This window comes from Trachemys scripta, chromosome 3 (genome assembly GCF_013100865.1).
Source record: "Trachemys scripta elegans isolate TJP31775 chromosome 3, CAS_Tse_1.0, whole genome shotgun sequence".
Taxonomy (NCBI): domain Eukaryota; kingdom Metazoa; phylum Chordata; order Testudines; family Emydidae; genus Trachemys; species Trachemys scripta.
The window spans coordinates 176,136,724-176,208,812 of record NC_048300.1 but is presented as its reverse complement, the minus strand read 5'-3'; the positions used below and the strand labels follow the sequence as shown (position 1 = coordinate 176,208,812).

Below are 72,089 nucleotides of genomic sequence, written 5' to 3'. Positions count from 1 at the left end.
GGATGTTTTAACTCCATGCCCCATCTAAAGAAGAGAATGCAAAGATTTTACCCTTGTACTGAGACTGATCCTCCTGAATTAGACTCATGTCAGAATTTAGGAACCTTCCTCTTCATATTTATGCAGTGCCCATCACCATGGCATCTGAGCGCTCTCTGCTGTGACCCAACAGTGTGTGACTCAAGGTAACAGGCTTCACATACAATTAAGGTTGTCTTAAATAAAAGCAAAGTTTATTGGCATAATAGAGAAAATACAGGGAAAGTCATACAATGAAACTGGTTAAACAAATTGATATTAACTAAGCATTCAATCACAAAAGGTGCTGTTAAAGTGGCTTAAGCAAAATTAACAACTTAACAGGCACAATGACCCATCTTCACAGCAGGTAGTCTCTGATCTTTATCCCCAGCAACAAGCATGGTTCAAGTCCCAAAATGTCTGGGTAGATCAATAGGGGATTTTTTAAACTTTTTTAAATTTTTTTGCTGTATAGGAAAAACAGATTATCTTTCACAAAAATATATGGTTTATCCCATAATTTTTGTAAGTAACAGACCATCTCTTCTTTCAGGCACCTCTTTTCAAAACTGCAGTTATTAGCCTAAACGACCCACCATCACCTTTGTTCCCCTCTATGGCCCTTAGGTTTGAACATTTCAGCCCTTGCTTCTATAATGATACCTAGCTCTTATACAGTGCTCTTTATCAGTAGGTCTCAAAACACTTTACAAAAGAGGTAGGTGTTACTAATATTAATTTACAGATGGGGAAACTGAGGCACATAGAGGTGACATGACTTGCCCAAGGTCACCCAGCAGACCAGCAGTAAAGCCCAGAATAGAATCCAGGTCGCCTGAATCCCAACACAGTATTCTGTCCACTAGGCCACACTGCTTCCCATCTGAGTCATTTTGGGATGTCCCAGCAATGTTTTGTACCTAGTGGGATACCTCCCTTACCTTTATTTCTGCAAATGTAGCCATTTTGGATGCCAGAGAGAAGGGCTACAGTGGGTCTCAAACCCCTGTATTTTACTTCCGTACACAAACAGCTATGCAAGATCTGCTACACATGCAGCCTTTACTGTGGAAAAGGGAACTGCAGTAGAACTTCTCTTTACATTTAGCCTTCCCCTGTGTTTCCAGATGCTTTACTCACACATACATTTGTGGATCCCAAAATATCACTAATAGTGAAATTTAAACAGCAGTAGACAAATTTCACACAGAATGAAATTCACTGGTGTGCATGTGACAAGAGCAAGGCCTTTGCACCACCTGAGTTCCAAGTAAGCCTATTTTTTAGGACTTATGTGGTGACGAGTCCTTGTGCTGGCTCTCTGCATGTGGGTGAATTTTCATCCTATGAAGAAGTCATGGTTGTGTTGATGGCCTGGTCAGCTGGAGGGAACAAAATTGTTTATGAATCTCAGAATTCTAGTTTCATCAGCTGCAGATGGTACCAAGCTATCAGTGGACTTCTCTGAATCATGGGGGCAGGTGATAACAACGTTCTTGTGGTCTGCCCTGTTACGTGCTAAGGCACAACCATCATCATCAAACCAGCATGTGAATGTTGCTCAGCAAAGTCCTGGATTCAACAGCAATGGAAATAGTTACTCTGCAAACAATGATTGCTTCCAGAGTCGTCTTACAAGAACTGTAGGCCCAATTCTATCGATTTGTCAACTGAACCTCAAAGGTTTCTCCTGATGTGGAAGTGACTACCTAGCTCACATTACGCAAGACAACAACTAGTTCCTAGTCAATTAAATAGCTATTTCATGGCATTTTTATTCTGCTGTAAAATCCCAGTTGCAATCTATGCTATAGTACTTCAAGGATGTATTCCTTTGATCAAATCACATAATGCGTAAGAAATAACATCTGGCATAGCATGCAAGTGACCTTAGATATGTTGATTTGAGTGGCCTTCAATTACAGAAGCAGTGCAGGTACTTGATGCAACTAGCATTTTGAAGTGTATGGTTACTTTAATAACATGCTGTTTGATACGTTAAACTATACACCAATACAGCCTGACTTCTGCAGCTATACTAGACACCAAGAAGTTGGACCCTTTCTCTACATATACATTCCACCTTTCATAATACCCCATTGTAAAAGGATCTACTAAATGATAGGTCTCAGGCACCTTTCATCAGAACAAGTTGAAAAGCCAACATGATTAATGAACAATGTAACCAAACTCTATGGAAAATCTAGATATAATCTGCAGTTACTGTGATTACACATATGAGTGGGTAGTATACAAGAAACACATTGATACAGGTACCTGGATTAGTCAGCTGGGGTCTAGTAAATATTCTTTCTCCTTTTCCCTCCTTAAGACTAGACAGATCTCACACTGGACTTCTAAAATTAATGTTTACAATATGAAACATCAAATTGTACTGTACAAAAACCACTTAGATCCAAGATACTAATTTCTGTTCAACATTCTGATTTCTGAAATATAGGGCCAGTTTCTACCCTGTTTTACACCTGGTCATGAACTTAGAGTGAAATTTTAACCATCAGATCTTATATAAGAAAAATTCAACATAACTAAACTTTGGGAGAAAACAAAAGATTTGAAATGACATGCATCAGTCACGTAAGAACTAGGTAGGGTATGAATCTTGAAATCCTTTTCACATGCAAAATTCCCATTTACTTCAATGGGAGTCACAAGCATGCATAGGCAGCGAGATCGGGTACTTGAAAGGAAATTCTGAACTACCTTATCCAATTTTGCAAAGCATTTAAGAACGTACTTAAGTCCATTCCTATGCGGCAAAGCACTTAAATCTATGTTTATTGAGTTGGGGCCCAGGAGAACAGCTTTTCACAGATATGCCAAGATATTATTTTGAAGTTTCCACAATTAGAGGGCCTGATCCAAAACCTTTGAGGTCTTTCTTTTGATTTTAATAGGCTTTGTATCAGGCCCATAAGGAACAAAAAAGTAAAATGCTTACTCCCCCGGTACACACATATACAAAAGCAAGTCTAACTTGATGTGATCCTCAGCAAATGACATCTTGAAGAGCCCTGAAAAGTACAACTATATAAATTATGCCACCTTGAAGTCTTTTATAGCATAGCTATGAATAGGTGCAGATGCAAGTGACCTCTTACAGACAAGTTTATCATGGCAGTGTCTTGAAAGAAAAACAGGGAAAGAAATCTAGTCACTTTCCATCCCTGTGTGTGTGTTGCCTTCCAAGCCTCATGTAGATTATTTTGCCCCCCCACACACACACACTACTCGCACTTCAAAATAAATACGCCAAATCAAAAGTGAGTAGCCTTTATACTCTATGTGATGGGTTGGATCACAGAACCCCCCTTGGGAGCTGCCAACTGATGTGCCAAGACTACTTCTGCCCCTGCTTTCCAGCCCCGTTAGCTTAGGACCTCAGTGCCCTGCCTGGTTTGAGCCAGACTTGCTAGCCTGCTGCAAACCCAGACCCAGGTCTGAATCACGTCCCCTAACAGCTGTAGGCTTACCTGAAAGCAGCTAACAGAGATGTTCTTGTCTTTAACACTCAGATGTCCAACTCCCAAAGGGGTCTAAACCCAAATAAATCTGTTTTACCCTGTATAAAGTTTATGCAGAGTAAACTCAAATTGTTTGCCTTCTATAACACTGATAGATATGCACAGCTGTTTGCCCACCCAGGTATTAACACATACTCTGAGTTAATTAATAAGTAAAAAGTGATTTTATTAAATACAGAAAGTATGATTTAAGTGGTTCCAAGTAGTAACAAACAGAACAAAGTAAGTCACCATGCAAAATAAAATAAACCACGCAAATCTACGTCTAATCAAACTGAATACAGATAATTTCACCCTTAGAGATGCTTCAGTAAGTTTTTTCCTCAAACTGGACACCTTCCAGGCCTGGGCACAATTCTTTCCCCTGGCACAGCTCTTGTTCCCGCTCAGGTGGTAACTAGGGGATTCTTCATGATGGCTCTCTTCTTTGTTCTGTTCCACCCCTTTATATATCTTTTGCATAAGGCAGGAATCCTTTGTCCCTCTCTGGGTTCCCATTCAGGTGACATGATCACATGTCTCTGTAAGACTTCAAGCCTTCATGCCTCCCAGCCTGACCCACAGGAAGGCTTGCCTGCAAACAGAGCCATCCAGTCAATTGTCCTGGTTGATGGGAGCCATCAAGATTCCAAACCACCATAAATGGCCCACAATTTGCATAATTACAATAGGCCCTCAGAGTTATATTTCATATTTCTAGTTTCAGATACAAGAGTGATACATTTATAGAAATAGGATGATCACACTCAGTAGATTATAAACTTTGTAATGATACCTTACAAGAGACCTTTTGCATGAAGCATATTCCAGTTACATTATATTCACTTATTAGCATATATTTATAAAATCATATACAGTGCAACGTCACACCCTGTTTTCATAGTGTAACATTCAGGTGATTGCAGGCTCCAGTTTCTGCCTTTTTTTCCTTCCTGGATTCAATAATTTGAAAAAGACAAAACTGAAATTGCATGACAACCTGTGAAGAGAGACCATGAACAATCAAACATTTATATGTCAAAACTAAATGTACATGTTTTATAGTAACATTTGGAGATACTGTAGGTCCAAACTTATTCCTAGTGTAATTCCACTATCTGCAAAACCCTGTATCTCACACTAAGTATCATGGCTTTCCCATAAGTGACTGCTCTGTTGGGATGCCAAAAAGTGAAGCAATGATCAAAATATCATTTCCCTCTTTGTATGCTTGCTCTGCAGTACGTATTTTGCTAACCTAATCAGATGAAGATAAACACCTTGTGATGTATTGTAAGTCTGGCTGAAGTTTTATTTTTGTACTTAGTATGTTGCCAACTCCTACTTGAGAAATGCATTTAATGTTTGCAGTGGTGTAATAGCCATGCTGGTCCCACGATGCAAAGGGGAAAAGGCTGGGAAAGTGTTAACCCTTTGGGGTGCAATCCAGACCAGTGAGAGGTTGTCACTTCTTACCTTGAGTGCTTCACAATGCTTTGCTACTGTAGCTCTCTGCCTGGGACACTTACAGTCAGTAACAAGCATACATGTCATACTCTGTGTCTGTGTGCTATGCAGCGAGCCCTGCTTCACCAACTCTGACCCCAGCTGCCTGTCTACAGCTCCATGCTGGCTTCTACCTGCCTGGGTTACAACCAGCAAGGTGACCCCAACACACTCCCAGTCCTGAATTTCCCCAAACTGTGTGCCCTGAAGTATCCAGTTATTTCCATACAGAGAAATGAAGTTACTCGCCTTGTGCAGTAATGATGGTTCTTCAAGGTGTGTCCCCCTATGGGGGCTCCACTGTTGGTGTGTCTGCATCCCTGCACTACTGATAGAAGAATTTCGGTAGCAGTGTCCGTTAGGCCAGCACATGCACTGTTTCTCCTCGTGCCCTGCCATGAGGGCAGTCAGCGCGCACAGGCTAACCCTCTTTAGTTCCTTCTCTACCGCAGAGTCATTGACAAGTAGAGGGGAGGAGAGTTGGTTGTAGAGCACTGTAACAGGACGGGGCACTCACCGCCACGGTGCCTCCTGCTCGTCAGTCCGGGAATTAGCTCACCCAGCTCAGGAGCGCCCTCCTCTGGCCTATTTCTTCCCTGCCCTTACCTGCTCCTCTGCAGTCACTTTATCTCCACCAGTTCAGGCCCCACGTCCTCCCGGACCATGGTGCCCCTTACCTTAGGGTGCTGCCCTAGGGCAGTGTCCCCACACTCTGGGTCTCCCCTCCCAGGGGAACCTCAACCCCCTATACCCACCTTGCCTCAGTGGCTACTGCCAGTTGTTATATAGTCACTTCTCTCAGTGACAAACTGCAGTATGAAATGGCCCCTAATCACTGGCAAGGGGGTTGGATCTGCTTCCTTTTCTTGCCCTGGCTGCCTCCCGGCAGCCCTAGTGCCTCCTCCAGCCTTCACTCAGGTGGAGCTACAAATAGTTCATCAGCCTAGGCTCTGGTTCAGAGCCAGGCAGTAAACAAAGTCTCTCAGCTCCAACCATACCACAAACCCCCAGCAACTCTCTTTTGGGTCAGGACCCTCAATTTGAGAAATCCTGTTCTCCCCCCATTAAATCTCTATAGTATATGGTAAAAGCATACAAAAGACCAGATTTCATGGGAGGAGACCAGATATCATGGTCCGTGAAGTATTTTTCATGGTTATGAATTTGGTAGGGGCCTACCTATGGGTGCTTCACTTTAAGTGATTCCCGAGCAGTATCCCTCTCGGAGGGCTGGGACTTTGGAGTTGGGTCAGTTACAGTTGACAGCATTGTGGAGTTAAAGGTGGCATCATAGGTGGAGTCCCCAGTGATGGCATAGTGTTCTGTGAAAGTGTGGACTGATGCCCATGTCACCACTCTACAGATCTCTGGGACAGGGACATCCTTGAAGGTGGCGAAAGATGAGGAGATCGACCTTGTGGAGTGTGTATGAATAGTATCTGGAGGGGTCATATTGCTAACTTGGTAACATTGTCTGATGTAGTTGGAGTTCCACTTGGAGAGCCCTTGGGCTGATATTGCTGAGTCTTTGGATCTTTCCACAATGGAGACGAAAAGTCTTGGCGACTTCCTGAAATCCTTCGTCCTATCCAGGTAGAAGACTAGGGGTCTCTTGATAGCTAGAGTGTGCAATATAGCATCCCTGTTGTCTCGGTGAGGCGTGGGATAGAATAGTGGAAGATGAATTGATTGGTTCATGTGAAACGGGGAGGTTACCTTCAGGATGAATTCTGGAAGCATCCTGAGTGTAACCTTGTCCCAAAAGAATACTGTGTCAGGCAGATGTGCCATCAGAGCTGCTATTTCTCCTAGATGAAGTAATCGCTATCAGGAAGGTTGTTTTCATTGAGAGGTATGTAAGCGAACAGGTGGCCATAGGTTCAAAGGGAGGCCTAGTCAAATCTTTCAGTACCAGGTTTAAGTCCTACAAGGGGATAGGCAGTCAGGGTTGTGGGAAAAGATTTACTATATCCCTGAGGCTGGTCTAACGGGGTTAGGTCAAATTTAGCCGCATTAGGTCGATTTAAAAATGACTGCATCCACACAACCAACCCCGTTCCATCAACCTAAGGGGTTCTTAAAATCAACTTCTGTACTCCTCCCCGGCGAGGGGAGTAGCGCTAAAATTGACCTTGCTGGGTCAAATTTGGGGTAGTGCGGATGCAAATCAACGGTATTGGCCTCCGGGAGCTATCCCAGAGTGCTCCATTGTGACCGCTCTGGACAGCACTTTGAACTCTGATGCACTAGCCAGGTACACAGGAAAAGCCCCAGGAACTTTTGAATTGCATTTCCTGTTTGGTCAGTGTGGGGGCAGCATTGGTGACCATGCAGTCCCCCCAGAAAATGAGCTCCAGCATGGAGCGTACGGGAGACACTGGATCTGACTGCTGTGTGGGGAGAAGCATCGGTGCAGGCTGAACTCTGATCAAAAAGAAGAAATGCAAATATATTTGCCAAACTCTCACAGGGCATATTGGACAGAGGCTACAACAGGGACACACAGCAGTGCTGCGTGAAAGTTAAGGAGCTCAGGCAAATGGTTGCTCCGCGTCAGAGCCCCATACATGCTGCTTCTATGAACAGCTGCATGGTATTCTAGGTGGGGACCCTACCACTATCCACCGCTGTCCGTGGACACCTGCAAGCGGGGAGTCTCACACAACAGGGAGAAGGATTTTGCAGATGAGGAAGAGGAGGAGGAGAATGCGCAGCAGGCAAGCGGTGACTCCATTCTCCCAGGCAGCCAGGAATTTTTCTTCACACTGGAGCCAATACCCTCCCAAGGTGGGATCCCCAATCCTAAAGCCAGAGAAGGCACCTCTGGTGAGTGCACATTTGTAACTACAGTGCAGGGTTTAAAAGCAATAGTGTTTAATGTTTGATTTGCTCTGAAGAACTGGGATGCATTCGCGGCCAGTACAGCTACTGGAAAGGTCTGTTCACATGTCTGGGGATGGAGCAGGAATCCTCCAGGGACATCTCCATGAAGCTCTCCTGGAGGTACTCTGAAAGCCTTTGCAGAAGGTTTCTGGGGAGGGCTGCCTTATTTCATCCTCCACGGTAGGACACTTTACCACGTCAAGCCAGTAGCAAGTATTCTGGAATCATTGCAGCACAAAGCACGGCAACGAATGGTCCTGGGTTTTGGTCACATTCAAGCAACATTTGGTCTATATCTTTCTGTGTTAGCCTCAGTAGAGTGATATCATTCATGGTCACCTGATTGAAATAGGGGAATTTTTGTAAGGGAACAATAAAAGGACGCCGTTCATGCTGGGCTGTTTGCACTTGGCTAAAAGGGATCATCCCAGAGAATAGACACGCGGCGGGTGGGAGTGGTGAAGGGATCATCCCGGAGAATAGCCACGCAGCAGGGGGAGGGGAGAAGGGATCATCATAGAGAATAGCCATGCAGTGGGGTAGGGGTAGGTGTGTGCTGCACATCCACCTGAAAACCACAGCCCCTCCTTTTAAATGTCACCATACCGGCAGGTGCTCAATATAAAAGGCAAAATGCGACCTTGTACCTAAAGCACGTGTTGTCTGCTGTGAATTGCTTCATTCCCTGTGAAAGAAAGTCTCGCTTTTGTTCTCAGAAATGTATCATCTTAAATTTTACTCTCCCTTTTTATCTCCCCCCAGGTGCAAATGTTTATACACTCCCCGTATCATCTCTGTCCCTGAGGTTATCGCAGATTAGAAGGTGAAAAAAATTCACTCGCGATGACATGTTTTCCGAGCTAATGCAGTCCTCCCACACTGATAGGGCACAGCTTAATGCATGGAGGTATTCAGTGGCAGAGGCCAGGAAAGAATTAAGTGAGTGCAAAGAATGGAGGCAGGACATGATGCTGAGGCTAATAGAGGAGCAAACGGATATGATGAAGTATCTGTTGGGGGAGCAAATGGACATGATGAAGCGTCTGTTGGAGCTGCAGGAAAGCCAACAAGAGCACAGATCCCCGCTGCATCCACTGTATAGCCGCATGCCCTCCTTCCCAAGTTCCATATCCGCTTCACCCAGACACTCAAGAACACAGGGGGGGAAGGCTCCAGGCACCCAGCCACTACACTCCAGAGGATGGTCCAAGCAACAGAAGGCTGTCATTCAAACAGTTTGATTGTTTATTGTAGCCACACTAAAAATGTGGCCTTGTCCTTCCCTCCTCCCTCACCGCACCCGGGCTACCTTGTCCGTTATCTAATTTTTTTTTTAATTAATAAAGAAAGAATGCATGGTTTCAAAACAATAGTTACTTTATTTCGAAGGAGGGAGGGTGGTTGGCTTACAGGGAATTAAAATCAACAAAGGGGGCAGGTTTGTATCAAGGAGAAACACACACAACTGTCACACCGAAGCTTGGCCAGTCATGAAACTGGCTTTCAAAGCCTCTCTGATGCACAGTGCACTTTGTTGTGCTCTTCTAATCGCCCTGGTGTCTGGGTGTTCAAAATCGGACACCAGGCGATTTGCCTCAAGCTCCCACCCTGCCATAAACATCTCCCCCTTACTCTCACAGATATTATGGAGCACACTGCAAGCAGCAATAACAACGGGAATGTTGTTTGCGCTGAGGTCTGACCTACTTAGCAAACAGCGCCAGCGAGATTTTAAACGTCCAAAGGCATATTCTACCACCATTCTGCACTTGCTCAGCCTATAGTAGCCTTACTACTGTCCAGGCTTCCGGTGTAAGGATTCATGAGCCATGGGAGCAAGGGGTAGGCAGGTCCCCAAGGATAACTATTGGCATTTCAACATCCCCAACGGTAACTTTCTGGTCTGGGAAGTCCCTTCTTGCAGCTGCTTGAACAGCCAAAATATGCGCGCATCATGCACCTTTCCCGGCCATCCCACGTTGATGTCGATGAAACGTCCCTTGTGATCCACCCGTGTGTGCAGCCATTGAAAAGTACCCCTTGCGGTTTATGTACTGGTTGGCAAGGTGGTCCGGTGCCAAGATGGGGATATGCGTTCCATCTATATGCCCCACCATAGTTAGGGAACCCCATTGCAGCAAAGCCATCCAGTATGACCTGCACATTTCCCAGAGTCATTACCCTTGATAACAGAATGTCAATGATTGCATTGGCTACTTGGATCACAGCAACCCCCACAGTAGACTTGCCCACTCCAAATTGATTCCCGACTGACTGGTAGCAGTCAGGTGTTGCAAGCTTCCGCTGGGCTATCGCCACTCGCTTCTCAACTATCAGGGCAGCTCTCATCTTGGTATTTCTGCGCTTCGGGGTGGGGGAAAGCAACTCCCAGAGTTCCGGGAAAGTGGACTTACGCATGTGAAAGTTTTGCAGCCACTGTGAATCATCCCATACCTGCAACACTATGCGGTCCCACCAGTCTGTGCTTGTTTGCCTGGCCCAGAATCAGCGTTCCACTGTATCAACCAGCCCCAGTGCCGCTATGATGTCCCAATTGCCACAGCCCGTGCTTTCAGGAACGTCTGTATCTATGTCCTCATCAAAATCCTCCTCGTGCTGGCATCTCTTAGCCTGGTTCTGCATATACTCCAGGATAATGCTCAAGGTGTTTACAATGCTCACAACAGCAGCGGAGATGGTGAGCTGAGCGGACTCCATGCTTGCTGTGGTATGGCTTCTGCACAGGTAACCCAGAAAAAAAGGCATGAAACGATTGTCTGCTGTTGCTTTCACGGAGGGAGGGGCGACTGACGACATGTACCCAAAACCACCCGTGACAATGTTTTTGCCCCATCAGGCATTGGGAGCTTACCCAGAATTCCAATGGACGGCGGAGACTGTGGCATAGCTATCCACAGTGCACCGCTCTATAAGTCTATGCTAGCCACAGTAGTGAGGACGCACTCTGCCGACTTAATGCGCTTAGCGTGGACATATGCAATCTACTGTATAAAATCGATTTCTAAAAATTGACTTCTATAAAATTGACCTAATTTTGTAGTGTAGACATACCTTTTTAGTGGTCGGGTGTGACAGCACTGAGTATCCCTCTACTAGCTTTTGGGAAGCTGTTGTAACCACCAGGTGGACTCAGAGAGCTAAGAGATAGACTATGTACTGACCCTAAAAAGATCGGGACTAATATCTCAAGGAGAACCACAGGTGTAGGGGAGATCTGTTGGGAGGTACACCAAATATAGAACCTGGACCATTTTTGCAGGTAAGTGCTGCGTGTCAAGGATTTCCTACTGTGTACCTCTTGTATCTCCTTTGAATAGGAGTCTCTAGGTGTCGGAACCATGAAGGAGCCAGGCCTTGAGGTGAAGAACCCCCAGGTTGAGATGTAAGATGTGTCATCTGTTCTGTGAGAGGAAGTATAGAGTGGACTGGAGAGAAATTGGCTGGCACATCGCAAGCTGTGACAGGTAAGAGTACCAGGTCTGTCTTGGCCAAGTAGGAGCAATCAGCATGACGTGTGCTACTTCTCTTTTTATTTTCAACAGGACTTTCGACAGTAGAGGAAAAGGAGGGAAAGCATGGAGAAGGTCCCCCACGGGATAAGGAGAGCGTCACCTAGAGAGTGCTGTCCAATCCCTGCTCTGGAGCCATAGTGTGGAAATTTCTTGTTTAGGTAAGTAGTGAACAAGTTTGTGGTCAGTGTCCCCAACCACCTGAACAAATCATGAAGTACTACTGGGTCTAGCTCCCACTCGTGGTCATGTGGGAATTTGTGACTGAGACTGCTATCGACAGTGTGTGCCCAGGAGGTAGGCTGCTGGCAGTATGACATTGTGGAAGATACATCAGTTCCACAGTTTCATCACTTCTGTGCAGAGGGAGGGTGACCAAGCTCCCCCTTGTCGATTTATGTAAAACATGCAGGCTACGTTGTCTGTCGGGACTCTCGTGTGATCCTTTCCATCACTGGGAGGAAGTAGGCACAGGCATTCCTGACTGCCCTTAGCTTGAGTATGTTGATGTGAAGGGATATCTCCGTAGGTGATCATTTGCTCTGTGTTGTAAGACCGTTTAGATGTGCCCCCCCCACACCCTATAAGTGATGCATTAGTGGTGAGAAGCAACAATGCAAGGGGGTGCAAAAAGGGGGTTCCTTTGTAAACTTTGGCTGGGTCTTTCCACCAGTCTAATGAGTTCTTGATCCTGGTGAGTAGCAACATGGGTTTGTCTAGTCTGTCCCTGTTTGGTCTGTAAACTGTGCTGAACCACATCTGGAGGCACCATACATGAAGCCTGGCATGTGGTGGTATGGCTATACCTGTTGCCATATGCCCCAAGAGTTGTAGGCAGTGTCTGGCTGATATTTGTGGGCTGTTTTGAATAGTCTCCGAGAGTGTAGCCAGAAAGGAGTCTGTAGTGAGGTAGGAGAGCTCTGGCCCATAGTGAGTCGAGGTCTGTGCCTATGAATTCCAGGTGCTGTAACGGAGTAAGGGTTGATTTCTGGGTGTTATCTGGGTGATATCTGTAGGCCCAGTTCTGTAAACAAGTGCATTGCAGCTTTAGTCAGACTCTTGGAGAAACCTCTGATGATGCAACCAACCATCCAGATAAAGCTAAATCATGATCCTTTGGGAGCATGCATGGCCACCACTGAAAGAACCTTTGAAAATACTCTTGAGGATGATGATAGCCTGAAGGGGAGCTGTAGCGGGGTGATCACCCGCTCCTGCCAAGGAGGGTGGGGTGTAGCGGGGTGATCACCTGCTCCTGCCCGGGTTGGAGGGGGGGGGGGTTAAAAGTAGCCCTAGGGAGAGCTGTGGCTGGAAGAAAGCAGCTACTAGGCTGATTGGGGAAGCAGCTGCAGCTGGGCCACGCCCCATCAGGCCACAGCTGGCCCTATAAGAGGCCAGTGAGCCAGGAGCTAGCAGAGTCTCCCTCTAGCTGAGGAGGGAGATGGACCTAGCTGCCTGAGTCCTAAAGGGTACTGGAGTGAAGCAGGGCTGGGGAAAGACCAGAGGAGCAGGGGAGCTCCAGGCTGGCAACTCCCCAGGCTGCAGGGCCTGGTCCAAGGCCCATAGAGGTACTGGGAGGTAGAAGAAGGCAGCAGGTCTGAACCCCCTTGCCTGTGATGAGTGGCTTTTACACTGCAGTCTGCCCCAGGGAGTGGGGGCTTGTTGATGACTGGCAGTAGCCCGGACTGAGGCAAGGTGGGGATTAGAGGGTTGGGGGTTCCCAGAGAGGGGAGACCCATAGAGACTGGTGGAGGTATTGCCAGGAGGCAGCCCCAGAGTAAAGGGACACCGGGGTCCGGGAGGGACATGGAGCTAGCGACAAGTGGGACACCGGCCTGCAGAGGGTGCTCCGGAGGCTGAAAGAGCTAATTCCCTGAGACGACAAGCAGGAGGCACCGCAGGGGTGAGTCCAGCACCTTTACAGGAACACCCTGCATTGGTAGTGGTCTTATCCCAGAGCAAATATGAGAAATCATCTGTGAGTCGGTAGGACTGAGATATGAAAATGGGCGTCCTGAAGGTCGAGGGTGGAAAACCAGTCTCCCTGTTCCAATTCTGGAATGTTCATTTATAAAGTGACCATATTTAATTTTTGAGCCTTGACAAACTTGTCCAGTATGTCTTCTGGAGGATCCAAAGCTTTGGATGCTGTGGCTGAAGGGGTGTGTCTCAAGGGTTCTCAGGCAAGGCTTGAAACCCAAGAGGCATGCTGGCAATATGTCACCAAAGGGTCCCAATATGGCCACTGGGGTGTTGTGGCATAGAGCCTGGTGGTGGTGCCTGGAGGTGGCCATATTAGGATGGCAGTGGGGAGGCATCTGAGGGTATACTTTAGGGCCATGTGGATACTGAGCACTGTATGGAGCCTGAGACTGTGATGCCACCTCCTCTGGTTCACTGTCTGAACCCCCGCTAGAGAGCGGGGGAGCATGTCATGGTGGCGCTGATGATTCCCGTGCTAGCTGGAGGCTCAGTGTGAAGGTCCCGGTACCAAGAAGTAGAGACTCCAGCACGTCCAATATGCAGAGATCCCTCAGTGGCAGAATTCTGACGATACTGACCAGCTCAGTGCTGAAGGCGCTGCCAGGGTGGGTGGGGATCTTGCCCAGGTTGGTTGCTCTGGTGCTGGATGAGGCATCAATGATGGTACTGAGGTAGACTCGCGTACCAGGAAGTATCTGTTTAGTGGAATGCTTACTCCTGTACCCCGGTGCCGATGACATAGTGCCTATGCCCATCTGGTCTGTGGGCACATCAACAATACCGTCTGCCAGGGCCATCCTAGAGAGCGTGGGCCCCGGGGCAGAAGTGGCGGTTTCGTCTTTTCCGGGATTGACCGCACTGGCCAATCACACCGGCCCGTGGGGCCTTCCAAAGCACAGGGCCTGGAGCGGAAGTGACGGATTCGTCTCTCGTGGGACTGACCCCACCGGCCAATAGCATTCACCTGCAGAGCCCCCCCAAAGCACAGGGCCTGGAGTGGTCGCCCCCATTTGCCCTACCCAAGGGACGGCTCTGCTGTTGGTTTCTGTGAGCCATGGGTACTGGACTGGAATGGTCTCTGTGCTGACAGTGCCAAAGATACTGGGCAATACTGTGAGGACTTCCCGTTCTGTGAGAGGGGTCAACAGCTTCTTTCTTTGACCCCACTGCCTTTAGATGTAGAGGGCTGTAGGAAATACTCCCATCTGCTAGGTGACTCCTGGCGCAGGATCTGAGAGCCACCTCCATGAAGATACTCTTCTGAGATCTCTGTCCTTATGTGATGGTGGCCAGAGTTGCTGGCAGAGACCACACTTCTGCTGGATGTGGCCTTCCCCAAAGCAGCGAATGTACTGGGAGTGCTTGTCTGCAATCAGGATTGCCTCCTTGCAAGAGAGGCACTTCTTGAAGCCCAGTGAACCTGGCATACCACACTGAGGGAAGAGTCCCCAACGAGGAAGAAAAAAAGTGGAAAAAGAAAATAAAGGGTTTTTTTTTACTATTATTATTTAAGAGAAAAAAGGGGTAAAGAACAAACTACGACTACACTATACTAAGAAGTTAACTATAGAAATGCAAATAGAGAACAATGATCCTAGTGGACTGTGAATAGCTCTGTCTCTAGCCGGGACAGTTGAGAAATAACTGAAGGGGTTAGCCCACTGTGCTGACTAGAAAGACAGAACATGTGCAGACCTAACAGAAACTGCTACCAAAGTTCTCTGATCAGCAGCGCAGGGACACAAGCATGACTACAGTGGAGCACCTATCAGAGGGACACTACTTGAAGAAGAAAATAAGGTTCATTCGCTCCTTTAAAGAGACAAAACCACAACACAACTTTTTAACTTAACTGGGGTAAATACACCCTTCCCACAAACATAGCTCTGATTATATATATATATATATAAACATTTATTGATCATAGGATATAGGTTAAGTGATGCCATGTAAAAGAAATAAAATCAGAGGCTGTTACAAACAAATAAAGGAAAAACACACAAAACAGTCTAGCAAGGTACAGGCTTTGTTCATGATGGTTTTTCTCACCCAGTCTTCCAGCAAAATGGCTGATCCTCCACCCTGTCAGGATCTCCTCCAGAAGCAAAAAGTGCTGGTTCCTCGGTTTTCTTAGGTGAAAGAGAGAACTTGGGGTTTTCTGCCCCTTTCTTTTATAAACCAGAAAACCTTTGATTCTTCTGAAGGTTGCCCCTCAAAGTAAAGTTAATTCAAGCTGTGAGGAAGGTAACCTGGAGTCTGGTGGTGAAGGGGAGTGTGGAGCTTTTCTTCCCTTGCTGGTGTTTGCTAAACAGCAAATTGTTCTGTTTCCTGCAATACCTGCCCCCACCTCCCATTGCTAGTTTGATGGCCCTATTTACTGTTTATATGTAAATTAAGGTAAACCTACATTCTTTTGTTTAGGATAGACCTGTTTAACAAATCCCTCTGACATGCCTGGTTTAAACACACTTTACTCATAATTACAGCATATATCCATAATTCTTAACACACACAACATGCATACATCATACAAGAATATTAATGATCAGTGAGTTTAGTTTTTCAAATGATACCTCACAAGGCGTATTTTGTTAAAAGATTGTTATAATAGCATGTAGAGTGTGAATATCAGTGTGTTTAGGGTCACACTTCCCTCCTCATTTCAGGCACCCAGGATTATAGGGCAGGCAGTGACAACCCTCAGTAGTCCGAACTGCACCCCAGAATGTTGGCAGGGAGATATCTTTTACTGGACCAACTTGTTTGTGGAAGAGAGAAACAATATCATGAGCAGAAATAGATTGTCAATTGACCTACTACTTTCCATAAGTTACTATATCAAGATCAATTTTTTCCCCATGCGATAAATGTTGTGCTAAGGAAACACTTGTCAGGAAGTTGTGGTCCGTTGCTCTAACAAGGCCACACTAAGCCAAATTCAGAAGCAAGTCTACGAGAATTTAGAGAAGTATAAGCTGGTGTAACCAACACCTTCTTCCTGCCCACTCTGAATGCCAGGTATACCAATTTCGACTCTTAAGAGTCAAATTTCTGTGCTGTTACACTGGCATAAGTCATTTAATTGGAGTTACTAAGGATTTACTCTGGTATAGCTCATAACAGAATTTGTCCCTTAGATACACACCCATTTACCAACATAATCAAACTTACACATCCCCTGAATTTGGTCCACTGAGTTTCCAAATCCTGATCCTATGGAAGTCAATAGAAAAACTCTCATTGACTTCAATAGTCAGGATTTTAACCAATGAGTCTATATTGGTTTAATTCAAAAGTCAAGGAACTGGAAGACAAGGATGTAACAGGAAAAGTACCTAATAGGAAGATGTGAAGAAAGATGCAAGTTAACATGGGGAGTGGTCTATAATTTATGATTACCCCTTGTAAAATGCTTTTTGTGTTACAGGTAGCATTATACCACATTGCAGGTGACTTACACTGTGGTTCACAGACTTGCTTCTGAATTTGCCTCATCATATTAGTAATAATCTCTAACATTTGCTTTTGCTGAAAGGACAGGACAGTTAAGTTAGTCAAGTTGTTGGCTATATTGACAGTTATTAAATTAGCGAGTTTCTTCCATAGAAAGCTTAGGAAAAATTTTAAAGAATAAGGAACCAATCATTAGTTATTCTTTTGGTAGTCATTATGCTATTAGTCACAAAGCTCACTCACGCATTTCCAATTTCTATATAATCATTTCAGGGTGAATGGTATTTTTTTCTCTTCCCAATCATTTTCCCTTGGCATCACACTACATACCCTTCCTTTTGCTGCCTGCCAGGAAACTGTGGGATTTTTTTTTTCTTCTTCTTCTTATTTTTTAAGAGAACTTTTTTTTTTTGGAAGCACAAGTGACAGGTTTTACTGTTTTTTCACAAAGACACTATTTATAATTTAAATATGTTTATTCAAAAAGTTGGTGCACCTCCATATTTCAATGTGATCAACATACATGATGCAACTGTGCTGAATGAATGACTAAGTTGTTTGTGTCCTCTGGGATGAGAAAGTCACAAGAAAAGTTGTGCCTGCATTAAAAACCACCACAGTAAATACTGCAAGACTGGTAGCTTTTTGTCTCTGAAAACCAGCTGTAGGGTTGTGTCCTGATGAATGATTTCATTTGTGAACGAGGCTTTTCATTCTAGTTTGTTAGACACTTGCCCATATAACGAACCGACACTTCACTGAACAAGGTTGGCAGTCTTTGCTCAGGAGTGTACCAAGTCTGGGATAGCAGTTAGCATCCAAGTCAGGCTTGACCTGTATTAGCAAAGCCATTGGGAAGATACCACGATGCCTGATCCCTAACTAGTAGTACTTTCAGGAACACTAAATGCACCTATAAGATTAAATTGAAAAAAGCCAAAGAAACTATTTGAAAACCAGCCCTTCCAAGGTTAAGCTCTGGGTTCCCGAAAGTTCAGAGCTCAGGCTACAAGGATAAGGCATTCCATTGGCATTGCGTAAAGAATTGACTCCCAGTGCCAAAGGCTTCCTTCACAGCAGCATCAAGCATACTTTATTGTTTAATATAAATCACTGCAAATGAGCAGTCATTAGTCAGCCACGGGTTTTTTTTCATATAATTACTGGCACTGAAAAAGAAAGCTTACAGGTTGTTGTAAAATTAAATCCAACTATTTCCACCCGAACAGAAGCTGTTTGCATAAGTTTTCGGGGTAGGTTGGTGGGTGTTTATGGGAGTGCTGAGTGGGAGGAAGGAGAAGGGAAGAGACACCCCCGCACACACACGTACTTCCCCAAATCTCCTTTTCTGTGCGGGATCACAATCTGCTTTTTCCTATAAAGCACATTTATTGTAGGAGTTTGATTTTAAAGAGTTTCAAGTCATTTAAACTTTGGCTGCAGACACTCAAATCATTTAAAAGCTAATTTCTTCAAGAGTTTCCACATATTAATGACATTGTAGGATGGCATTACGAAGATCAATTTGTATTTCTCAAACAACAACCACCCAGCATATAAGATGTGTGCCAGAAAATAAACTAGGATGAACCAGCATGGTACAGAATTAGCCAACATGATATTAATGGCTGTAATATGCACCAAGGAGTGGATTTTCACTGAATGTACCATTATTTTGAAGCATTACTCTAAACGTGAACGCTGGGCTAGCAGTGGCTCTTCACGCTAGCAGACATGCCCAGAACAGAATGCTTTTTTCAGAACCCTGCACTATTTTTTACATAAAAGCTCAGATTTCAACACCCTTACTTGCACACCCTGAATTGCACCTTCCACTGAGATCAACTGAAGCATTTGAGGAGTAAAGTACTAATAAACATGAGTAAGGGTATGAGACTCAAGCGCAAAACAAAGACAGTGCTTTCCTCAGCCCTGGCTTTAGCTCCTCTGGTATGGAATTTAGGGGTACCATGACATGTTGGACTTTGGTAATTATCAGTATTTCCTCTGGACTTGAGGAGCAAGATAGCACATTCATCCTGCAAAGAAATTAAATTGTCTCACTGGAGAAGCATAACTCTCATTAATGGAAGCTATTCAGGTGCACCAAGAGGAAACTGTCTTATCCTGACATCCTAACAGGCCTCAAGAAAACTAATTTCATTTACAGAAGTAACACTGACATTTAGGTCTGAAGACTTAAGGGTTCTCTGATAAGTAAAGACAGGCCTCAAATAGCTTAACAGCAGCAGTTTGGAGATAAGCTAAATTATGAGAAATGGGCAAGATTGCTGCAGAAGTGTGGAACATAAAAAAAATCCTTCACAACATGGTTTAGTTAAATATGCACAATTTTATTTATTGAAGAGATTAGGACAAAAACATTAAACCAAATACATGACAAAGCACCAGAGGCAGTAAAACCCCACCATGCACATCACCAATCTTTCCTCCTACAAGGTACTTATAAAATTAAAATAAAAAAAAAAAAAGTCCTTCTTGACACAGCACCATCTTCAGAGTGTAAAAACATTACTCCCTTTATAGTCTTAGTTACCAAAATAGAACCAAGGCAGGTCAGCTGCAGCTAACTTCATCTTTTGATAAAGGCCCGTGAAACATCTTCGAGAGTGGGACCGTAACTTCCCTGCAGGGCAGGCAAATAGCATCCATACGTCAAATGCCAAGCAGCTGTACGCACATGCCACATACTATAATTGAGCACAAATTCAAGTAACATTTACATACTACAGAGTCCACATGTACCTACCCAAAAAACATGACCACTTCACAAAACGTATACAGGCAGTAATATCAGAACAACTGAGGTACTGGAAACACAAATATTTATGCCAAGAGATTTCAATATCATACAGCAATATAAAAGCAGTAATTAAAAACATTTGCCAGTCTAAATCAAATAAAGCCATCTAGAAAAAAAAAAAAAGCTAAATAAAAAGTTATTCAGGGACAGAAATACCTGAACAGAAAAGAAATGTGTTAACTACAGCATGTAACATGTCATCCCAAGTCAACCCGTAATTGAAGTACTGGCTTAATACATCACTACTGTGACATTTTCTTCAATAAATAGAGTAAGTCTTGACAATACAAAAGGTGCATATTACTGCGTATGTTTCGGGAGAAGTATCCATATAATAATAATGTTCAGCTTATTAATACCCTTTTATTTCTTATTCAGGGCATAACAAAATAACCCCCCAAAAACAAAGAAATAGAACAGTTGCCTTCGCAAGCGGAATTCAAAAGAAAAATGTTAATGTTTTTCTTCAATAAAGAGCCCCCTATTTACATGTGGGCCAGTCAGTTAAACAAAAGCTTGGTTCTGAATCTAGAACTGATGCAAGGGCTTTCTGCCCTCTACAGTCACATACGTGCAGCATGGCAAACATGGCAGCCAGTATTTCAAACCCTTTTAAAAATAACATAGGTTTTCTTTTCTTCTTTTACTATGATAGCAGTAATGCATCTGGAAGTTTGAGTAATAATAGCTTCCTGCAACAAACCATTTGACACAAAACAGAACAGCTTGTTAAATGACAGTTACTTCCCCTTAAGGGAACAAAGCATTAAAATGTCATTTCCTGACAAGAATATTAAGTAGTATATTTAGAAGAAATATGAGTTGAAAATAGCTATCAAGAGACATGAACTGAACTTTTGTTTATTTTTTTAGCACCCACTTTTCATGTCTATGTGCATCTAATTTTTTCTTAAATGAATCCCGTTAATTATTAGACATCAGATTTTAAAAAAAAAATATTAGCCAATTGTACTTTCCCTGAATAATGGCTGAAGTTAAATATTTAACAGTGCGATGCCAAGATGCGTGTTGAGGCAAAAAGTTTCTCTACTTGTTGTGAACTGCAACTATTTTAATGAAACAGAAATAGGAGTGATACAGCTGCACTGGAATTGGCATGTGCAGTCAGTCTCCTTGGCTCCAAAAGGTGAGAAGCTACAATTGCTTCATGCTGCCTTCCCCCCCCTCCAAATCAATCTAACCTGATAGCAAGGCTCCCTCCCCCCCAAATCTGTCCCCATGCTACATTTGTTATATTAGCTCCTTGTGGAGATTCCTTCTCAAACCAAGGAACTCCAAGTGTCTTTTGCTACCAAGCTAGGCTGATGCAGGATGTGATTTAACACGGTCAGGAAGGACTCCTTCATGTGGCCATCTCTAGGTCATTGTACCTTCTGAACACCAGTCTTCGTGCTCAGTTAAAGAATGGGTCCAAATCTTCTTCCATGTTGACATCAGGCACCAGCTGATCTGATACTTCCTTAGCACCGTATCCCGAATTAGAGACATTAAAATCTGTAGAAAACCAGGGATGGTCCAGAATTTCCTGTGAAGTCAGCCGTTCCGATGGCTCCCGGCGCAGTATGCTACGTATAAGGCATTTTGCCTTGGGGGACAGAGTCTCTGGAATGTTAAATTGCCCACGACGGATCTTGCTGAAGAGAGAACTAGGCTCAATGTCATGGAAAGGATAGCGACCAACTAACATGGTGTAAAGCATGACACCTAGACTCCATACATCTGCTGCTTTGCCAGAGTAGCTACCATTTGTGTTCAAGATCTCTGGACTCACATAGGCCGGGCATCCATGCTTATCAGAAAGAGAGTCATCGTTTCCTCGTAAAATATATGCATCTTCTAGACTTTCCAATTTTACTCTAGTCCTGAAGGGCAAGAAAACAGAGGCAACCATTAAACCCACTGATGAATACCAGACTATTGCAGTTACATAATTATGATAATAGTACGTCAGAAAAATCAATAATCCTAAAAAGGTGCATCAGTTTGGAATCCCCATTCTTAGGCTAAGATTTCCTTTATTTATAGTAACATGTGCATTGTCTCTTCCCTCCCACTTAGACATTTGATTTTATTAAGAGAATAAATATAACCCCAATCATACGCGCCTACACTTTCTGGTAACAGTAAGGCATGTCTGAGAAGTCACTCCAGAGGAGCTCTTGCTAAAGGAGTATGGTGGAGTCTTTCATTGCCAAGTTCACTAAGATTGTAACAAACAAACGGGAGTGGGGTGTGTTTTAGTTTGTTCTTGTGGCATTGATTCTTCCCCTTTCATTATGCAAGTTAGGGTGGTTTCTTTGTTTCCAGAGGGAAATTACCCAGTTCATTGAAAGTCAGGAGATAGCTTCTAGCTTATGAAAACTAGAGAATTTTTTTTTATTGCAAATTGACTACAGTTTTCAGATGAAGCATTTACAGTCTGTGTCTGGTGAAGTGACATCTGAAAGAGGATAAAGCCCATAATCAAGGAGCAGCTGGTACAGTAATAATCTACTTGCAGGAGAACACAGCCTTTTCCTCACATAGACCACAAAGGTACATACCAGCTAAGGGCTACAGTACAGCTCCCTTATTCACACTGGTGAGCAGGCACTCACATTAGTTCCACTGAAGTCAACTGAAATAATGAAGTCACAATCTCACCTTAAAATATCTTTTCTCTTTAACCCCAACACACAATACAGGAAGAATGAACTATACAAATAAAATGTAAGTCTTCCCAAACATTCCTTTAAATGGCATCACATTAGCTAGGTATGTTAAAATGGTATTTAACAGATTAAAACAAGACTATCCTGCTTAGGGGAATCAAGAGAAATAAGGCAATACAGTTCTTTGTGATGGACAGATTCACAAAAAACGATTTTCAGCATGACCGTAGAAATGGCGTATCTAGATTGGAAGCTCTTCATGTCTGAAGTGTCATGCACTTGTTAGCACAATGCAAGAATAATCTTGGCAGTGGCAAATTCTCTTCTTTTATTTCAAACTAAAGTGAAAAATGACTCCAAGCTTCCTTGTTACATTACTATATTAGTTCAGTCTAACGATACATATCTATATAGCATTTAAAATTGAGATCCCTTTTCACTGACAGAGGGGACACTGACACTAGTTACCCTTTAGTCTATAGATTTTATTCGCCAGTAATGACAGTTATTTTAGGAACAATTTTAGTGTAATGCAAGCACATTGGAATCCTTCTTCTCTGAATGGAAAAGAAGTGTGACATTTATCAGGATTTTCTTTTATGAGACAGAGTGTTCAATGTAAAACATTCACATCAGGGATCATAACCCAACATTGGCTAATATGGTCCTAGTCTCTTTTCATCATTGATCTATGTGCTGTGCCCCTGGTAGGCCCCAGGACCAGAACAGGCCCTGTATAAGACAGTATTCCAAAACCATAAATTCACAGATTGGGCTGTGAATAGACTGCAAGCCACAGCCCCTCATATTAAACAAGGTGCTTTCTAAAGTATTAGGACAAAAAACGGGAGTCCTATTTCTTAAATGTTTACTGAGGAGAACTTTGCTTGGGCTTGAGTAGTAAAGGCAAGCGTGACCCACGTTGGCTTTAGAACTGGATCCAGGACAGCTCAGGGCTATATCTGTAGAACCAATCGTGGTATTCTGTTGTAAAGTGCTATATAGCAGACCGCTCTATAAACTCTCCAACCACCCTCAGACCATTTCGACATCTAGAGACATTTACTAGTCGAGGTCAAAGCCCTTTTGGCAACGTGCCTTGAATAAGGAAGTCATAAATACCTAATTCAGAATTCCTGGCTCCCAAATACAGTACATAAAGGCAGCTCATACTATGATTAAATAGGCCAATGTCTTCTCCCTAAGTGCATAGTGATGGGATGTGTGCCACGCATCAGCCTCCTGATTAACTACCCATTGCCGGCTTATAGACACCTCTGCTGGCGATGGACAGGCAACCAACCTTTAGAACTCCAAACAATAATCTACTGCAGTTATACTTCACACAGGAAAAGTTACAAGATCACGGTCAACTTCCTTCTGTGTCAAATTCAGAACCTCTTTATGCACAAAAGGGCTGAAGAGGGAAGCGGACTAAGAATGCTGGGAGGATTTCCTCTGCAATCCTAAATATACACTTGTTCCTCTATCTACACAGGAGAATAGAAAAGGAGGGAAGATGAGAGAGGAGAGAGAAAAGGACAAAGGAGAGGAGAGAAAAGCACAGGGCAAAGTGGGACTGAAACTGAAGGCAGAGACATGAGTGGTGGTCCCAGTACTGCAGCCTGTCACATTTTCCACCAAGATGTAGAGCAGAGTTATTCAGATGTGCACTTCGGTCACTAAACTGCCAAGCAGTAAAGCCATCAGTTCACTTTTGTTAACTAACAGAGTAAAATACACACCCCCACATACACAGAGGCTGGAGAGGAGTATTCTATTTATAAACAACTTGTGGGAGGGAATCCAACACATGCACTCCCTCCTATGTATTTCCCTGTGCTGTTGACACTCAGATGGTATTTATTCCCTTATCATACTTTACATTTCCAATAGAGCTATGGATTAAAAAGGAAAAAGACAGACTAGCGAGTATTTTTGTGTTTGTTTGTTTTTTTAAATTTTAAAACCAAGTTATTTGAATTCCCAAGCATTTATGTTCTTGTGACTGAGTGGTGCCGTACAAAACTGACACCGTGGGACCAGAAAGACTGCTCCTCTCCCTTCAAAAATATTTGATTCCTAAGGAATCCAATGAGAGAAGAGGCTTCCTTTTGTTATAAAAGCAAGCAATGCACACACACACACACACACACACACACAGGAAATGGAAAACCTTACTATGACCTTGAGCCTTATGCAAGGTGCCCTGCATTACAGGATCAAGCCCTATATGCATGCTATTGCAAGTTTGGTTTAAGCCAGTAAACTGAAGAGCAGCTGGCCATTTTTTGCTTGCTCCACTGTAATCTGTGAGTGAATAAAGCAAACAGCCATGTTTTCATCCTTCTGAACAGAGTGGACTTTAAACACAAACAGACCACCCCCAATCTTTTTTATATAGATTTTACAAACACACACAAACACTCACTCTTTTTTATTTATGGATTAAATAAAGCAAGGAAATGGTGGTCTTGCTAGAGGCAGTGTTTCAGTGAAGGTGATCACTAAACATGCAAGCTAGTATATTTGCATTTCACTTTGTATAAAACTAGTAGCTTGCTTTCTTAAGCTCTTACACATCAGGTGCACTGACTATAAATTAGTACCTACTCACATACCATGAACTGCTTGGACATTTTAGTTAGCTAGGTTGCTTTTGTGAAAGATCCCTAAGACTAGCATAAACTTACAACGATGAAACATTTTCACCTATTGGGGAACAACATTAAGGGTATGGGGAAACCAATCCTGTTGTAAAGCTGTCTACACTCAGACACAGAACATGTGCAGGTATTTCCAAACGCTTTAGATGCCAAGACCCATATTCAATGAATTCAGTGGAGAAAAGAGAGAAACCCGACCTCCTTAGTGCTTAAAGCAATGGAGAAAAATAACCTGGCCTTCATTTTCAGAAGTGAGAAGTGATTTTGGATGCCTCCGTTTTGGAGTGTCTAACTTAAAACATTTGATTTTCAGAAGGCATGAGTACTCGCCCTTTTAAGGCACGTCACATTAGCAATTTTGGGCTGTCCAGTCATTCCTGAAAATGTAGGTTTCTGCATAAAGGGTGGGAAAGTCATCCAGTTTCAGAGTAAATAGACAAGCCTAAATTTGATTCTTAGCAGGCAAGAGACACGCTAGAGCAATTATTTTAAAATTAATTCATGATCAGTTTTGAAACTCTTCACATTGTGCTGTTACCAATTTGGAATAAAAGAAAATTAAAAAATTAATTTTGCAGTTAAAATCCTTCCTTTCTCCCAATAAATCCACTAATGACAGAAGTAGGAACAGTGTTTAAACATTACTATAGGAATGGCTGATGCAAAATTAATCCCTAAAGTTCAGATGTACACAACTGGCAAAGCCGGATGAGAGTCACTTTATACATATACTGTAGTGCAACAAAGACTTTTGTGAAGGCCTGCATAATTACAGTACATAATTTCAAGTTTTAATGCAGAGACTGAATAAGCACTTGGAAAAAGAACATTATGCATCTATCAGATCATTGATAAAACACTGCATTAGCCTAATGCATTAAAAAAATACAACCCTGAATCAAGGCTATTTAAAAAGGGGAAGCTATTCTGCCTATGAATGCTTTCCCATTACTGGTGAATGAAACCACAGAAGTGCAATCAGAGGGCAGCAGTGGTACTCAGACGGGAAATGCGTCTTTGTCCCCATAGAAACCGTCAGGGAAACCCATGAAAAACAATACCACTCTGAATTTCTTATCAATATGCCATTCATTACTTGACTGCATTAAGACTGTGCTCTTCAGTAATGTAACAAAACCTGATCAATTAAACCTCTTCTAGAAGATTCTTCAATGTAACCTCCTGAGTTGGCATCAGTTCCTGGCAGACAGCTTTGTTATCATACAGCCTACACTTTTTCACAGTGATTCACATTATTCCTCCCTGCAGAGTTTGGGGATTACTGACAAATTACTACACTGCCTTTTAACACACAGAAGCCAGGGCCACAAAAACTCTGCAATCACATTCTAGCTTCACTCATGTTCTCCAAAAAGCAAACAATTTCCAGAACTACAATCAGTGGAATTATTCAGAGGCCTCAAAGCTCTATAGTTAGGAAGGCCATGCGTGAACTGAAGGGGTGATTAGTACAGCATCTGTTTCTTATATTTCTCCAATACAGTGTATACGGAAAGTGACTTCTTGGCTGCAGCAGCTCAACGTAGCGTGAACATTTTAGGAACATAGGGACTGCAATACTGCACCAGACCAGTGGTCCACCAGTAGCCAATACCAGCTGCTTCCAAGAAAGGGGCAAGAAACTACTCTCCCGTCTAACTTGGTAGGTACATTATCTACTTGCTAGTCAAGCATTGTTGGGAGTGGGTGTTCAGAAATGACAGTAATTTAGCCAGTAGCCCTGTGCTCCAAGAGACCAGAAAGCAATTTCTATTGTCATCTGGTCACATCTCTATAGTTATGCACTAAAGAGCAAACCAATGTCAAATGATAGTTTGTGGGGAGGAGAAAAGATTACCCCTTCCATCCTAAGACTCCTTCCTAGGTTAGACCACACACACGACAGCCACATGACCACACGTCATAGGCAACATCATTCTGGCTGTGGACAGAATGGCATTTCCTTTGGCCCCCACAGACCTGGCTCTCACTGGAGAGAGAGACTGTTGTTGAGCCATACTCTTTCCCCACTCCAGGGACAGCGACTACTCAGGCAGGATCAAGAATTGCTCCTACATAGCCAATAATCAAGTCCAATCAGGATAATTTAGTAGCAGCTCACTCTAAAAGGTAAAAATTGAGCACCAACTGACTGTGCCATCAGATTTGTGAGAAAACGCTGGCACTGTTCACTATTCTTTGTAGCGAACTGACTATTGTAAATAAGAGAAAAGAATCTCTTCTAAACAAACCAGGCCAGCAGTTTGAAGTGAACGTCTACTTTAAATACACACACTATTAAATCCTGACATTTGCTAAAGTGAGCATATAATAATTTAGTTCAAAATTCATCTCTGCTCCAAGGACCATGCTATCTTAACCAGGGCAAAGGGGACAACCCCTTCCTTCCCCCTGCCACAACTCAGCAATGGAGTGCAGAAGGGGAAGTGCTGCATTCTCAGTATTAATCCTCCTTTCCCCTATATCACAGAACCCTTTCGGTAGGGATTAGACTCCACAGTGAAGGCACAGGCTGGCAGCTCTCCAAAGGCAAGGAGCAAGGGGGGAGGTGGCTGAAACAGCGCAGCTTTGGAGGATACTTGTTACCAAAGGAATGGAAAGACTCTCCCACCACCCCACTACCATGCAGTGATGGGAACTGTGCAGATTCCCTCACCATCCTTAGATGAATGCCTCTGCAAGTGCAGACTTCAACCCAGTTGCTCAGACTCCAGGGTGAGGAGTATGGCTTAGAAATTTAGGGCCAGACCCTTAGCTGGTGTAAAGTGACATACCTCCACTGACTTCATCTGAGCTCACATCAGCCAAGAATCTGGCCCAGATTGCCCTGCATTCAGGATAGACCCAGAGGAGGGATGATATGGCCCCCACTATCTTGTTTGTACAGCATCTGAACAGAATTCCATGCAATGGTACTGTTTGTAAGTGCATGCTGCAGCAGAAGTACCTTATAATGCATCTGTCTGTGTTCTTATAGATTTAGGACACAAGACCTTCACTAAAGGGAATGTAGTTCCGGTTCTGTACCTTTCTAACTGAAGAGGATCTCAGTTTTTTTCAGTGAGGGATAAGACTTTGTTAAAAGACCACAAGGATTCCATTATTTGATAAGCATCTGGGATAAGGTGGCTATCTTCCTTAGATCGCCATTAGAGATCAATGGTTTTAAAGGCTCCACTTGCAACTCTATGCACCTGTATCCACCATGTTCTCCAGAGCCCTTTACACCAGGAGTGGAGGGAAGGAACAAAGACAGGCATTTGGTTTAGTTAAGATAGCTGTCCACAAGAAACATAAAAACGAACCCCAAGTTTACTGCCTCAGGAGACACACTAAATAAGCAACCTGATCTTCAGTGGCGCTGAGCACCGACAGCTTACACTGTGCAAAAAAGGATCTATGTAAAACAGTCTGCATTTTGAAAAACAACTAGATTTTGGGTGCTCAATTTGAGACACTTTACAAGAGGCTGGTTTTCACAAAATGCTGGGTGCTGCAGGCGGCCTGAAAATCAAGCGCCTTTCAGGTGTCTCAAGTTGGGCAACCAAAAAAACACTAGTCACTTCTGAAAATGTAGGCCATGCATATTGGCCAAATATTTATTTTGGAAAGTGAAACAAATGTCCAGTAATCAACACTTACGGGGGAGTGGGAGGGAGGGGGAATTAGTTACCATCGTCAACAAAAACCCTGTGGAAAGTCAGCAATGTAACTAGAACGTGACTGACTTGAATTCAAAACAAAATGCTGAGCACGGTCAGAATTACACAATTCATTCAGGAATTTGCTGATGCAACATTATCGCCTCAGCACAAGGTGAGAGAGAGCAGCCCTCTCAGGGAACATGGTGCACGCCACTTGCTGACTTGTCTGAAACACCCAAGAAGAGGAGTGCCAATCACAGGAGAGTGCCCATAAATGATGCTTCATTCAGTCTATGTGCTTCAAGCACAGCAGAATATGGAGGCACCTAGGCACTAAAGAGTAACAAACCCCTCAGAGAAAGGGGTGAATAGTTATGGAGGTGGGAATGATGAAAGGTGGTCTCAGGAAGTGGGAGGGAGGAAGGGGGAAAAATGCCTTCCAGGTAGGTGGGAGTGGTGCAGGTATTCCACAAGGCATGGTCAACTCCTGTTGGAGGACCCAGTCTTCTCTAATCGCTGTCTGGTCTATTTGGTGCTATCACGCTCTCCCAGAAACCAGTGCTTCAGTACTGGGATTAGAACAGCAAAGAAGACTCCTGGCTTCTATTCACAGCTTCTGCTACTCCCTCGTTTGTGACCTTGGCCAAATCACTTAACCACAATGACCACATTCACCCCTCTATAAAATGCAGAGAATAGTTACCTACCTCACAAGGACATTCTGAAGCTTAAGGTTTGTCGATTGGTTCATGGGCTCTGGCAAAAAGGCACTGTATAAACGTCTGGATCAAAAAGGAGGCTTAACAATCAAACGACACAGAGAGCAAAGGGATCATGAACCTGGCTGCTGACAGAAGTTACTTAACTGTTCTGTTTTATATTTGAAGTTTGATGAATGAGATTTACTGCCTGGGAAGACAATCCAGCTTTCCCACACACTGTCAAAGGCAAAATAATTAGAAAGAGCCTCAGTTTCTGGATTGAGATTCGCTCTATGCTTAGACCCTCCACAGTTCAAGTTACACTATTTAAGGCTACCTCTTTCCTCTCAGTTTAGGTTAACAGAGGATGATAGAGCGGCCTATAAAAGAAACCTACTTTTGTTTCTGAATCTTTATTTTAAGAAAGCTCTATTTACACAACTTCCATTGCTACAACTGAAAGCTCTTTAAACAGTTTCCCGAACTCCTAGAAAGCTTGTTTGTTCACTGTGTGTTCTAAGCAAGGTTAAAGGTTGCTAAAATCAGAATGCAACCAGCTGACTGCAACACAATTTGACAGGAGTGTGTGGGGAGGACGCACGGTGGGTGGAGGGGGGGAAGAAACAACACTGCCCGAAGTAAGAGAAATAGTCACTTAGGGCAGGTCTACCTGCCCTAAGTGACCTTAAAATACTGCAGTACCTTAAAATACTGCAGTGGGACAGCTGTGCTGCTGTAGCGCGTCAGTGAAGATGTTACTATGATAATGGGAGAGCTATTCCAATCAGCATAGTTAATCCACCTCCGGGAGAGGTGGTAGCTATGTTGACAGGAGAAGCCCTCCGGTTAACACAGCGCTGTCTACACCGGGGGCTAGGTAGGTATAACCGCATCACTCGGGGGGGTGAATTTTTCATGCCCCGAGTGACGTAATTATACCAAATGTACATTTGTAGTGTAGACCTTGCCTTAATAACCAGTAAGTATGCAGCAAATTAAATCTCTGCTCCAATTTTCTGTGGGATCCGTTTTACTGCGCTAGGATGCCAAAGAACAAAACTAAGTTACCTTAAAGCAGAATACACTAGCTCCAAGGAACTGAGCAGTTCCAGAAAAAACAAAACAAAAACTGCTCAGTGTACCAACTAAATACATATTACACTACCACAGGCTTTCTAAATGAGTGGATTGTGCTGGATGTGTTGCCTTGGCATAGGACGAAGTGTCAAGTTTATTTATTTTGATTAACTCTCACCTGCTTGCAATTTTCCATATTTACTAGAAGAATAAGGAAAAATTACAATATCTGGAATACTAACATTATTTTCATTTTCCCTCAACAATGATTAATATGCAAGGTCCTTACGCTTCAAACATTATGACAGCTAATATTTTAATATAATTAAAGTATTTAAAATGCTATAAAGAAATTAATAATTCCCTGACAGGAGAAGTGTTACCTATGTTAGGAAAGCCAATGCAAAGAGCATGCTACATACACAGACTGATTTGATTCTTAAATCTTCAATGTGGCTCCTTCTGGAACAATTATGTTTTATATAAAACTGATGAATTACTTTAATACATATACAGCAATACTGGGCATACAGCTATTTTTAGCATAGTCCAATAAAGACTCTACCATTCTCTGACATCATTCGGGGGAGGAACAGCTGGGAGAATTGCACATTTTCTCTGCCCATAGGCACAGAGTATGCTGCTAGGTCAGTTTATAGGAGAAAAATACCTCATGACATGAGCATACATAAAGCCCCACAAACCTATAAAACAACAACCTGCCTAGTGGTTTTTGCACATCTTGTGCTGTTAGTGTGTGTCAACTATTTTCGTGGTATTTTACAGCAGTCAAGTTTTTAAAAATTAAAATGTTAGGACCAGATTTTTAAAAGTGTACGGCACCCAACAGAGCTCCTAATTAGGCGCCAAAACAAACAAACAAACAAAGAGCTCGTCAGCTCCTACATGAAAGCTGAGCTGTTTTGAAAGTCTAGCCCTGAATTTTATATAGCAAAGTCACAGCTATCACTACATAAACAGATGTGCAGCTGTCCTCTAACCCGGCCTTACAAAGTGTTTCCACCCACACAGCAACATCTTAAAGGTCTTTACTTCTTCAGAGATGAGGTATGAATTTAGAAGTCTAACTCTGAAATCCCAACGTTAAGCTCAGTCCATTTCACCCTGACAATTTGTATTTAAAAAGGGTAAATTAAATGCAAAAAAACTTATGTTAAATAAAACAGTTAGATTGCATAGTTCAAGTCAGAAAACGCAAAAGTACTATTTATTGTACTCTACCATAACATTACCCTGACTACAGTGCATATCTGTATATTTCATAGAATTCAATTAACAATGCTCAAATACATAGGCTCTCAAAGCTGGATAAATTAACACAGCTGTAAGACCCTAGGGCCGGATTTGCAGAAGTGCTAAGCCCCCCAAACTCCAAATGAAGTTGACAGATGTAATAACTACTGGGGGAAAATAAATCTATCACTCTTCCCATTTTTGGTTTAATTTGAACTGTGCAACAGTAATTTTAGATTGCAAGGTCTTTAAAACTGAATCCTAAGCACAACATGTGCATACTAGAGAGAGTGTGAAACTTAATGCACCATCACATTCTAGCTTTGCTTTAGGATATCACCAGATTGCCATTAATGGAATTAGGGCTCAAACCTATGATGTGCTGAGCACCGTCAACTGCCACTGAGGTCAGTGGGAGTTAAGGGCACTCAATGCACCTTGCTGGATTGAAACCCTATATCCTTCTAATTTACAGCTGTTATATAGGTTCAGAAAGGGTAAGAAAGGTTCTAAATGTGCATGTTTTTAATATAACTTCAAATGTTAGGACTTGGTTACTTATTCCTAGACATCATTAGACCCAAAGAAGAGAGTAGGCACTAAGAAACCCTGAAATTGATTTTTTTTTTTAATGAATTTGAACTATTTCTGAAGAATACATAGATTTATTGATTTGGTTTGGGAGAGGAGAGGACAGGAGAGGAGAGGAGAGAAGCCCAATTTATTCAGCAGGCATACAATTTTACACTTTAAAAAAAAAAAATTGCTTCCTCCTACTTCCTGGTTCATTACAAATGTCACAGACAGCAGTAATCTGCGACACCCAAAATACCATGCATTCCAAGCAGACTGCTGGTTTCTGTGATGATGTTTCTCAGAATGCAACATCACAAGCAGTACCAGCCTTGTTGAAATGCCTGGTATTTTGGATGTCACCGAATGACGCACTCTACATCTTCTTCAGTGAACTAGTAAGTTGCAAGAAGATTTTACAGAGAGTACATACAGCAGCAGCAGATTGAAAGTGATAATTGATTGCTTTCTGATGGTTTGGAGCATGTGAAGAAAAATAAAAATAGAAGCTAGTTCTTCTATTTCTGCCTTTCACTATCTGTTTCACCTGACTGTGTCTCAATTTGTTCAGATGAGAAATGGTTTGTAAATAGTTTAATGTTTGTAAATCACTCTGACACACCTGGATGAAAATTAATTTTCTTGTTACTGGCTTAAAAATAACAAGCAACAGCCATTTAACCTCTAAGCATATGGTATTTTAAAAATCAGAAGAAACATTCTCTTTTAGTTAATAATTGATTGAGTTTTGACTCTCCAATTAATGTTAACAATAAAGCAGTGCTATTGTAGCACATACCTATACTTTGGCCTTGTGCCTTATGATGTAGTCAAATCTTTGGAAATCCTGCACTAAATGCTTCCCAAGGGCAAAGTTCCATAGTAAATCTGCTCCCATTGATCAACACCCACTGACTACAATATATAACCACACATGTTGTGAGCATATACTATATTCTCTGTGCTAAATTTTTTTATTAAGAGTAAAAATGACATTGCCAATTTAAAACATTAAGTTTTCTTACCATATTTCTAAACCAAGTCTCTATGTGCTATCATGATATAAATATTTATTAATAATAAAATTAACAGAGAGAATTGCAAAAACCCGATTGTTTCCATTTTGCACTTATCTCAGACTGGGCACAATGTTAATCATTAGTGCTCCTTTCCCTTAAGCTCCCAGTGATGGAGCTTCTAGGTCTTATGTATTGCAGTGGAGGAGAAAATGGGGAAGAGCTATTTGTTTCTAAATAACTGTTTATATGGGAATTAAATACGAAAATATTTGTTTGTCTTAGGTTTTACTAAAAGCCTGTATCTATTTAACTTTGAGTTTTAAGTTGACAGTACCCATAAAACTAAATTAGAAAAAGAGAAAGTTTCTATTCCTCATGGTTGAGAAGAAATTTCCAAATCTGAATTGATGCAGCACTGTCTTCCTCAGCCTGCAGACAACTCAACAGAATCACGGGACTGGGAGGTTAGAGAAAGAGAAAACTTAGACGTGACTCTTGTGTGGAGAAAGAGAACTCCCTCTCTCTCTCCCAGGAACCAGCTAAAGGACTTCAAACTGATCAGAAGTCTATCAGCCATGGCTGATTTGAACAAGGAAGCTCCCAAACAGGGTCAAGACCAGCCTACTGGGAAGAACACCCCCACACACACTGTTTCCAGCAGCTGGGGATGAGGGCTGCACTTCTCAGCAGATTGTTGTCTCTATGCCTTTTTGGTGTGGCCCCTCCATCTTTTGGGTCAGCCTGCAGCTAAGTAGGCATAAATCCTCTGCGTGAAAGAAAGAAGGGGGGGGGAGAGGGAAATGCAACCCCAAAACAATACACATCATAAAAAAGGAAAGAAAAGCACAAAGCTCCACCTCTTTCCATTCCCTTTTATTTTAAATTCTTTGATGGTCACCTTCAAGTTTAATATTTCTCCCATGTTCCACACTGCTCCAGCAGGACTCAATGATGTCACTACCGAAATGCAGGATGGAACACAATTAATGGGAACTGGTAGCCACAGAGAAAGGATTCTAACCTTCAAGGGCCTGAAGTCTGCTATATCCAGAACCATCTCACCACAAAAGCAAGGAGATAGGAAGAAAAAAAAAAGTCAGTTCTCTAAAACCAGCAGCACTATCACTGCACTCTCCTTGCCACCTCTGGTCCATAAATGGTATTAACAATGCTGAGAGTTCTCCTCAAAGAGTTCACGGTTCTTGTCAGCATCAGTCCCCCTTTCTGGTGGATCTCCTAAGGTCAAATCCCGTGAGGAGCTCAGGGCCCTGAACTCTAAGTGAAGTCAGTGGGCGCTGTGGCTGCTTAGCAACTTTGAAGATCAGGCCTCATGAATCTGAAAGCTGAGCACTCAAAAGTTGACACACCCAACCACCATAGACCTTTTATGTAAATGCTGGCCACGCAGGAAGTCTGTGCCACAAACAAGAGAAAAACAGACCTCCCAGTGCAGTGCCTTAACCATTAAGCCAATTCTTCCCTCCTCCTCTCTTAGGAATGGGCAGCAACTTTAGTCTCCAAATCCTACAGATCTTGGGGGATCTGCCACAGGCCTCTGCACACTCTTAACCTAGAATTTGTTGGCTGTAGAAGAGCAAGGAGAGAAACTAACCCATACGAACAGCAATCCCAAGTCCAACATGCAAAAGGTTCTTACCTTTCTTCATCCTTAAAGATAAATTTTCGCAGTTTGAGATCCCGCAATACCAGTCCACCATCATGACAGTGTGCAACAGCAGAAGCTATTTGGTAGAACAGTTTGGCTGCCTCTTCTTCTTTTAGCTTCTTGCAGGTACGAACAAAAGAATGCATGTCCCCATAGCCTCTTTCAAAGAACACGTACGCTTTTGTCTCCCCAAGAATTATTTCAGTAATTTGGTTGATACTGTTGTGTCCAGGTAGACAAAAACACGGCGCTAATGACTCTTGGTAGCAACCAATATCAAATACCTAGAAAACAATGACAGTAAAACAAGGGTTAAAGATAGCATAAAAGGTACAAAGCGGTAGTTATATCTGGCACTCAGCACTGTACAGAAATTTGTTGTTGTGTATCTACATTGCTTTTACAACTCTTTTGCCATGTGTGGAATTGTCAGGTGCATTTGTGCATGGCGTTGGGGGAAAAAAACACCAGAGACTATACCTCCTTACATGGAAGGGAATGCTAAGCTAAGTAGAGGTTTTTCTCCAGAAGTAAGTGTGAATGGCTTGAAGACCCAATATGTGATTAAACCCAAATTGTAATATACATTATGGTTTGAGGGCCATAGTTATATATAAAGATGTCAGGCCTCAAAAGTATTCAAATTAACCTTCTGTTTGAAGAAATCCAACTAAGACCTCAGAGACCATGAACAGCCTGTGGAGATTTGTGCTTAAATTTTTTTTGTCAAACTAAAGCCAACAAATCTCTTTACCTATTTTACTAACTCCTTAAAGCCTTAACATTTTTTCATGTTCAAAATCAAATTTGTCACCATTAATATTGTTTACTTCCTCTTACTTATGTTCATTGCAGAGAAGAAAAATCAGAGAAGTCAGTTTCACTTTCACATTCTCAGTTTTGCAATGATTGTTTCAAAGGTTAGAAAAGCATTATGGAAATACTGGTTTTAGACTGTATACAAGCTTTCTTTTAAAAAGAAATTAAATCTTCGGGCAAATATAATTGAGTGTCCCTTTAAAAGTTGACTGTCACTTTTACAGTAAGCAGGTTATCAGTGATCTTGTGAATGGGCTATAAAAATGCATAAAGGATGCTGGGAAATCCAAATATAAAATGTTACTATAGTCTAGTGATTATGAATGAATCAGTATTTGAGTCAATTAAATAATCTAAAGCAGTGGAAAGAGTCCATAGAAAATAATGGAATGCTTACACTTTCTTACTGCAGAGCAACAGATGACAAAGAGTGTATTATATTATACTTTTATACTATTACACTGCCCCAGATGCACTGTAGGGTACAAAGGAAGGGGTGAGTGTTTCCAGCACCAGTGAAACACTATTACTGTCCAACACATTCTGGGGCGTACTGCTACTTTCATAACAGTAATCTGGTCCCACTAGAGATGCAACTGGCTACTCTTTGTATTGTTTAGTTAACAGCATTGAGAGAAGCTGGTATGTCCTTAAACCAAACTCCATTAATATGATTGCTTTTCATATCCTAGCTTGCCTCCTTTGGGGGCAATCACTGTCATTTCCTCTGAAGCTTTAAAAGCTTTTAAGACTGAAGTCTTCTGACATGGTTCAACAGCAATTTACAAAAAGCTTCTAAAACAAACTAAGGTTTTTAATGTTTCAAAGCACAGTTTTGACAAATTCCTTCTTCAGGAGAGACTCCAAGATGGCAGAACACTTGACATAATGGGCCAAAAAAATACTTACCTGTGCTGCTATACTCCATCACAGGCAACAGTCATTCAGACAGGCAGACGCCCAACTAACCCAACTCATTTTATAAGAGAGAAGATTAGCATCAAGGGGTTCTGGTGACATGATAAACCACAAAGGCAGTACTCAGGGTTTGTTGCTAAAACCCCACTGCATAATTCATTCCAGAGGGAAACTCACTGACACTTGGATCTGTGCAGAGGTCTCAAAAACTTAATAATTACCACATTAGAAGTGGTCGGAATTACTAAAAAGTAGCTGCCATAACAATGAAAAAGGACTTTCATAACCTCCCAGTATTTTAACTGTCTTCATTTGAAATACCATTTCCACAATTCTTATGCAACTGTAGTGTCCTTAAAAAAAAACACCATCAACCACCTATGTTATACTCCACAGTTCTGAGGGAACATTGATCAAGTAGGTCTCTGATGTAAGACAACAGACCATATGGGTTTTGTTTCTCTAAAGTACTATCATACTGTCACTATCCAGAAGTTTTTTTTTATAAAGGGCTTTTTTGTAGTCAACCTATGTAATATCCCTGGACTCAGTTCAACACAAGTTCAATAAACAGCAGTTTGATTTAGTTGTTAGCAAGGGGAAGTGAGCAAACACCATTGTTCAAATGCCACTGAACCCAGAAGCAACTAACGGCATTTGTAGCTAGTGGGTGCAACCAAATGGATCTGAACATCATCAGGATGTGTGTGCTATTTCACCCTATGCCCATGCAAGAAACTAGTTAAGCCTGTCTCAGTGGGATACCAGACAGTAAAACTTATTAGCTTTCTTAACAGGGAGGATATTTGTCAAATAGGAGCCATGCTACTGTAGGGTATTTTGAAGTATGTGTTAATTGAGGTAAATTTAGGAATGTGATCACTCCTCAGTTAAACTAGAGATTCAAGGCAAGTTAAATATTTTCAGGATATGGATGACAAGCAGTGGCTCACACTTATGAAGGAAATTGAATGGTGTAAAGTTTAAAAAAACCCAAGCATCTTAAGTGTATGGCTCAATGGGAAAACAAAAACAAATTCACCCTTTGAAGAACTGAAATTTTGCTGCACTTCGCCACAAATATATCCTGAAACGCTGCAATACTTGCAGCTAAGGGAGGAAAAAGCTTGCTAAAAATAGAGCACAGCAATGAAGTTACTACTGGCCATGCAAGTTTTTATATAATTTCATGCAGAGAAGCAGCAGGATACCCTTATTTCATAAGACAATGCAACTGTCCTAATATGTAGCTCTATTCTACTGTAAGGAACGGGGCTTTTATTCTAGAAATTCTATTTCAACTTGTATTTATTTTGGTAACATGATGTATGCATTTGTACAACATGCAATATCATTCAGTTTCCAAGAACAAAAGACTTCTCCCTCCCTCCCCCCTAAATAATCAAGGGTAAATTACATCTTCATTAAAATCAGGGTTTCTGACTCATAACTGAGGAGTCCATTTATATTACCCTCTGAATCAAAATCTTTTACAAATAGATGCAAGGAGTAAATTAGCACCCCCCTTGCAATATGTGCTACTCATAACTTCTTGTGAATCAAATTTAAAAGTATGCAATAACCAACAATGTTATGATCAATCCTTTGAATAATTATGAGTGTCTGGCTACTGTTCATTACACAGACAACTCAACATCAGAAATTTACAAAAGATTATTAAATGGCATAATTATATATTTTGGGGACAATACAAGCATTAAAGTGCATGTTGCCGGGTTGCAATTTGCTATACAGTCACACTACTCCTGCTTATGTGAATGAGCATAAGTCTAATGCACCAGAGACAATGAAAAATGTAACCAGTGCAGTTTAGGAACAAAGGGGAACAAAATATTCCCTCAGACTGAAAGGGAAATACATTGCTTGAGAGAGGTGCAGGCATGTGGGTTTCCTTTTCCCATGGGTCACCTTCGGATGTTAAAAGAAAATGGGGGAGGGGGGTGTTGAAAAGCAAGCAGCCTACAAAGAGTGGCTTAGGTATTTTGTCTGCTCTTCTAAAAAACGTAGGTGTACAGCTTTTATTCTTGATGAATTGTGCAACGGGGGAGGATGCTATTTGCAACCAACCTCAATAAGGAGGGCTCAGAGCTCAGCAGGATTAATTCAAGGTGGATTTTTAACCCCTTTTCAGACAAAGCGGTCTACAACCTGCAAGGGTTTCAAACTAAAGAAATAAAGTAAGACACCACAGTATCTTCAAATTAGCAGGGGGCTCCATTTTGAAGAGAGTGGGGAAGGATCAGGCTATAGCATGATCAAACTAACATTTAAACATCTTTTAAAGATGGTTCTTCCTAGTACAGTTCATCTTGGGTAGAAGGCAGCTTGGCTCCAGGCCACCGTTATAACGTGGCCATTGTCTAGAGTGAGGGGGAAAGTTACAGGGTGCCAGTTTAATTCTGTTCGTTGGGGGTTTGGTTTTATATTGATTTAACAATCGAGCTGGTCGATATTAGTTGACTATCCGATCAAATATAAATCAATACACGATCTGGTTAAAAAGATAATAATGGAGAAAGGTGTTACCTTGCAAACCAGCTCCTCTCCACTGTGCAGATGCACGGCTCGGAAAACGTGGTCTCCCTCAAGAGGCTCCAACAATAAGTATTTCCCGATGCAAGAAACGCAATGCGACAAGTTAGGAGTCTCTGGTGGGCTCGGAGAGCCTAGGTTCGGACTAAAACTCTGGCTTGGCTCGGTAGATCTTATAGACGAGAGTTCTTCAAAATCCTGGTTTTTATTCCGAGGTCTCCCATATCGCGCTATTGTGATAGGGGTTGACCTTTGTATGTTCATGGGTATTGAAAGAACCAACCAAAGTTATATACCAAACCCCTGGGTTAAGATCAGTCACTTGCCAGTCCAGCTGCAGCTGCCTTTGTGTTGTTATTAAAGGGGGTGGGTTACGTAGATTAATAGTACCAAAAATAATAACCCACAATAATATCAAAGCGATTGTTTTGCAAGCGGGTCAGCTTCAGAGCAGCGTGCTGAGAACCGTGTGATCAGAGAAAGAGGATTTAGTCGCAGGTCCTTTTGTTTCTTGTACGGCAACCGACTCGTTTGACTGTTGGATTTTGTCTTTTTTCAGAGAGCAACAAAGTAACTAATTTGAGAACGTGGAGAGCTGCAACGTTCCGTTTTCGAACGCAGCCTCGCAGGGAGACTGTAATACAAATAGAGCAAAGAGGGGGGGAAAGGAAGGGGGAGGCTGATTCGGTATCAGTCTCTGGTGCCCTGAACGCCTACTAAAATTTTTAATACGCTCAACCCCAAAAAGGTTAAGTAACGTGCTGCATAAAGGACTGGATTGTCCTTTCTCTTTCTCTCTTTTTAATACAAGGCAAAAGAAAAAAAAAAGTTGCCTACGTTTTAACTGTAGATGGCGTCTGAACCTTTCCTCTGATAGCAAGGGCTATCCAGAAATTCAACAAAAAATAGAGGGAGCATTTAACTTAAAAGAGCGGTCAGCGGCAGCAGCAGAGCCGACAAAAGATACAGTATAGCTATAAAAAAAACCCTGCACAAATACTTCGGTTTGCCTTGGATTTCTTTTTTTCCCCCTAACAGAATGAACTGCAAAAGCAAAAAACAAATGTGCACAAATATCCACACAATTATGCAACGCAAGATTTTTGTTGTTGTTTTAATCAAAGAAAAAGTGCAATCAAGGACACGATCAAGAGTCTTAGCTATCCATTGCACGAGGTTTTTTTTCGTGTGTTTTCCCGCAGGGCCTCCAAGCGCTTTAACAGAATTCACGCACAAAAGAAAGCAAAACAAACTGCAGGGAGAAAAATCCTGGCGGTTTCTTTTCTCTAGGGTCGGGGAATGTGCAAGGCGGGGGAGGAGGGGAGAAATTGCAATCACTCTCAAAAAAATATTGCAGGGATCTGATATATTTCCTAGAGGCAGGAGAAGGGGGAAGAAAGGGATGGCCGGGCCGATCCCTTTCAGCAAGACATCATCCCTCCACCATGTATTAATAGTTACTTACGTGGCTGGGATTCTCTCTCTAGCTCGCTCTATGCCTCACTACTCAATGTCAGCAGCTGCAGCAGCACAGTTACACCGTGCCCCAGTGCAAAGGCTGACTGCACAATCCCCACCGCCGCACAGCGGACTGGCTCAGAGGAGAAGCCCACCCCACAGTGAGCCGCCTCCTCATTGAGCCAAGGCACCATCAATCACAGAGCGAGCCTGCCAACCCTGCCCCCCCCCCCCCCATATCTCTTCCCTCCCCACCTCCACTCACTCTCTCACTGAATGAGCCGGTTTCAGGGTAAACAAGGTGAAATATCCTTCCGCAGCACAGGCTGTGAAATAGGAGCGTTGTAGTTGCTGCTGGCAAGTCACTGGAGCTGACTGAGTCAATGCTTGGATCTGTGCATGTCGAGTTTCACTGACCTCTGCTTTCCGTTCGTTTTATTTGCCTGGGATCTGGTATATTCTGGTTGGAAACTGTGTGAACCTTGCGGTTGGGGATGGCTTATTAACCTTTTTAAATAGATTTTGTCCTTAATAAAAATGGAATAAACTCTCCTAAAATAAGAACCCAACATTTTTTTTCCTTTTGCAAGCATGAATGCTGTGTGTGTTAGACGAGGGCATGGGAGCCCAAGCCTTTTTTTTTTTTTTTTTTTTTTCTTCTCAATGAAGAAATCAGTTTTTCCAAGCAACGTGGGTTTTAACATATTGAAGCAAGCACCAGCAGTTACGTCCCAGTGTAATTAAGTGGGAGGAGTTGCCCTCACTCCAGGACTAGTTTAATCACCATTCCAAACCTAAAAGGTGTTGTAGGGGGGAGGGGAAGGTAGCGAAAGCAAACTCATTTGTATTACATAAAGGAACCTATGAATGAGTCATCCTCTAAGCACAAGTGGGGTTCCTTTTCCTTGTTAAAACTCCTCTGTTTTTACCACTGATTTTGGATGTATGTAAAGTTTAATGAATAGCTCCCCAGGCCCAATGTTTTCGTCCTCGAGTTTGGCTTCCTGTCAATTCTGGAGCCAGCAAAGGGAGCGGTGTTAAAAGCAGAAGAGTGCAATCCAGGCGTGAATGGCAGCCTCATGCAACAGAAAATGGAAATGTTTTGCCGTGCAGCAGTGAGGCGATGCAATGAAGGGCAATACAAACTGGGCATTCACTGCTCAAGTCCTGATCAGGGTTTTGTTGTGACAGATGAGAGGTGGGAGGGGTATTATCTGGGATTCTGGGAGATAGCATCCACTGTTTGGGGCAATGACCTTTGTCTGTGTGACACAGTTCTTGGCAAAAAAAAAAAAAAAACCTTGGGGTGTTCTAACAAACATTAAATAACCCCACCATAAGAGACTTTATCTGCCTTTTGCACACAAGAAATACATTTTAATGAATGCAGCATATAGGCTGTAAATGAATCCACAGGGAGGTGTTGGCATGTGCAGGGGAAAGAGACATTTGGAAAACACTTTAGCAAGAGCTCTTTCTAAGCCAGCAGCACCCCTTCCACTTCAATTATTCCTTCCCATGGTAGTTTGGGTCTTGTGTTATCCCAGAAAAGCTCTGAGCTGCAGCTATCCACTGTTAATGTATCAAAAATGTAGATATAATAAAATAATATTGAAAATGAATATGCCAAACCTTGGGCCAAAATCCTGCACAGGGGAATCAGTGCTGAGGAAACTGCAGGGCTTAACCCCTTGTAAATACCAGTTCCTTTGTTTAGGGGAGGAGGTAAGGGAGAAAAGAGTATAGCCATAATTTGCAACAATTTGTGAAGTTCACCTCTCATTTCTCCTGAAATACCAAGCACAGTTTAGAACCACCACTAGTGTAAGTTTTCTCAATGCATCCATGTTCCATTGTTAGACCTTAGTCAATTTGTTCTTCTCTTCTGAAGATTTAATGATAACAACTTGTATTATGTCTTTAATATTGTTTGGTGCCCCAGGCACCTTGGGGAGAGGGGAGATGGTCTATTATAAATAAAAAGTTACCTGAAAGCTCATTTACCATTCAGGGAAGGTACTGAATTCACAGCCCAGTGGTGGCATCCTCTATGAACAGAACAGATGCAGAAGTGAGGAGCAGCATTGCAAGTCAAGCCAAGACAGATCAACCTTGACCTAAAGGGGTTGCCTCAAGAGGATAATAGGAACATAAAAATAACCATACTGGATCAGACCTGTGATCCATCTAGTCCAGTATGCTGTGTTTGAGAGTGGCCAGCACCAAAAGCTTCAGAAGAAGGTGTACGAAATCTTCCAGCAGGCAGATGTGGGATGCTCTGCCCCTGAAAAAATCTAGTTTTAGTAATTAGAGATTGTTTTACATCCTGAAGCATGATATTTTACATTCCTTCAAAAACATAGCATTGACATTGATAATTCTGAATAGCTGTGTTGGCCATACAGATGCCTAATCTCTTTAAGTATTTAAAGTTCTTGGCCTCAATGATACCTTGTGGCAATGAGTTCCACAGTCTCATTATGCACTGAATGAAAATATATTTCCTTTAATCAGTTTTGAATTTACCATCCTTCAGATCCACCAAGTGTCCCTAATTCTTATGTAATGAAAGTGAGAGAACTGAACCTACCAACCTACTTCCTCCTGGGCCATTTTTTTAATGTTTTTCCTTTTCTTTTTTTTACCATGTCTCCTATTATTGGTCTCTTTTCTAGATAAACAATCAAATCTTTTCAATCTCTATTCACGTGGAAGTTACTCCACTGAGTAACATCAGTGTAAAACTTGGTGGAACTGATAGAAGACTCAGAGTTTTTGTAACCTGCTGGTCTGTCTCCTCAGTCTAGGAAGGATTAAACATCACACTCAAGGTCCATTAATACCCTTTCTTCAGGGCAACATTTATTGGTTGCACCAACAATCTGTAGCAAACCCAAAATAAGAGTTCAGCATAAATCTCACAACTACCCTTCCCCTGACCCAGGGGCTTCCTTGTCAGAAATCCCCTACTACCAGGAGCTCTTCCCCAATCCTCTTTTAGACTGTCTGTGTCCCATGCCACAGGGACCAACCTGGGTCTAGTAGCTTGCCCCAGGGTCTCCTGCAGGAGCCTCTTATAGCTCTCCACTCTACACTGGCCTAGTTGCTGGCTTTTATAATTACATGATCCCAAGCCGATCAGTCTTAGCTGGGAGGTAGTTGATCTGTCACAGGTGAAGCTGGGCTCAACTTCTTTTAAAGGGCCAACCACTCTGTGACAGTCTTATCCAATGCTGGAGAGCAAGTACAGCACAACTCAGCTCTCCTGGCTAATTTCTCTACTCTAACCATGGGTTGATAGTCCTGCCTCTCTACAGCTGTGGTGTTTATAGAGCCCAAGGCCAGAAGGGACCATTGTGACCATCTTGTCTGACCTCCCATATAACACAGGTCATAGAACTTCCTCAAAATAATTCCTAGAGCCTTTTAGAAAAATATCCAGTCTTGCATAGGCGCCGACTCCATGGGTGCTCTGGGACTGGAGCACCTATGGGAAAAAAATAATGGGTGCTCAGCACCCACCGGCAGCCCCGCAGATCTGTTTCTCCCTCTTCCCCCCAGCGCCTTCCTCCCCCTGCTAGTGGCCCCAACGATCAGCTTCTCCCCCTCCCTCCCAGCACCTCCCACCTCCCACAATCAGCTGTTTAGCAGTGTGCAGGAGGCGCTTGGGGGGAGGGGGCGGAACAGGGCAGGAAGAGGCCGGGCAGAGGTGGAGGTCTGGGGGAAGGGGTGAAGCATCCCCGGAGAAATCCCAAAGTTGACACATCTACATACTTGATTTAAAAATTGTCAGCGGTGGAGAATCCAGCATAGCCCTCCATAAATTGTTCCAATGAGTTATCATAGAATAGAATATCAGGGTTGGAAGGGACCTCAGGAAGTCATCTAGTCCAACCCCCTGCTCAAAGCAGGACCAATCCCCAACTAAATCCCCAAATGGCCCTGTCAAGGATTGAACTCACAGCCTTGGGTTTAGCAGGCCAATGCTCAAACCACTCACCCTCACTGACAAAAATTTACATTTTATTTCCCATCTGAATTTGTCTAGCTTCAACTTCCACCCACTGGATCATGTTATACCTCTCTCTGCTAAATTGAAGAACCCATTGTTAAATATTTGTTCCCCGTGTACATACTTATAGACTGTAATCAAGTCACCCATTAACTTTCTCTTGGTTAATCTAAATAGATTGAACTCTTTGAGTATATCACTATATGGCTTGTTTTCTAATCCTTTAATCATTCTTGTGGGTCTTCTCTGAACCCTCTTTATCAACATCCTTCTTGAATTGCAGGCATGAGAACTGGACACAGTATTCTGGCAGAAGTTGCACCAGGGCCAAATACAGCAGTAAAATAACCTCTCTACTCCTTCTTGAGATTCTCATTTATGCATCCCAGGATCACATTAACTCTTTTGGCCACATGAGCCCACATGTTCAGCTGCTTATGCACCATAATTTGTAAATCTTTTTCAGAGTTAGTTTTCCAGGATAGACACACTGCCAACCCTGTCCTGTAAGTATGACCTACATTTTTTGTTACTGCATGTATACATTTACATGTAACTGTATTAAAATACGTTTGCTTGCGCCCATTTTACCATAGATCCAGATTGCTCTGAACCAGTGATCTCTCCTCTTCATTATGTACCACTCCCCCAATTTGTGTGTCATCTACAAACTTTATCAGTGACAATTTTGTGTTTTGTATGTTAAATAGCATGGGCCAAGAACAGATCCCTGTGGAACCCCACTGGAAACACACTCGCTTGATGATGATTTCCCATTGACAATTTAATTTTGAGACCTATCAGTTAGCCAGGTTTTGAATACAGTTAGCGTGTTCCATATTAATTTTGTATCGTTCTTGTTTTTTAATCAAAATGTTCTGCTATATTAAGTTATATGCCTTACAGAAGTCTAAGTATATTATCATCAGCCAAACATGTAATCTTATAAAAAAAGGATATCAAGTTAATTTGATAGGATCTATTTTCTATAAACATATGTTGATTTGCATTGATTACATTGCCTTCCTTTATTTCTTTAAAAATCAAGTTCCGTACCAGCTGCTATGTTATCTTGCCCAGGATTAATGTCAGGGTGACAGGCCTATAATTACCCAGGTCATCCAATTTACCCTTTTTAAAAATTGATATAACATTGGCTTTCTTCCAGTCTTCTGGAACTTCCCCAGTACTCCTACACTTATTGAAAATCAACATTAACAGTTCAGCGAGCTTCTCAGCCAACTCTTTTAAAACTCTTGGATGCTAGTTACCTGGACCTGTTGATTTTAAAATGTCTAGCCTTAGTAGCTGCTGTTTAACATCATCCAAAAATATTACTGGGATGGAAAGAGTGATCTCATCACCATATGTTGAGACTATATAATCTGTTTCTTCCCCAAATACAGAATAGAAATATTTATTGAACATTTCTGCCTTTTCTGCATTGTTATTGATAATTCTACCATTTCTATCTAATACTATTGTCAGAATTCTTTTTATTCCAATTATATTTTTAAAAATCTCCTTATTGTGCTTATCTCTGCTGGCCATAGATTTCTCCTTGTGTCCCTTGGCTTCCCTTATCAATTTTTTACAATTCCTAACTTCTGCTTTATTTATTTATTAGTGAGACACTATGTCTGGTGGTTAAGGCAGGAGACTGGGGACCAAAAACCCTGAGTTATAGTTCTGACTGTACTCTGATTCACTGTGTGTCATTGGACAAGTCACTTAATTTGTCTTGGCTTCAGTTTTCCTGTCCATACAAATTGGGATATCAATATTTAGCCCAGCTTTATAAAGTCCTTGGAAATTCTTGTAAGAAAGGAGCTCTCTTAGTGTTAGGTAATAGTGTGTTATATTTTCTCATCCAATATAAGATGGATATTGTTTTTCAGTGTTGCATTACGCTAGGCCATGATACCTGGAAACAATAATGCCAAATAACTGGTAAATTATATGCTCAGTGAGAAAATATTTAGATGATCATGATCTCCTAATAATTCTGAAGATAATATGCTTTAAAAATATAACTCATGTCCCTCCTTCTACTAAGTAAATTAATTTGTGGATGGTATTTGTTATAGGGTAGATTCCAAGTACCTTTATATCTTTGGGACATTATCCTATGGATCTACTTTGTCTGGAAACTAACCTGCAGAGAGATTCCCATCTGCAGTTTCCCTATCTAGATCAGGCCCTGCAGTTCTTTGTTCCACTACTTATAGTCTCCATGTGGAGACTTCTTCTTTGGTAGCTGTGTGTGACCCAATAGAACTTTTCCTCCAGGAAGGTGCTAAGTTTTCCCTGAATAGCAGCTGCCCTCTTTAAAAGTGTGCTATTGCGAGGAATTTCCCTGGAACATGTTTTCCTTTTGGTGCCCTCCCACAACCCAATCACAGAGCCTAGTCCCATCCAGGGGTAAGAGGAAACTTATATTTTCCTACGTTGCCTTGGGGAAGTACACACCTTTCCTTTTCCTTAAGGGAGGAGGACCTTATTCAAGAATTTTCTATCACTGCAGACAGAAAGCACCAGGCATGTGGAAACTGCAATTTCTTATAGCATTTTGGATTTTAAAATATTAGGCAAAAAGGTGTGTTGCTGCTTTATCAACAGAAAATCCAAGATTGTTATTTGGGGGAAGGGAGGTAGAGGAGTTTCTTGTCCATCTAACTTTTTTAGTTTTCTTAAGCGTGAGAAGTTTATTTTACATCTGCTTTCGTATTTGCATAAGGGAACTCTCTAAGGACATGATCCAGAAGACCACTGAAGTCAATGGGAACCCCTTTTAATTGACATCAAAGGGTTCTGGGTAAGGTCACAAATCTTATGAATGACCAAAAGACAGTTTTGTATAGATTCTCTTTTCCAGGTCAACCTGCTCTTTATCCCTTTTGAATATTCCGCAAGCAAATACAAACCAAAAACAGAAAGGATGGTAACTTTTAAAGTGGCAAAATAAATACCTTCTTTTTTTGCTGACTTATAAGGTCTGCCATTGATCCTATCAGAAACCTCAAGCAATGATTAAGAGCATACAGTGTTCTGCAGGTGGTGTTGAAAACTTGCATATTGAAAAGGGCAGTTCATTCCAGCAAAAATGAATAAATAAATCTAGGCCAAAATGTGCTAGTAAACACCGCCCACCTGTCCACAAGAGACTAATTTTAATACAGGATCCTCATTGTTTACAGACCATATCAGATTTGATTTTTTTAAAAATAATTTGCAGTATATTCCTAATATGCTAGTTACCCATAAGGATGAAGACTATGAAAAAAAGTTGTTGATCCACAGTTTACAACAGAAACGGGTGGTTCAAAGACATGGAGACAAACAGCAGTTTTAAAACAAGGGGCTTGTTTTTTTATCCTCTGGTGAATGGGTGCGTTTCTTGTCAAATCAGCTACTATGCATGTGTAAACACGTGCAGTAGAGCAGTGGTTCTTAATATGGGGTGCATGCATCCCCTGGGGGTATGAGATGCCCTTTCTGTGGGTGCGAGAAATGCCACCATTTTTTAGAAGGTAAATCATCAAAAACATAAATTAAGCACAGGCATGTAAGTACAATTACTTTGTTTCATCAAACCTATGTATTTATTAACATTATACATTTTTTAACAATTACTGTGTTAAATTTTAAACTGTGAACTTAAAATAAATATATAATTCTCTCTCTTTCATTCTATAGTTAGGATATATCTAGGTTTAAAGAACTGACCTACTTCAGCGATTTTTGATAAGGGGTGCGAGAACATATTTTTGAGGACCAAAGGGGTGAAGGCTGCAGTAAAGAACCACTGCAGTAAAAAACCACTGCAGTAGAGGATTGGGCAAAGCATGTGACGATATATACTTGCGTACCATATCTGGAGTGAGAATCAAGCCTCAGGCTCCATTCTTCACTTGAACAATAAAAAGTGTGTTATTGAATAACTCAGTTCAAGATTTACAGCTGACTACAGAGCATAAAAAAGAAACAATATACAAAGTAATTTATGTACTGCAGCCAGTTAAATGAGGTAGAGAGAACCAGGTCCAACATTTCAGCAAATGGCTTTCTTTTTATGTTGCATAGAAATTGTAAAAAAAAAGCTATTTGCTCAAGTGTCAGGAGATTGTCTTCATATATTTATCTAGCATGGATATACAAAGTACATTATATTACTATTCTGTAAGACAAAACAAAACAAAAAACAGACTTACCCCTCCCCGCCCCCGGCAAGAGTTAGTGATCTTGGTCTCTGGGTCCTAGCCCCAGTGATGTAATAGCAATTTTAGAAGTGGATATTGTTCTACGGTATACTGAAACACTGGAGTTTTGCTTTGCTATGAGCCACTGATGGATCACTGCTTATATGGTAGTTTGGGAACCACCATCTGTGTTACTAGATCCATGTTGATGAATCTTGGACAGCATCAGCATGGACAGATCAAACTACCTTGTCAAATAACAGAATCATCATCTCATCTGAGGCATGGTCAGTGGTCTTTATTAATAAAAATAAAATAAACATACAATAAATCTGTCAACACAATGGACTATTAGCTGCTTGTACTTCTGCTCTCTCTACTAGAACTGCCATCAGCATATGGCACCATTCACAGCTGCTAAAAGTGGTTTCACTATGTATATCCATGTCACTGACAGCCCCCTACTAGCTGAAACCAGCCTTACATGACAGAACTTTCTCTCAAGAAGGCTTTATTGTTGCTACCAAACTCCTAGTTTGTCTGTGTAAAATTACAAAAGGTTCTCTCTGCTTATTCTATATTAGATGTAATAGTTACACTTATCTTATCAACATCAGCTTATCAACATCAGCTCACTAATAAGATGGCCATACTTTTTATAGTTATTAGTAATCAGTTACAAGGTAATGGGGAATTAAAAGATATTGTTTTATTACTATCAAAAATGCATAAGTGAACAACACATTTGTGCACAAAATTCGGAAGGGAAATACCTTTTATGCTTGTTCCATTTTTTTTTAACATTCAGGACAAACTATGAAACACCACTACTAATTATAAATAACAATTTAATGGATCATATCTAACTCTAAAATATGCACAGTAGCTTGAACAGACTCAAATAGCTTCTCAGTCTACCCTTACATCTTCTTCCAGCCTGTTCAGACCAATTATCTCCTTTCAGGGAAGTTTGTTCATTGGTTTTGCACCTTGGTAATAAATTCCCTTATGCTATTTTCCAAACGGATTGTGCAACCAACTGTCCTTCCCTAGGTAGCACAGGTTCTTCTGGCATTAATTCCTTCCTTATGTATCATTGGAACTTGAGGCTAATTTCCAAAGGACTCAGAGTTAGGTAAACTTCTAAAAAATTCCCTTTTAGAATTTGCATGCTCAATTTCATGGTGACACTGAGGGATCTTTAGGTAGGATTCCCTGACACAAAACTAAAACTATACACTCTTATAATGCACAAACAGCACCATGCTGAACCATAACAGCTGGATATCTGAAATATATCCATGACCGAAATGTATTGAATGCGAATACAAATATTTTTATTTTCTTTATTTTTAAAATTTAAATTAATTTACTTTTCATTCATAGATTTTTAATGGGCCATTTTGATCATTTAATTGGTCTGACCTCATGTATAACACAGACCATAGGACTTTACTATATTGGTTCCTGTTTGAGCTAGAGTATATCTTCTAGAGAAAAAAATCCAGTCTTGATTTAAAAATTTCCAGCGATAGAAAATTCATCGCAACGCTTAATAAATTGTTCCAATGGTTAATTACCTACACTGTTAAGAATTTGTGCCTTATTTCTAGTCTACATTTTTCTAGCTTCCGCGTCCAGCCATTGGATCTTGTTATACCTTTGTCTATTAGACGGAAGAACCCTCTATTATCAATTTTATGTTCTTCTGTGTAGGTCACTGATTCACTTATAAAACTATGATCAAGTCACCCCTTAACCTTCTCTTTGTTAAACTAAGTAGATGGAACTCCTTGAGTCTCCACTATACAGCATGTTTTCCAGCACTTTAATCATTCTGTGGCTTTTCTCTGCACTCTCTGCAATTTATCAGCTTTCTTGTATTGTTGTCTGTGACCCTGAGAACACCCCAACTCCAGAAGACAAGGTATCCCTGGTATCTAGCAGTGAGTCTTAGATGGCTTGATCGGCCCAGTGCAACCCAACTCAACTATTGTCATAATCTGTATCTAAAAGGTATCATGCAAGGTATCATATACAAACTGGTAACATGCTGGTCATTAATATTATTGTGGGGTGTATGTATGGATGTTAAAGAAAGAATAATAAATATGTGCCGGAAATATGTTCTTCAAAGGTGCTTAAGTCACTCTGTCCTAGACAAAGGAATGTGGTTGCATGTGGCTCCAATGTAAATTGAGCAAGGAGAGACAATGAAATTACATTTAAATGCAAATTAGACAAAGCCATCAAGTAAACCAGAACAGGAGTCACTTCTTAACAATCTTGGCAAGCCATGGAAGCTGCAGCTCCAGGAAACCTTTCTACCTTCAGAAGCAAGATCATTGAACTTTGGAAGATACCAGCAAGGACAGACAGCTGTTTTGGCATCCATTACTGGGCAGATATGAGAGGCCATAGCTCTTGTACATGGGAGAAGAGTGGAACCTTTCAACCAAAGGGGTTGAAAGTCTCTGGAAACCAAATATAGGTGAGAAACCTGCTTGAACAAAAGACTCTAGTTTAAGTTAATTTTACTTCTAGAAATGTGTTTTTACTGTTGTTTGTAACCATTTGTAAGAGTGCAGACTCACCCCTGTGGCACCTCCCACTGGTCTCTCAAGGAATTAGCTCAATTTTCAGCCCAGAGCGCCCTTGCAGGCCAGTGATCTACCACAAGTAGGCCCCATGTCCCGCATGGACCCAGTGTCCATTTTCTCTGGGGTGCTGCCCCCTGGCAATATCCTAACAATCTCTGTGGGTCTCCCTTCCCCAGGGAGCCCCCACCCACTACCCCCATCTTGCCTCAGTCTGGGCTACTGCCAGTCCTCACCTAGCCCTCTCACTGGGGCAAACTGCAGTATAAAAGCCACACATCACAGGCAAGGGGGTTTGACCTGCTGTCTTCTTCTACCAGCCAGTACCTCTATGGGCCTGGGACCAGGCCCTGCAGCCTGGGGAGTTGCCAGGCTGGAGCTCCCCTGGCTCTTCCCTAGCCCTGCTTCACTCCCAGGTACCCTCTTATTCCCCTGCAGCCAGGCCAGTCTCCCTCCACAGCTAGAGGAGAGGCTCTGCCCAGCTTCTGTCTGCCCTGGCCTTCTTAGAAGGCCCAGCTGCTCTGATTGAGGTGGGCTCAGGTGTAGCTCCTTCCCCAATCAGCTTGGACTTTTTCTCCTAGCCCTTAACCCTCTCCCAGGGCTGGCTTCTACCCTGTCAGGGCTGGAGCAGGTAACCACCCCGCTACACCATTTCTATCCCTGTTGCTTCTACTTGGTATCTACTTAAACCTGTGTCCTTATGATAATAAACTTGTTTTACTATAAACCAACTCAGTCCTGTGATTGACGGGAAGGGTGTGTTAGCCCCAGTTAAGTTAATAAGGTGCTGGGTATGGACTCTTTAAAGGGGCAGCAAACTTGACAAGGTTTTGTGGGTTCTGTAGTAAGAGGGACTGAACACTGCAGAAACACATTTCTGGGGAGAACTCAGGGGTGGAAGGGTTGTTGAGATCCCTCTACAAGGAGACACTGGGCGGTGGAAGCCTGGATGAGAGCTCCAGGCTTGCAGCCTGGCTGTTGCTGTCAGGACTGTGAGGCATAGCAGCATAGCATTCTAAGTACCCAGAGTTGCAAAGCAGGTGATGACTGAACCCCTTACTAGCCGGGGTGAAGCCCAATGTGTCACATGATCATCAAGAGTGGACACTATATTCCAGTAGCAGTTGTACTAGTGCCAAATGCAGAGGTAACATAACCTCTCTGTTCCTGCTCAATATTCCCCTGTTTATGCATCTCAAGATCCTATTAGCCCTTTAGCTACAGAATCGCACTCAGCGCTCATGTTCCGCTGACTACCTACCATGACTCCCACATCTTTTTCAGAGTCACTGCTTTCCAGAATAGAGTCCCCAAACTGTAAATAGGGCCTGCATTCTTTGTTTGTAGGTAGACATGCATTTGGCCATATTAAAACACACGTTTGCTTGCACCAATTTACCAAGCGATCCAGATCACTCTATGTCAGTGACCTATCCCCTTCATTAATTACCATTCCCCCAAACTGTGTCATCTGCAAGCTTTATCAGAAACAATTTTACATTTTCTTCCAGATCATTGATAAAAATGTTAAATAGCAAAAGGCCAAGGCAAAAGGCAATCTCTAAGAACACAAGAACATACGAATGGCCATAACTGGGTCAAACCAATAGTCCATCTAGCCCAGTATGCTGTCTTCTGATGGTGGCCAATACCAGATGATTCAGAAGGAATGAACAAAACAAGTGATCCATTCCCTGTTGTGCAGTTCCAGCATCTGGCAGGCCGATATTTAGGGACACAAAGAGCATGGGGTTGCATCCCTGACCATCTTGGCTAATAGCCATTGATAGAGCAAGTAGTAAGATGAGGCCCTGAAACAAACTCTTGTGTCAGAGGCCCAGTCTGAGGCCTGTTGCCTGAACCAAAGTACTTCTAGGCATTGCTAAGCAAAAGCTGGGCTGTGAGCCAGAGGCAGGCCCCACTCACAGAAGCTGGCAAGAAGAGGGCTGCTAGAAGCAAGTGCATCTTAAAGACAGGGTCAAAAGGACAGCGTGATGGATAGAAACAACATGATCAAAGGAGGAGACAGCCCCCAATGAGTCAAGGAGCTGTACCTCAATACGTCAGTAGGGATGAGGAATCTGTCCTGTAACTGTATAAAAGTAGATCCCGGAGTACACATCTTTGCCCAGCCTAGGGGCAGTGGAAAGTCCCGCCACTGACTGAGCTGTGTCCATTGCCAGGGGTCATATATTCGTAGTATGTCCTGTAGAGTCTACATAGGAAACTATTACTGTGCTTCGTTGACAATAAACCTGGCTCGGGTTCCTTCGTACCTTACTAGATTCTGTGGTCTTTGGGGGTTCTCTCGGGGTCTGCTGTGTCAGCTATCTGCGCAGAGCTGGGGCAGCACACAGAGGGAACCCGCACGCAGCCGACTGTTATCATCATCGAACAAGAGCAGAGCACCACACCGGTAGCTACTGACACCAGAGCGGTCCTCCATGAATTTACCTAATTCTTTTTTTAATCCAGTTATAATTTTGGCCTTCACAACATCCCCTACCAATGAGTTGCACAGGTTGACTGTGCATTGTGTGAAGAAGTACTTCCTTTTGTTTGTTTTAAATCTGCTGCCTATTAACTTCATTTGGTGACCCCTGGATTGTGAAAGGGTAAATAACACTTCTTTATTCATTTTCTCCACACCATTCATGATTTTATAGACCTCTTTCATATCTCCCCTCAGTTGTCTCTTTTTCAATATGAAGAGTCCCAATCTTTTTAATCTCTCCTCATATGAAAGCTATTCCATACCCCTAATCATTTTTGTTGCCTTTCTTTTTACCTTTCCCAATTATAATATCTTTTTTGAGATGAAGCAACCAGGACTTCATGCAGTATTCCAGGTATGAGCATACCAGGGATTTTTTATAGTGGCATTATGATATTTACTGTCTTATTATCTATCCCTATCCTAATTGCTCGTAACATTCTGTTATCTTTGTGACTGCTGCTTCACATTGAACAGATGTTTACAGAGAACTGTTCACAAGGAATCAAAGATCTCTTTCTTCAGTGTGATAGCTAATTGAGACCCCATCATTTTGTATGTACAGTTGAGATTATGTTTTCCACTGTGCATTACTTTCCATTTATCAACATTGAATTTCATCTGCCATTTTGTTGCCCAGTCACCCAGTTTTGTGAGATCCCTTCGTAACTCTGCTCCATCTGCCTTGGACCCAACTATTTTAAGTAATTTAGTTTAATCTGCAAACTGTGCCACCTCCTTTTTTTTTTTTTACTCCTTTTTCCAGATAATTTATGAATACATTGAACAGCACTAGTCCCAGTACAGATGCTTGGGGGACCCCGCTATTTACTTCTCTCCACTGTGAAAAATGACCATTTATTCCTATCTTTTAACCAGGTGCAGATTCATGAGAGGACTTTCCCTCTTATCTCATGACTGCTTACTTTGCTTAAGAGACATTGGTATGAGACCTTGTCAAAGGCTTTCTGAAAGACTAAGTACACTGTATCCACTGAATCCACATATTTGTTGACCCTCTCAAAGACTTCTAATAGATTAGTAAGACATGATTTCCCTTTACAAAAAGTGGTGTTGGCTCTTCCCCAATATCCCTACATAACCCCACTAGAAACACACCTGCTCATTGGACAATTCCAAAATTACAGTTACCCAGTTTTTAGCCATTTAATGTGCACCATGTTGATTTTTTATCATTTAGTTTCTTAATCAAAATGTCATGTGATATATGTAAATAAAGCCTAAGTATAGATCAACATTATTACCTTTGTCCTTGATGTCACTTCTGTCTTGAAGTATCTGTTGGCTGGATATGGTGCTGCCCACATACATTTTCTTGATGTTTTTACCGTCTAACATAATGTTATTGCTTTATGTCTGGGTTTCAAGGATGTTTATTTTGGTGTAACTGATTTTGAGCCCTGATTGGCTTGCTATTTTGCCAAGCTGTTCATCTTTGTTTGTAGCTTTCTGGGGGTTTTGCTCAATAGTGCGACATCATCAGCAAACTCTAGGTCCTCTAGGAATTTGCCATCTACCTATGCTATAACAGTGTTTGTGTTGTTTATATGCTTCTTCATTATCCAGTCTATGGCAATGCCTGACAACAGCAGAGATAGAATTCAGCCCTGTTTCATGCCAGTGTCCACGCTGAACCACTTTGTTGTCTTGTTGTTCACCTTTAAGTACACTTTGCATTGATGTACATAGCCACAGCATGCACTAAACTCAACAATATATGGAAATCAAAGGTACACATTACCAAAACCAAATGTAAAAATCAAATGTAATCTCAGTGCTAACATACATCTGTTAACAACAGATGTATGTTAGTAACATACAGATGTTACTAAATGTTAGCTAAAAACTAGATGCCTTTGAAAATAAGTGCCTATGAAAGATTCCGAGCATTGGATGGAGAGACTTTATACACAGCAAAGAGATCCAACAAATTACCAACTATCAGCTTGTCTCCACTAGTATCATAATGAAGCGTTACACATATTTGAGGTGTGTACTCTGGATGCCAACAAACAGACACACACATGAAACTGTCAAGTGGAAACCAACTGGTGTGAGGAAAGAGGGCATTGAAGAGAGACCTTAAGAAGGACTCTTTGCAGGTAGGTAGGGCAGAACAGTTGATCTCAACACCACAGAGCAGATTGAAGCAGTAGCTAATGACAGAGAGGAATGGTGGAGATTGGCATAAGAAGGGTGTAATAGTAATAATAATAATTAATTTCCTTTATCCAACAAATTTACAATCTCATAAAAAATATCAAGTTAGTTTTACAAGATCTGTTTTCCATCTGACCTATGTTGATTGGCATTATATTGCCCTCTTTGGATAGTCTACACATCAGCGAGTCTGAGTCCAGATCAACTGACTTGGGCTTAAGGTATAGGGCTAGAAATAACCATGTAGTTGTTCAGGCATGGGCTTGCTGTATTTCAGAGCCCAGGGTCCAGCCCAAGCCCAAATATCTACATGGCTATTTTTAGCCTCATACCACGGGCCCTATGAGCCTGAGTCAGTTGACCCAAGTGCTGAGACTTGCTGCCAAAGTGGGGAGAGTTGCTATGTAGATGTACCCTTTGAGTCCTGTATCAGCAGTTTTGTTATTTTTCCTAGGATTGATGTCAGGCTGACAGGCCTATAATTACCCAGGTTATCCTGTTTACCCTTTTAAAATATTGGCATAACATTAGCTTCCTTCCAGTCCTCTGGAACTTCCCCAGTGTTGCGAGAATTATTGAAAATTAACATTAGCTGTCTGAAAGCACCTTGGCCAGCTCTTAGATACAGGTTACCTGAACCTTCTGATTTAAAAATGTCTAACTTCGGTGCTTGCTGTTTAATATCTTTCTGTCAGTGGTAGAATGTAAAGTATTTAATTATTATATATGATGAATATATCATCTGGTTTTTCCCAAATAAAGAACAGAAATATTTATTGGACACTTCTGCCTTTTCTGGACTATTGATCATTTTACCATTTCTGTCTAGTAATTGACCAATACAATTTTTAGTGTTCCTTGTGTACTCAAAATCTCCTTCTTACTATCTTTAACTCTGCTGGCCACTCTGCTCTCCTTGTGTCCTTTTGCTTCCTTTATCAGTTTTCTAAAGTCTTGCTTCTAATTTATATTCATTGCTATCAACTTCCCTTTCCCCCACCCAGTATTTTAAAATTATTTTTATTGCTACTTTCACTTTCCCTCAAAGTTATTATTATTATTTAGATCAGAATAGCCTTCTCTCTCAGTTGTGGCTTTCGAGGGATCTAATATAATGTTCTTGAACAATTCCTGATTATCATTCACATGTTTTTGTTTAAATTCTTTCTCCTGGCTGATCTGGCTCATAGTTGTTTTCAGCATTATGAAATTGGCCCTTTTAAAGCACCAAGAATATATATTACTGGTTTGGACTCTATTCTGTTTGCACATAAGAAATGTAATCAAGTTCTGATCATTTGCATCTAAGGAACCAGTAACTTTTAGTTTTGTGGTCAGTTCCTCTTTATCTGTCAAGTACTGGTACTGGTTGGAGAAGAACCCCAGCATATGTTGCTCAGTTTGAAAGTGACAGATGTAGTGAAAGGCTTTCAAAGGGCTAATCTGAAAAGCTACACTACACCCAGAAGCAGTCAGTGTTGACTATCTGAACCACTTCCACCATTGTTTGGGACAAAGCACTTACCTTATATTAATCCCTGTAAGTACCTACCAGCATATGAGGCCATCAGCACTGTATCATGATGAATGGAACTGGATTCAGAGGGCCTATGACAGAGTGCTAGCAGCAGGAACATGATCACTGACATTACACCAGCATGAAGACGGTTGCAGGCCCAGCTGGTGGCACTTTCTGTTGGGGGATTATGAGCACCTGGGTGGCAATTGTTGAACAAATGATGTAACTGGGAGGCTATAAGTAGGAGGAGCAGGAAGCAAGGTGGGAAGGTAAGCAGTGCTGAGGAGGGAGACTATGGAAAGTTGCTGTTACATTCTGTGTGTAGAAGTGCAGAGGAGTAAAAGATACACGTGGTGAAAGGAGAACAGTTTGGGTGTGTTTATGACCATGAGCTGACAGAAATGGCCAGACAATGTGGCATGCTGGATAGCTGACTATAACCCACAGCTCTCTGGGAGACTGCTTTATCCTGGCTTTCCTTTTTTTCTCTTCTATTTCCCCTTCTTATGTTCTCTTCATTTATTCATTGGCAAGTATTTGTTAAAGGGTCTCCAAGAGAAGCCAAAAGAATTAGCAAGAGTGGAAGAGAGAGAGCTAAACATCACTGCAAGGTTTTATAACATTTCAGGAATAGCTCTGGTTTCCTGGTTGCTTGCAGTGAACCACAGGTCCTGCCTGCAATGTTACATGCATAGGGAAAGCAGGATTACACTATACTGTATCATCTAAACTGGAACACTGTCTATCTGAAGCACAGTATAGCTGATCTATAATTTACAGTCTCTTATTTTGACAGGCTGGCTCACAGTTTTCAGTGGGCGTGTGAGGAAGTAACAGTGCACAAAACTTACATTACTAATACCATTGCCATATAAAACAAATGTTTGAATAGGAGGTTTAAGATATGATTCAGTTCTCTTGCTAATCAATGTCCTACAAGATTATTTTATGAATATATTAAAGATAGGACAAACCCTATTTCCCCACCATAGGCACAAAAGGCTCCAAATGCTGTGGAACCGATGCAAGAAACCTGCACAGAGGGCTTTTGGTCCTGTGTGCTGCTAAGTATTGCTTTAAAATGACTCCTTCACTGTTGCAGAGGGGATCAGGTGGGGTTCCTGTATCCTTGTCAAGGTGAAGGGTGGGTGCAGCAGATGGAGAGGTTAAGGAGTCCTGAGCTGTAGTGCATTACTGGTAGCAAAGAGATTCAGGCACAGCGCCACCATCTGGATGGAAGATTCTTCCCATCCAGCCCTACAGACTTTCCTAATCACATCTACAGCAGTTGTTTCACTCCTGTGGTTATGTGTCTGATCTCTAAATATTGACTTGCCCATAATTTTTTTAATAGCTCCCCCATTAAGTCTTTTTTTTTTTTAGTTGTAACAATTTTCTCTTAGACAACTTCAGTAGTTTCATTCAGCTATTGGCATAAGCTGAGGATTGCCAGACAATTACAATGTGATCTCCAACACAATGTTCAGTGATAGTTTCCATGTTTCTAGCATTGAACAGCCTGTAAAATTATCAAGATATTGTAGTTTTGACATTTTAAACTCCATCTCTCAGACTGGAGACTTCAAGTCACAATAAACGTTTGTTTGGAAGTTAGTCGACAACTAACTACACAAGAGTCTCCCCCCCCCGCCCCGCCCCGCCCCATCTTTGTGATCCTGGACAAGTCTGTGGCACTTTTCACTTCTCTGACTGGAGAAAATACAAAGCATTTTTAGATTGAAATGTAGTGAATGTATTTTTTTTTTTACTTGTATCTATTTTGAAGTTCACATATATCTGATACTGCAGCAGGTGGCTTTTTGCACTTGGAGAAGAGGTTAAAGCTATAAGTTCAGGATCTTAAAATAACTTGTGTATTACAGGAACCCTTTCAATTAACTTTAGAAATGGAGTGGTTTGAGGAAGTGAACATAAAACTTTTTGGTCTGTCTCAAACAGACATTACTAAAAGACTTTTGTCACCTAATCCTCCATGCTGATCCCAGCTGACATTTACTTGCTGTGTTGCCTTCTGTTCCTCAGTTTGCCCATCTGTAAGGTGGGGATAAGAATATCACAGAGAAGAGTTGTCAGAATTAATGTTTTCACAGTGCTATGAAGCTGAAAGAATATTGCTTTTTATTTATAGATGTGAGAAAATTGCAGGAAAAAATCATTACCATTGAATAAGATGTACATAAATTAAACTAAAGAGCTTGTAATATCCTGCTGCAAGAATGATGCAACAGTCAGTAAGTGCTTGTCTACATAGTGAGATATTATGGACTATGAGGATGTGATTTCTAAAGCGCACTAGCATGCTGCATAATCCATGTAGATCCTGCTGGTGTTCACTGAAGATTATCTGCTTAGTGGAGAATCTTTAGTGTGCACCAGCAGGTTTTAAATGGAGCAGTTAATGCACAGAATGTTAGTGCACTTTAGAAATCACACCGTCCCCATAATCTGCATTACCCCACCATGTAGATAAGTCCTAAAAGTCTAGCTGAATGGCTGAGTGTAACTCTGCTCCCTGAAACTTGCCAAAGTGTGTTGCTGGCTGACTTCCAGAATTATAGGGCCCTCAAATATGCGTGCTGCCACTTGTGGAGATTTCAACCCCAGCAAATGACAAGTATGATCTAGCAGAGTACAGTCACCACTGTAGGATACAGCAAGAGATTGATCTTTGCAGTAAATGGGTGCCAGCTACTGTATAGCTCTATATGTTGTGGCCAAGACCTTCAACTGAACTTGGAAGCCAATAGATACAAGCATGTACCAAGGGTTGTGTAGCGTACCGGCTCGTCCTATTAAAGAGATGAATCAATATATTTTGCAGTAGTTAAAGTTCTTGAGGCCTTTTCAGAAGATAGCCTGTAGGCATGTAGCACTCCCAATCTGCTTTGAAATACTCTACACACTACAAAGAATCCAAACTCTCTCCACTTCCTGGGGTTTGGCTCTATTAAAACAGAAATTAACAGCAATTAAAATAATGTTCAGTTCAGACCTTCTCTCCAGGCTAAGCTACTTCAATGGCTCCTACCTCAGGACTGCTCAGTCCACATCCTAGATCAGGGATCGGCAACCTTTGGCACACGCCCCATTAGGGAAAGCCACTGGTGGGCCGGGACGGTTTGTTTACCTGCAGTGTCCGCAGGTTCAGCCGATCGCAGCTCCCACTGGTCGTGATTCGCCGTTCCAGGCCAATGTGGGCTGCAGGAAGGGCGGCCAGCACATCCCTCGGTCCATACCACTTCCTGCAGCCCATATTGGCCTGGAACGGCGAACCGCGGCCAGTGGGAGCTGCGATCGGCTGAACCTGCGGACACTGCAGGTAAACAAACCATCCCGGCCCACTAGCAGCTTTCCCTGACGGGCCGTGTGCCAAAGGCTGCCAATCCCTGTCCTAGATCATCACTCTAGGGGAGGACAGAATGCTTCTGTCCAATTACTTTTTCCCAAACAGGTGGGGTGTTTCAGGTGTAAGCCACTGATTAGTGTCTGTTACTAGTCCCCATCTGAGCTGATTCACAGAGGATAGGAGTTGTTACAGACCCCAGCTTTAGAGCTTTGGTTAAAGCTGGGACAGTTCATACTTTTAAATCTATGGAGTTCCGGTTCAATCCCCAGTGTGTTAATCAAGACGGTGGCCATCACACAGGCAAACACTTCCAGCTTGTTACATAGCCCTACTGATAGCAAATCACAGTAATTTTAGCTTCAGATCACAGTGGCTTGGAACAAGATGTACCTCAGAAAGGTACTTCAGGCACTATAGAACACCACCTCATCTGAGAACTCATGTTTTGTATCATCTCCCCGGCCAAAGAAAGCTTGTTCAGAAGGTGGTTATACATCAGCAGTAGAAGTGACATTCTACAACAGTGATTTTCAATCTTTTTTCATTTGCAGACCTCTAAAAAATTTTGAATGGAGGTGAGGACCCTTTTGGAAATCTTAGACATAGTCTGTGGATCCTCCAGGGGTCTGCAGAACACAGGTTGAAAACCACTGTTCTACAGCACAAATTATTGGGCTCACTACAGGTATTAAACTTTGCTCAGTTATGGCCTTTGATATAAAGGAGGTCAGACCAGATGATATTATGGTCCCTTCTGGCCTTAAACTATGAGTCTATGAATTCTCAGTCCAAGTTCATTCAGCTGATATTTTCCTTGTCCATCAGTATCATCGCCACCACAAATCTGAGCCAAATCTACATCAATTTGCTCCTTTGTCAAACACTGAAATAGCCAAAAGACTGCATTATTTGTATAAGTCTCCTTAACCCCTTTGCTAAGCTGAATAACTACACCAGCATCCCAAATTCTGTTGTCTTGCTAATTCAAATGAATAATATTGAACAACATACCGTGGCTGTAACAAATGCGGATCTCCAGGGAAGTCCTTTGCATGAGATAGTTGGTTAGAAATTGGTTTTAATTTTATCAAGTATTATGGCTCTTGCCAACACCTTAAGAATATTATGTCTTCAATTAAGAGCTCAACATGTTAAAGAGAAAACTAAAATGAAAGTAAATGATTATAAAGAATAATACCGAAGTGATAGGCAATTGGAGTGGCCACATCAGCTTTTAGAGATAAACCTTCAAATTTTTTTCTGATTAAACAGTAAGCAATTGCTTAAGTGTCCAGGTAGATGACTTTTATGCAATCAGAACTAAATGTCAACTTAAAAAAAATTGAAACTGAATGACTGTTTGGAAGCAGGAACAGCTATTCCTCCACCTACCCCTCAGCTGCTGTTTTATATAATGAATGAGTCTTCATTTATAAAACATTATTGTCGTTCTTACCAAAATCAGAAAATAAGAGGGCAAAGGTGTTTCAAGATACCTAACTGAACTTAATGTTATGGTCTAGATTCTGATAAGCAGGATTCTGATACTCTTACATTGAATAGTTGGTTATAGTTATTGTCAATGGAGCTTGTACACTATAATTAAAGTTAACTAATGCTTTTCATTTTAAGACCCTGTTTTCAGTTGCTTATAATATTGCAGAACTCGATCATTTGGGGTCAAGTTTTCCCTACCATATGTCTGCTTCCAGCTGAATTTATTATTTATTATTATGAAAGTTTCAGCTAAAATGGTTCAACCATTTCTGAGAATGAGATTATGAAAAATACATTTGTTTTGCCCATGTTAAAACAACAAATAAACACTTTTACAACCATATACTTGAGACACACTAGTTCCCGTGTTTGGAACAAGGGCTTGAAATTTGACTGGGGGAAGAGGTATTGTCACGGATGTGCCTTTTTCACGGGAATGGCAAAATTTGGCCTAATTTCCCAAGGTATGAGCCTCTGAAAAATCTCACACATGCTCAACAGAGACTTGTTAGAGTTTGGCAGATAATTTCATGGAAGGTTCTGTCTGCAGTAAACATGTTCCAGCCCAGGGATGCTGGGGATGAGCCTGACTTTCCCTGCAATTATTCCTCCTGGCAACTGGGGCCACTGTGGTGCCAGTTACAGGAACTGAGAGCAAGAAAGATGTCTACTATGCTCTCTTTGGTGGTATTGAGGCCACTCAAATGCAGAGGGGGCTAAGAGCCAGTGTGTGGCATGATGGGGGTGCATAGGAGTAAAGATGAGGTACATAGTTATAGGAGGGGATAAGAGAAGGAACCAGGGGATGGAGTTTGATAAAAGTACAGATGGAAAGGTTGGGGCCATAAAAGTCTGTTACCGCTAGAGTACTCCCCTCTAGAACCTGACACTGAACCTGAGTCCCCCTCTTGACATTCCTCTGCTGTCAGCAAATAGGTGTGATACCCACCAACAAAGTGTCTCTCTCATCACCCTTAAGTGGCTGGCCACATTGAAGATAACTGCCTGCTACTGCTACCAGTTACCTCATTAACTGAAGCAGTAGAGGTCTGTGCTGTGGATCTAAAAGTCCAGCCTCTGCCAATGAGCCAGCTTGGGGTTCAGTATGGATTGCCATGATAGAAAGCACAATTTCTAGTTTTTTTTTTTTTTTAACTAGGAATTTACATCCAAAAGAGCTATGTTAAAAACATTAAGGTTGCAAAGTCAAGCACTCAGGCCTGGTCTATACTACCCGCCTGAATCGGCGGGTAGAAATCGACCTCTCGGGGATCGATTTATCGCGTCCCGTTGGGACGCAACAATCGATCCCCGAATCGGCGCTCTAACTCCACCAGCGGAGGTGGTAGTAAGCGCCGCCGACAAAAAGCGGCAGAAGTCGATTTTGCCGCCGTCCTCACAACGGGGTAAGTCGGCTGTAATACGTCGAATTCAGCTACGCTATTCACATAGCTGAATTTGCGTATCTTAAATCGACTCCCCGCTGTAGTGTAGATGTACCCTCAGAAGTTATGAAATATCAGATGTAAGATTACCTGTGCCATTTTAATTTGCCCCCTGTCCAGGCTGGTTTGACCTTGGGCTAGAGAGCATGGAGCTAAGCCAATCCTGATGACAAGACCACCTGAAAGGAATTAGGAATTCCAGTATAAAAGCAGCGGGAAGCTTCAGAAAGGGAGTGGATGGTTTAGAGAGGTATTTGTGATTGCCAGAGGCAGGAAGCCTTGTCGTGAGCTAGGGAGGCCCAGTACAGGAGACTAGCCAGAGCTGGAACTGAGGAGGGACTTTGTTTTGAGACTTTGAGTTCTACTTTGGACTAGCTCTGTTGTTGCCTTAATGAAAATTTAATTAAAGGACTTTGGGCTGAGAAGGTGACTGGAAAATATTGTTCTTAAAGGGGCTCTAGTGAAATGGAAATAGAGGGATAATACTACTGCTCTTACAGGGGGACTGTGAAGACAAGGTCATTAGTGTTTGTGAAGCATTCAAATATATGGATAGAAGCACCAGGAGGAAATGAATAGTATTATACTCAGTTCGGATTGTGTGTGTTATATGATACCTGGGACACATGCTGAATGAGGAAGATTGAAAAGAAATAGTGACTACCCATTCACTGAATGAAGCAGAGGTGCTGTGGAAAAAAATAGCATGTGATCTTGTAATTAAAGACTATATCGGGGTTCTCAACCTTTTTCTTTCTGAGGCTCCCCAAACATGTTATAAAAACTCCACGGTCCACCTGTGCCCCAGCAACTGGTTTTCTGCATATAAAAGCCAGGGCCGGCATTAAGGGGTCACAAGCAGGGCAATTGCCCAGGGCCCCATGAACAGGGGGCACCATGAGTCTAAGTTGCTCAGGGCCCCAGGCTTCAGCCCCATGCAGTGGGACTTTGGCTTTCTGCTCTGGGCCCCAGCAAGTCTAACACTGGTCCTGCTTGGTGGACCCCCTGAAACCTGCTCATGGCCCTCCAGGGCCTCCGGACCCCTGGTTGAGAACCACTGGACTATATCATAATGTTGATAAGTGCAAAGTAATACACATTGGAAAACAATCCCAAACAAAATGATAGGCTCTAAATTAGCTATTAGAATAATAGAAAATTAGGGTTGGAAGAGACCTCAGGAAGTAATCTAGTCCAACCCCCTGCTTAAAGCAGGACCAATCCCAACTAAATCATCCCAGCCAGGGCTTTGTCAAGCCGGGCCTTAAGAACCTCTAAGGATGGAGATTCCACCACCTCCCGAGGTAACCCATTCCAGTGCTTCACCACCCTCCTAGTGAAATAGTTTTTCCTAATATTCAACCTAGACCTCCCTCATCGCAACTTGAGACCATTGCTCCTTGTTCTGTCATCTGCCACTCCTGAGAACATCTTAGGGTTAGCTTCAGGTAGTTGAAGGATGATATCAAATGCCCCCTCACTCTTCTCTTCTGCAGACTAAATAAGCCCAGCCTCTCCTCATAAGTCATGTGCCCCAGCCCCATAATCATTTTCGTTGCTCTCTGCTGGACTTTCTCCAGTTTGTCCACATCCTTTCTGTAGTGGGAGGCCCAAGACTGGACACAATACTCCAAATGTGGCCTCACTAGTGGTGAATCAAGGGAAATAATCACTTGCCTCGATCTGCTGGCAGTGCTCCTACTAATGCAGCCCAATATGCCATTAGCCTTCTTGTCAACAAGGGCACACTGTTGACTCATATCCAGCTTCTCGTCCACTGTAATCCCCAGGTCCTTTTCTGCAGAATTGCTACCTAGCCATTTGGTCCCTAGTCTGTAGCAGTGCATGGGATTCTTCCGTCCTAAGTGCAGGACTCTGCACTTGTCCTTGTTGAACCTCATCAGGTTTTTTTTGGCCCAATCCTCTAATTTGTCTAGGTCCCTCTGTATCTGATCCCTACCCTCTAGTGTATCTACCACGCCTCCTAGTTTAGTGTCATTTGCAAACTTGCTGAGAGTGCAGTCCACACCATCCTCCAGATCATTAATAAAGATATTAAACAAAACCGGCCCCAGGACCGACCCTTGGGGCACTCCGCTTCAAACCGGCTGCCAACTAGACATGGAGCCATTGATCACTACCCGTTGAGCCCGACGATCTCGCCAGCTTTCTATTCACCTTACAGTCCATTCATCCAGCCCATACTCCTTTAACTTGGCGGCAAGAATACTGTGGGAGACCGTATCAAAAGCTTTGCTAAAGTCAAGGAATAACACATCCACTGCTTTCCCCTCATCCACAGAGCCAGTTATCTCATCATAGAAGGCAATTAGGTTAGTCAGGCACGACTTTCCCTTGGTGAATCCATGCTGACTGTTCCTGATCACTTTCCTCTCCTCTAAGTGTTTCATAATTGATTCCTTGAGGACCTGCTCCATGATTTTTCCAGGGACTGAGGTGAGGCTGACTGGCCTGTAGTTCCCCGGAGAACTAGCTGGACTGGCTGCTGGTGGGTGCAGAGCACCCACTAACTTTTTTCTATGTGTACTCCAGCCCTGGAGCACCCATGGATTTCAACAGTTATGACAGGAAGTATAAAAGGCAGGCCCTGCAGCTCAGTTGGGCTGGAGCTGCTGAGGGAGACAGACGTCACCCACCTGCTGCTGGAGCAGGACCCCAACACAGATCTCTGCAGCACTGAGGACCCAGAGGAACTGCCAAAGCTGCCTGCCAACAGGAACGTTGAGGAGCTGCTGAGTCTGCCATTAGCTGTGTGCCCTGGGGAAATGGAAGACAACCCCAAACCACAGTTACACCACGAGGGGAACGTAGCATGTAGAGAGGGATACCAGATAGTAGTTTGATTTTGTCATTGCCTAAACCTCAGCCAGCATGTTTCGGCCAGATCCCTGCTGACCCAGTGGTGGAACACTCTGCCACTGTTAGGGCCCTGGGCTGGGATGTGGTGGAGTAGGGTGGGCCTGGGTTTCCCTACCCCTTGCCAACCCCACCCCTGGGGTGGCAGCCTCCACACCTTAGGCCAAGAGGCATTTGTCTGCCATCTACCAGAGCTAGGATGTCAGACTGTTTGGTGTTCTGCCCTACCTGAGCCCCTAGACTGTTTGGTGCTCCACCCTGCCTGAGGGCCTGAGCCCCAGACTGCTTGTTTACTGACTGCCTTAGCCAGGAGGCTTAGGTGAAAGCCTGCTCTGGACAGTGCCCCATCCAGAGGGCTTGAGCTATAGACAGCTAACCAACTGTTGGTTGTCTGACACAGTGTCACCAAGTGGCCTCCCTCTGAGCCGGAATACAAGGGACCACTACAGAGCATCAGGAACAGACCCATTGGTGAGAGATAGTGCCTTGATATTCTTTCATGTTTCTAAGACAGGTATGGCATATGCAGAATATGTGACAGTGTGGTTTGGTATAAAGATAAGTATTCTTGGGTTGAGCAGTCCAACTCATTTGTGAGTAATGCTTCCATTCCAAGTTCTTGCTGCTAAAACTTTTATACCATACAATGCTATCATCTATTCCCCAGTAGGAGATGCCACCATCTCAGGAAGAGGTGACAAGAAAAAAAAAAAAAAAAAGAAACAAGTAGAAAACAGAAGCTGAAAGTGAGGGAAGGGAGAAAAATGAAATATTTGTAGCAGTTAGACACAAATGGCCCCCTCAAAGTTATAGCTATAATCTCTCCCAAAATTTGAGTCAGCTACTAGAAGAGGATGCTGAGAAATGTTCCAATGCAAGAGTGAACCTAAACCAGAGATTTCCATAGTGGTAAAGTACTTGTTGTTTGATACAAATATTTGGGGAGTATCCTAGACAGTGCTGGACTCTGGAGAATACTCAAAAAATCTGGACATTCATGTTGTGGCAGAAACTGGTATATTTAGGGCCCTTCAGTGACCTCTGTGGGGACATCAGGACATCAAGCTTGCTACGAAGTTGCAGATCTATACCAACTCTGTTGTACGGAAGCAAAAGGTGAGCACTGAGGAAGGCTGAAGAACACCAGATTGATGTTTTCATTTCTCGTCATCTTCATCAGCTGCTCCATATGATGTGGCAGGACAAGATCAGAAATGAGGATATTCAGAGCTGACCCCAGCAACTGCCTCCATCAGCATTACTTTCCTTTTGGCTAATTTCTTGGTATGCACATAATATTAGAATGGAAGACCAACAAATTTCAAGGCATGTTTACCAAGCAATGCCACTACATAGCTGGCAATCAAGCGTGCACCAAAAACCTCCATGGTATAATAAAATTGCCAGTGATGGATATAAACTGAATATTCAGGCAGACAACTTTGAAGGAGATTGATCCGGGTGGCGCTTGATCTGCAAGGAGGGCATATCCCTGTGGGATTTGCCATGATGATGAAGAAAATACTTGTTGAGAAGACTGCAGATTTTACCTTAAAATTTCTCAAAATATTTTGGAGAACAAAGTGGAAGGTATTCTGAGAGAGGAGGAAGAGTGCAGCAGATTTTCAAAGTGATATCCTTCAGCTCCCCTCAGACATTGTTTATATTATAAAATCCAGATGTTTTTATGTAGTCATTGCTTCCTGTCTTTTAGATTCACCATCATCTCATCACCCATCTATTAATCTTCATGAGAAAGTTTTTTAAAAAAACAACAAACAAGATAATTGTGAAACAGAAAACATTTTCATACCACTTCCCATGAGAAACTGTGCTCCTGAGGATCAGTATCATCCTTTTACATTGCGCTGACTTGGTCTTGCAGTGTGCTTTGTTTCGTTATCCTTCCATTCTCCATGACTTCGGTGGGATTTCATGTGGACTCGGGGGACTGCCTTTTCCAGAACTCATTGCAGGATCTGGGTCTTACATTGTAAAATATTCAGGTGCTTAATTTTATGCTTGCTTGTTAGAGAGTCTTACACATCTACAATGCCAGAAAAATAATAGACAACAATAATAATAGAAAAGGTGCAATCTAAAAATAAACTATTTATAATGACAGGTTTCAGAGTAGCAGCCATGTTAGTCTGTATCCACACAAAAAACAGGAGTACTCGTGGCACCTTAGAGACTAACAAATGTATTTGAGTATAAGTTTTCGTGGGCTACAGCCCACTTCATTGGATGCATAGAATGGAACACACAGAAAGAAGATATTTATACATACAGAGAACATGAAAAGGTGGAAGTAGCCATACCAACTGTAAGAAGCCAATTTATATTGTATTATAATGTGACATTTAACAAACAGTTATTTCTACTCCATATGTTGGAAGAATAAATAAAATATATTCTATACACTGGAAATAGCACAATATAATCACTGTAATACACTGTAGGGAGTTACTGTGCAATGACAGCTCACCTTGTTGAATGACAATACAGGGCTGTTAGCCTTTTGCCTAGCAAAACACCTAGGTATACAATTAGGATTACACAATAGCATACACCCTGTCTTATTGCTTAATTAGGATTTGGCAAATGTCCTTCTCAGATGTTACTATGGCCCTTAGCCTGCAAACACACTTGCATGTTTAAATTATCCCATGGATGGGAATGGGACTACTTGTGAGAGTCAAACTGAGCATGTGAGTAAGCATTTGCAGGATCTGGGCCTGCGTGTGTCTTGGATTCTCTCACAGGCGCTCGGGCTGCCGAAGGAAACATGTTCGGTTAGCTAACATAGCACCTTTGCAGTTTAACAGAATAAAGTTTCTGAAATTCTTAATTATTTAAGCAGTGAGATGTGGCAGAGGGTTATGGAATCAATGTTTCTACAAATAAGGGGCACAGTGAGGAATGAAATGAAGTGGATTTCTGCAAGCTCCCTTATGCAATATTCAATGCATGCATTCCCTAGAGTACCTCATTACAATTACAGTAGGTACAAGTGTATCTAAAATTATTGATAAATATTCATACGTATAATAGCTAGATCTTTAAAAAAACGTTTCTGTATTTTAGGTGGATATAAATATTTATTAAAGGTGCTGGACTGACAGCATTGGAATCCAAAGCCTCTCTTCAGTCATGGCTGGGTTGTACTCTGATTCATCTGGCTACTCAGGAATGGGGAGGGAGTAAGGACTGCTCCCTCTCACCTTGTGTGGCCTGAACAAGGATCATCCAGAATTTCAACTGCTGAGTTCAGGGTCTTCTACTGATCAACTCCCCGTTCAAGGAAAAACTTCACAGGAGGAGAATAAGTGGTGTCGTGGCCCAATGCCCCTTTGCAGTTGCTGCATGGTGGGAGCTAAGCTGCATCTCTTAATGGAGGTAAAGACCTTCAAAGACAGTTGCTGTTCTTACCTCTCAAGCAGACTCCTCAAGGCATTGTGCTTTTTTTGGGTTTCCCCTCTGGTTCATACAATACATAAACTAGCCCTCAGTGAACAGGAACAGTACAAGCTTCTCCACCTTTTCTCCCAATACAAAACTTCTGGGCTGGAGAGGGTAGTTTAGTTTCTGTGCCCATTCAATATGCCCAGCACATTATTGACCTAGAAGTAAAACCATCTCTGTACATTATTACCAATTCCAGGACCATCCAGTCCTCCTTCCCATCCCCGCCCCCCACTGCACCACTTACATTGCATTTTGTGACCAAGACAACTGTCAAGCATAAGTATATAATAATTCTTCGTACTTATGTAGCGCCCTTCATCCAAACAGTGGAACATGTTTTACTAAATAAAGATGGATAAAAGTTATAAAGTAACTTGAACAAGGTCCCAGAGCCAGTCAGTGGCAGAGATAGAAATAGAACTGTCATCTGACACCCAGTTCCCTACAAACCCAAATGATGTACTTGGGCCTCATTCATTCCCTCTGCACTAGAGTGGATTTCACACCTAGTGAATAGCCCAACTGGGTCAGTACCACAATATTTCCCCCCAGATATACTTTTGGATTTTTGAAAGCCTATTCTTAAAGCATGTGCATGCTCCTTTTGTGTTGACTTTCTGCAGCTATTCTAGCGAATGAGTTTACAGGCAGGAATGCCTATAGAAACTGTGAATTGACAGCCCAGTCCTGGAATGAGTTTCATCTGCTTTGCATTGTAAAGACATGTATTCTATTCAATTAATTTTATGTGATAATTCCAGATCCTGCTTCCACCACAGGAGTCTGCCCCTGCTTCTTAACCAAGCATAGGCATAAGCTCCCTCTTTGAACAGCTTTACAGAAAGAAGAGAGAAGAAAAGGAAGACAGACGAGTGACTTAGGAAGATAACACACCCTACTATGTGTGTAATTCTAACTGTGTACTGAGGAATGCTTGGTGGGCCACAATATCACCTTAGAAAGCAGGAACACAAGTTCCAAAGGCATCTTTTACATACTAGCCTAGTTGATAGGGTTTATGTAGAGACTGGCCTCAAATTGAATGGATGAGCTCCAACTCAGAGTGCGGGAAGGATTGTGTAAAGAGATTTACTTTAGTCACTCAAATGTTTGTGGGAAGAACTTGGACTGCCTAGTAAGCCTCTAGGAAAGGAGTGGTGCAATGTCAGGTTGCACAGTTCCACCTTTAGTACTGCCAGAAAGGAATTTATTCCCTATGGGTGAAATTCACACCTACTCTGCACAAACAGATCCTAAGTAAACAGGCTTTGTGCCTGGAATACTGCAGGAGTTGATGGGATGGAATCCACAAATAGCCCTTGAATTGGAATAAGGGCTGCAACCTCTTTGTGCTCTTATGTGGGGAGTGGGGCACTGTTGGCCACTGGATATGGATTAAGTGTGTATTCAGTAGTCATGTCGCCAGTCTTGCATATTCAGAGCCAGTGCAGAACTCACCCACTGATAGGACTCACTGCCTGAGCATCCCACTCATACCCCTCTCTTGTATGGGTTCTGCTTGGGCTCCACAATGCATAGGGTCTTGCCTGGGCTCTCTATCAATGAAGACTTTTATTCAATGTGCAGGTCACCCAAGCACGTGTGCTTAAATTTGGCTGTACTCCAATAAGTGAGTCTAGGAATATGGTATTGTGGGACTCCATGTTT

General features: G+C 42.3%; 1 protein-coding gene across 3 annotated transcripts; it reads right to left on the bottom strand.

Moving 5' to 3' along the window:
• Window positions 1–19,233: 19,233 nt before the first annotated feature.
• On the bottom strand, window positions 19,234–40,901 carry TRIB2 (tribbles pseudokinase 2). Of its 3 annotated transcripts, XM_034766530.1 has the most exons (4): window positions 40,773–40,900; window positions 39,302–39,941; window positions 35,009–35,301; window positions 19,234–21,607 (listed from the first exon to the last, which is right to left on the bottom strand). In XM_034766530.1, the coding sequence occupies exons 2-4, from the start codon at window positions 39,569–39,571 to the stop codon at window positions 21,139–21,141; spliced, it is 1,032 nt and encodes a 343-aa protein (XP_034622421.1). In that variant the 5' UTR covers window positions 39,572–39,941; window positions 40,773–40,900; the 3' UTR covers window positions 19,234–21,138. The 3 variants fall into 3 exon arrangements, with proteins under 3 accessions (XP_034622421.1, XP_034622420.1, XP_034622422.1); XM_034766529.1 differs by having other exon boundaries at window positions 39,302–40,901; XM_034766531.1 differs by lacking the exon at window positions 39,302–39,941 and having other exon boundaries at window positions 40,773–40,896.
• Window positions 40,902–72,089: the final 31,188 nt, after the last annotated feature.

What these genes read in the sequence shown, in the direction of transcription:
- TRIB2 (XM_034766529.1), bottom strand. Translation starts at nt 39,571, where the DNA reads ATGAACATACAAAGGTCAACCCCTATCACAATAGCGCGATATGGGAGA. An exon ending in GAGAGGAGCTGGTTTGCAAG is followed by an intron (nt 35,302 to 39,301) that starts GTAACACCTTTC and finishes ATTGTTTTCTAG; the next exon opens with GTATTTGATATTGGTTGCTA. An exon ending in ATCTTTAAGGATGAAGAAAG is followed by an intron (nt 21,608 to 35,008) that starts GTAAGAACCTTT and finishes CTTGCCCTTCAG; the next exon opens with GACTAGAGTAAAATTGGAAA.